The 72,089-nt window shown below is 38.6% G+C and overlaps 2 protein-coding genes across 4 annotated transcripts in view; both read right to left on the reverse strand.

Annotated features, from left to right (window-relative positions):
* Nucleotides 1-3,433: 3,433 nt before the first annotated feature.
* Nucleotides 3,434-42,636, reverse strand: fa2h (fatty acid 2-hydroxylase). The gene is made up of 7 exons (XM_053631274.1): nt 42,125-42,636; nt 16,842-16,937; nt 11,259-11,401; nt 8,990-9,090; nt 7,399-7,571; nt 7,014-7,266; nt 3,434-5,507 (listed from the first exon to the last, which is right to left on the reverse strand). The coding sequence occupies exons 1-7, from the start codon at nt 42,404-42,406 to the stop codon at nt 5,440-5,442; spliced, it is 1,116 nt and encodes a 371-aa protein (XP_053487249.1). The 5' UTR covers nt 42,407-42,636; the 3' UTR covers nt 3,434-5,439.
* A 15,487-nt stretch (nt 42,637-58,123) lies between these two features.
* The window catches only part of csnk2a2b (casein kinase 2, alpha prime polypeptide b), a 19,747-nt gene continuing 5,781 nt past the window's right edge, over nt 58,124-72,089 (reverse strand). The window contains exons 4-12 of one of the 3 annotated variants that reach the window (XM_053631279.1): nt 70,964-71,014; nt 67,682-67,741; nt 67,521-67,604; nt 65,603-65,713; nt 63,467-63,568; nt 62,811-62,911; nt 61,904-62,055; nt 59,885-59,965; nt 58,124-58,662 (exon numbers count right to left, since the gene is read on the reverse strand). In XM_053631279.1, the coding sequence (XP_053487254.1) occupies nt 59,889-59,965; nt 61,904-62,055; nt 62,811-62,911; nt 63,467-63,568; nt 65,603-65,713; nt 67,521-67,604; nt 67,682-67,741; nt 70,964-71,014 (738 nt within the window). In that variant the 3' untranslated portion in view covers nt 58,124-58,662; nt 59,885-59,888. The remainder of the gene's footprint in view (nt 58,663-59,884; nt 59,966-61,903; nt 62,056-62,810; nt 62,912-63,466; nt 63,569-65,602; nt 65,714-67,520; nt 67,605-67,681; nt 67,742-70,963; nt 71,015-72,089) is intronic. The other 2 variants (XM_053631280.1, XM_053631281.1) reach the window with 2 other exon arrangements.

Raw genomic sequence — 72,089 nt, forward strand, 5'->3', positions numbered from 1 at the left:
TATATATCAAGTATTAGATTTAGTTTGCTAGTTTTTTTTTTTTTTTTTTTTTACATAGCCCACAAGAAATCATAAAACAGTTTATAATAAATTTAGTGTTTCTACTAAAAGGCAAAAAAACAAACACACACACAAAAAAAAACACTTTCTCCTACATTACTACTAGAGGAAACAATAAACTTGGGCTTGGTCTAAAACATATCAATTTCATGTCACTGCATTTTAAACCTTAATTAATACATCCTTACCCATTTCCATTACTTACCTTTTCTTTATTTTTCTCTGCTGCCAAATGACGCTAATATGAAAACTACCCGCTGAAGTAAACCAGGTAACCGGTTAGCTAGCATAAACGGTTTGTTAGCTAGCAAGGTGTAATAACCTTTCCATTAAAACAGACTGTAGTTGTTTCCCTTCATTTTGGTTCCTATTTAAATTCATAATTCATTATATATTTAATCATATGTCTCCCATTTTATTTGGCTCCTTCACCTTTTCTCTCTTTACTTGGAGAAACCCCACACCACTATTAATAGCGGTTCAATCATATTTATATGTTGTAGGCTGAACCATTTGAAGGGAAAGAAGAAAGAGAAAGTCTCATTTAATCCTCGAATATATATTAGGGAAGAGAGCTAAATATTTCACTTGTTTTATTCTGTCACTACAAGTGCATTTATATTAAAACATTTTGTAGAATGTTAAAACCAAATCAAACGTTACTCCCTTGAGCACCCCTGTGTTGTAGAATAGTCAGTTCCACTGCAGCCACTCTATTGGTTACATTAAACTAGTATCTTGTTAACTCGTTACATGTTTATTACACATTCAGCTTCTGTGTGTGATATTTGTAAGAAATATACGATATGCAGACGATGCGGTTTCTTTGGTTTTAAATTGAACTGATTTTAATTTATGTAATTTGTTTTAACTGAACTGAACTGAATAATAGGTGATTGCTGGAGGAAAAATACTTAAGTGGAAGCACACTGAATAATTACTCGGATCTAGTCAAAGAAACCAAGATAATAATTTAGTAATTAAGTGATATCAAATTAATTTTGTTATTATTATTATTATGATGATGATGTTATTATTAACGTCGTCGCCTTGGCTGTGTGTGTATGTGTGTGTGTGAGTAGTCTGTCTCTTTAGGGTAGGACTTTAAATGACCAGATCTGAAAATTCCATTAATCAATTAATGAATCAGTCAGTTAACCAAACAAGCAAATAACATAGTGTAAGAAATAAAAATTTTATTATTTTTGGGGTGAAGGTTAAAAAGTGTGCTCAGGTCTTTAAAATGAAAGATAAATATTTAATTTGGTTAAATTATACAGTCCCTTAGGCTGATTGGCGTGTCTAAAAGTGTCCGTAGTGTATGAATGGGTGTGTGAGTGTGTATGTGATTGTGCCCTGCGATGGATTGGCACCCTGTCCAGGGTGTACCCAGCCTTGTGCCCGATGCTCCCTGGGATAGGCTCCAGGTTCCCCGTGACCCTGAAAAGGAGTAAGCGGTAGAAGATGGGTGGATGGATATACAGTCCCCTCCGAAAGTATTGGAGCAAAGCCAGATCTTTTGATTTTGCTATACACTGAATACATTTGGGGTTGAGAACAAAACATGAATATGAGATGAAACAGTAGATCAGGATTTCAACTTTCATTTCCTGATATTTACATCCAGATGTGTTAAACAACTTAGAACATGCCACATTTTGTGGCAGACCACCCAATTGTTAGACAAGCAAAAGCATATGAACAGATAGTAAATTAAAGTAAATAACACTTAAAATTTGGTTGCATATGCCTTGCTTGCAATAACTGCATCAAGCCGGTGACCCACTGACATCACCAAACTGTTTCATTCTTCTTTTGTGATGCAGGCTTGTACCACAGCTTCTTTCAGTTGTTGTTTATTTTGGGGGGTTTCTTTGCTAATTTGCTATTTGTAACAAGTATTTGGAAAGTCTAAATGAAAACGTTAGTAGTGGTTTTACAGGCTAATTGAGGACAAATAATGATTTATAGTTGTACCCAAGAACAAATCCTCCTGCTACAGTATCCAGCAGCAGCCTTTTGGAGGCGCTAGAGTACATCTTATACCTGATTGTATTGAAAATTCCACAGGGCATTGAATGTTCCATGTAGGATCCATTACGTACGAGTCTGATTTGAAGTGTGTGAAAGCAACGTTTAAATCTGGTTCATAAATGTGTTATTCAGTTTTTCCCCACACTGCAGATTCTCTTTTATGATTTTCATATTTTTGAGGCAATTTATCAAATGGTTCATGTTGATTACTGCAAAATATTATATTTATTTGGTAACACAATGACTATGGAAACCGATTCAGTTTGTTAATGGTCACAAAAATGACCACAAAGACAAGGCCTCATCCATCCATCTGTTTTCCATACCGCTTATCCTACACAGGGTCGCAGAGATCCTGAAGCCTATCCCAGGGAGTTTTGGGAAGAAGGTGAGGGACACGCTGGACGGAGTGCTAACCCATCGCAGGGCACAATTGCACACACACTCACACACCCATTCACACACTACGGACAATCGGCCTACACCGCATGACTTTGGTCTGGGGGAGGAAACCGGAGTAGACGGAGGAAACCCCCAAGGCACAGAGAGAACACGCAAACTCCGTGCACACAGGATGGAAGCGGGGTTCGTACCCCCAACCCTGGACGTGCAAGTAAAACGTACAAACCACTAAGCCCCCATGCCCCTCCTTATCGATGTGTAACAAAACCAAGAAAAACAAGACATTTTTCCTGCAATATTTTTTATGTAAAAACATTTTATATGTACTTATCTTACTCATATTAAAATTACGTTGATAGTTGTTGCTGCATGTATTCATTTTGGATTTTATGTGTTTTGTATATTCTGTGCATTAAGCTACATGTAAGTAATTTACAAGATTTTCAGTGTACATCAGCCATTACATACTATGCAAATGAGAAATATAATTTTGCCAATTTTTTTTTTGTATTACTTAATTTGATCTTGGATATTATGTTCGCCTCCCCTTTTTTCCATCTGCACTTCAGTTTTTAACATTCAACATACTTGTTTACTAACCTTATTCATTCTGATAATAAAGGAATAAAAATACAAACACCTGTTATTTTGTGGATATTGTCGTCAGTAGGTCACCAGAAAAAAAATATCTAAATTGATGACTTAAACAAAATATCATACTTGCAGCAACATGTACGATTAAACTAGAGTCAGTGCACCCGTACACACGTCTTACCTTTCCCCATCTGTGAATAATTCATTTGAGGTGATTATGACTCACACACATTTTTAAATCATCTTCAAAGCAGCTGTCTCACTGATGTTTCTAAAATTAAGAAATAACCTTAATACCAAAATCTTTGTACCGCTAATAATAAAAGACAACAAGTAAGCTAAATCATCTTCATCAGAAATATACACACATTTATTTACAAGTACATTTGCATAGAAATTTGCAACATAAAAATATATAGTAGTAAACAGAGTTTTCATTTGTATTAGAGGAATCTTTTTTTTTTTTTTAGCTTTTCATTTAAAGATTTGTTTCTCTGAATGAAACCTTTAAACTTTGTTTACAGGTACCACTGGTTGTTTGATGCCCTCAATGTGACCTATTTCATCAGAGACAGGAAGGTGACATGGCATGGCTACTTAATAATCAACATTTATGCTTCCAGAAAAAAGATATCATATTTGAGCTGTATAGCCCAATCAAAACATCCCTAACCTCAGTTCAACATTTTCCCACCTCTTGACATCCCTCTGAATAATTACATGATTTAAGTGTAGGAAGGAATAGGGAGGTAGGGAATGCCCTTTATAGCACATCGGGGACATTTTAATACACAGATTCAACATTTCCTCTGTCATGTTTGTCCATCAAGTCAACAAGGACAGACAGAGGAGACTGATAAAACATTTAATCGTGTTACCACCAGTGACATGGTAGTTGTGCAGTAGATAAAGGCCACAGGTGAGGTCACAGTCTCCTTTTGAACTGAATAGAAAGTTCCTGGAATCCAGACAGGCATGTAGTGACTTCACGCCAGTACAATACAAAACAACAAGAGGCTAACACACACAAAGAAACGCAAAGACACCGAACACATTTGTAAATCCGGACAGAATATGAGACAAAGCGAGAGCAACACCTCTGGACAGGTCGGCGATTGATACAAGCATGAACCAACGAGAGATCAGCCTGAGATGGTGGGCAGGGTTTCCTCGTTCACAGCCTGGTCAGACACTAATGTTCGTCAACCCAGAAAAGGGGTTGCCTCGCCAATGTCTACTTCATCTAAACACCCTGCCAGGCAACCCAAATACCGAAAGAGATCCCCGAACACACAGCTTCACACCCCCCGAGGGTTCATATTCAGCAGCCATGACAACGCACCTACTTTTCCTGATCAGGAAGCTCAAGGGACTTTGTTTGCTTCTTGCATCTCTACAGAAGCATCACAGCTTAATGTCTCTGAATATGTACTTAATAATGGGTTACACAAGGAGTCAATGGCTATGGCTGCTCCCTGAATAAAATATTGTTCTGTTGGTAGATCACTTGGCATATCTTATATATAAAATTTTTTTAAAAAACCCACAACGATGGTACAAAATGAAGCGACAGTGTCCACTAGCAGGCCGGCTTCCACAGAATCCCCAGAGCTAAAAAACAAGAACAGGACAAGACACTGTGAAAAGCTTGTGTTTTTGATTACAATTCACATTTTTTGAATAAAAAAAAAAACAGGGAGCAAAAATAACAAGGAGGAAATTGGAAGGGAAAACGCAGCCAGAAAGCACAGTGAGGGAAACTTCCCATATAACAGCAACAACACTGACAAGCCTTGCGTAAGCATGGTGGGATTTAGAGCATGTTCCTGAGTAGCTCCTCTCTGGCAGTGACTTGGACATTGAGGGTCCTATTGCTTTACCTTCTCTTCCATTCAGATCCACGCTACAGTGAAAAACCATTCATTCACTCGCTCAATCACTCACTCCTTACCTTCACACACCTTCTCACACTTAACTTAATCTTTCTACCTATATCTACACAGTATGGCAGGGTAAAAAATGGTCATGAACCTCTCAGTGCCTCTACAAAAACAACAAACAATTTTAATCCAAAATTATTAAAATTAGATTCCTTTACATATTATATGCTTGTACATGCATATATCCCGGCTTTTTTGCCCTCTCGTAAACTGATAGACAAATGATGATGATGATGATGATGATGATGGCGATGACTATGATCATGATCTTGATGACATGGATGAGCAGCTTGGATCATTTTTTGTGGGCAAAGCAGCAGAGCAGGAGCTCTGAGAAAAGCAACAGTTGGTGGAAGTCTGAGAGGAGGGGCGGCCTTGCATAGGACACTTGTGACAACAAAGGGTGAGTTTAAAATGTCTGCTCTGGAATGACTGTGTTAAAGGGATAGTCCCAGAAAGTGGTGGTGATGCCAAAACCTGTAAGGAGAAAACACAAACATAGAATCAGAGGATACACACTTAAAACTACACACTTAAAGATAAACAGCAAAACCCTGTTGTGCTTCAATTATTTTCAATATAATCCTCAAATTCTTCTCTGTGGTCAAATTGTAAAATACATCTCAAGCGTTCCACTAATCTAGTGTCGAATGCAAAAAGGTAGCTTAACCTTAAGTTTCAAATATTAGATTGAAATATGAAATATGAAACATTGTATTGTTCCTGTTGTGTTTCATAAACAGCATCTGCAATTTGTTGCTGTTTTAAAAAGAAATCTGACTTGTCTATAATGTCTTCTTATATTAGGTTCTTGCTTAATTGTAAAATGCCCATTTACAATATATAGCAACAGGGAATTCAATCAAGGAAAACAGCAAGAGGAAGGGCTCGTTAAAAATTATATTGGAATATAGATTTTTCAACTTTAGGTCCTAACTGGACGCAAAGAGTCTACTTAGGATTAAAGAAACTAACAGACTGCTAACAAACAAAATGTAATTAACACACATGTCCCAATATGGTCATAACAACTCAACACGTGTACTGTAGTAATTAGCACACTGAGCGCACCTAAGCTCCTGGTACAATAGTTTGTGGTTCATGCCAAGTGTGATTATTTGTTTACTTTTAGTAATGTGAGGACAACACTTCTGAGGAAAATTTTAAATACTCCTGACAACTTTCTCTGTTTTAACATTCACTCTGCCTTTACATCGTCCCTATTAAAGACAGCAACGTTCTAGAAAACCTACCCTTTCACCAAGCACTTGAATTAGCACTTAGTTAAACATGGTTTAAAAAATAGACTGTCCCTGACTGGTGGAATGAACTTCCAACCTCAGTCAGGACAAAAGAATCTGTCACCATCTTCAAAAAACGGCTAAAGTCCCATCTCTTCCATGAACACTTAACTAACCCCTAACTTTGCTTCTCTAGAACTCAATAAAAAATCTTGTATGAGAGCACTTGTCTTGTTTTTAGCTTGATATATCGCTTTGCTTGTATTTCCTCATTTGTAAGTCTCTTTGGATAAAAACGTCTGCTAAATAAATAAATGTTAAAACTGATTTTCTTTTCATACTGTACCAACCCCCCTGACAAGGTTTTCGCTTGATGGTATTTCTAGCCCCTGTCCTAGTGAACTAGCACCAGAAATTGTTTTTGATCGAGACTGCAAAGCATTTCTGTAAGTCGCTCTGGATAAGAGCATCTGCTAAACGCTATAAATGTGAATGTAAAGCCTCATTAAAAATGAAATTACAGTGAGGAGTTACCCGGTTGCCTAGGTACAGTGCTCTCACAGTGTTTGGATGAGAACTTCCCATGTTGAAAGCACAAATTCTCCATTCAAACACACCAGAAAACCTGGCTAAATCCTTACATAATGCAGAATTTCTGTAACAGCTACTGAATCATGACATTTTTACCCCAACCAAGTAGAAAATGCTAATTTATTCCAAAGATACAGAAAAGGATTAGTACCTGCTCTTTGGTGCTCAAAGTGGTGTTTGACGTGGTAAGCCTTCAGGCCGTACAGGTAGGATCCCTTGCGTGGCGAACCATAGTGCAAGTAGTAGTGGATCATGTCATAGACCACATAACCACATAGACCACCGACAAACAGAGATGTGCCTAAACCCTCTGGCAGTAGATGACGCAGAAGCAGGTAAAATGCCCCTACAACGACTGATGCTATGCCAGGAGGGAACACCAGACGAGAGCCATCAAATGGAGACTGGAGAGAGATAGAGAGATAAAGAGAGGGACAGAGAAAGCGAGATCATATCGCTATTAGATATTAGCTAGCAAATCTAAACTTCTCTTCACAAGACTGGCCCAGTAACATCTCTTTGGACCTCGGACTCACCTTATGGTGTTGACCATGGAGGAGAAAGTGAAGTGTGATGAGGTAATAGTTATGGGCTGGAGGGCGCATGTGAAACAGGAAGCGATGGATGCAGTACTCGACAAAGGACCACAGGAACATCCCCAGCAGGAAGATGAATGGGAACCAGTACTTGTGGATCAAAAAGGAGTACTCTGGAGACGCACAGAAATAAATATGACACGCTATTAGAAGCTAGCCTTTCAATCAACTATATCAACTTACATTAGTTGTACACACAACTGCTGTTTTAATTACTGAATGTGTCACTAATTACAAGCACCCTGTCATACAGACTAGAGAGATAACTGACATGTTAAATAGTGTAATTAGGTAACTGAAACAGTCACAGTAATTTAAGTTCACAAATGTTTTAAGGAATGAAAGAGCAAAGCAAAGTAGGAAAAAGACTGAAACTTTTGAAACAGAAGGACATTATCTTTTATATTATTATTAAATGGCTTATTATTTTATGTATTATATAAATAATATACAATTATTATATTATGTTATGTATTTATTGTATTATGTTATGTATTTATTGTTCCTTGTTCATTGTCAAACAGACAATAAGAATTTGAACCAGGCTATAATTTATTGGGTTTTTATTTTTGAAGAATTGCAACCTCGGTACCTTCATAACCAATGGTACCAAAGCTAATGCAGAAAAACAAGTACCATCACGTTTTAAGAATGTTGGTACCGACTTGGTACCGAAGTATCGGTTCTTGTGACATGCCTAGTCATTACATGAAACTCATGAAGCCAGTTATGCTACTTTTCTGGAATAGTGCACAGCTATTTTTCTTTTGCAAAATGAAGGAATCCCACAATTTCTCACATCCTACTGCTGGTCTGAAGGACAATTCATCAAAAGGTTTACTACCTCCACATACAGAAATCAAGTTTTCATAATTCATAGATTTTGATGACTGCTTCGGAAAATACTGTAAAATAGGTAAATAGTTTAAATAATAAATGGTGCGGCCTAATATTCTAATGAGCATTCTGATGGGCATGCTCTAGCAGAGAACTAAAACAAAACTGCAAACAAAAAAAAGTTGCAAGAGCAGGTATCCTTTACCCTTGTGTAAGTGTGAATCCATTAGAAAACATTGTGTATTGTCTGCAAATGAAAATCACAACTGCAGGAATAGGAGGGAGTGGTCAATCTTTCTGGGGAAGGTGTCAGGATTGGTCAAACTTTCTGGGGAAGGTGTCAGGATTGGTCAAACTTTCTGCTGAAGGTGTCAGGATTGGTCAAACTTTCTGGGGGCGGTGTCAGGAACAACGCTTTCAATTCCATCCGTTCATCGGCACCATCCTGACTGACATTACTCACTGGGAGGTCTCAAGCATGCTGACTGAAGCCGATTAAAGCTGCTTTAATGGAACATAACATACTTTAGGAGGACTACTGCCAACATGAATATAATATCTACTAAGAGGTATGTTATACTGAACAGTACAGCATGTAATCTGATGCAATTCTATACCCAATGTTTCCTACTGGATACAGTATGAGGGATGGAAAGCTAGAGTGTGCATACGTTTGTATGTGTATGTGTGTTACCTGATGTAATGCACAGTCTAGTGCTTCCTTGTGCCAACAAGCTGTAGCCGTACCAGCTAAAGTAAATAACCAGAGGCATCCACACAGCTGGCACCATGTACCTATACACAAACAGGAAGAATGAAGGTAAAGGAATTTAAGAGCATGTCTGGATAAATACACTCAAATTCCATAACTGATTAAAATTAATCAGTTATTATGTGAAGTAGTTAAACACATAAACAAAAAAATATCTTCTGATTTGATCGATTGTAAATTCCAATGTTAGTCGCCTATAAAAATGTACATTTAATAAACTTTTTGGTAAATGACCTTTGTGTGACTTAATGTAGTAAAGGGCTTTGAATAAATACATCATGAATAGAATTATTTAAAAAAAATATGTCAAATTAAAATACCAATTTTCCACAAATGTTCTACCCTACGTAGTGAGCATATACAGTGGCAAGAAAAAGTATGTGAACCTTTTGGAATTTCATGGTTTTCTGCATAAATTTGTCATAAAATGTGATCTGATCTTCATCTAAGTCAAGGGTATTGACAAATATAATGTGTCTAAAATAATAACACAAAAAAAATTCTGATCTTTCATGTCTTTATTGAGAACAACCAAAAAAAACCTCATAGTGCTTGTGGAAAAAGTATGTGAACCCTTGAGTTAATGACCTGAAAAAAGCTCATTGGAGTCAGGTTTTAGCACACCTGGAGTCTCATTAAGAAAATGAGTTTGGAGGTGTGGACTACAGCTACTTTGACTGATAAAAACCACTCAAACTTTTGGAGTTTGCGTTGCACAAGAAGCACACGCTTATGTGAGCCATGCATCGCCAAAAAGAGCTTTCAGAGGATCTATGATCAAGAATTGTTGATTTACATAAAGCTGGCAAAGGTTACAAAGTGATTTCAAAGACTTTAGAAACAGTTAGGCAAACATTTTACAAATGGAGACACTTTGGGACTGTTGCTATTCTACCAAGAAGTGGGCGCCCAGTCAAAATGACACCAAGAGCACAACGAAGACTCATCAATGAGGTAAAGAAACAACCCCGAATGACAGCCAAAGATTTGAAGGCATCATTGGAACTGGCTAACATCTCTGTTCATAAGTCTACAATACGTAAAACAGTGAACAAGCAGGGTATCTACGGCAGGACACCACGAAGGAAGCCACTGCTTACTAAAAAGAACATTGCTGCACACCTGAAGTTTGCAAAAGAGCACATTGACACTCCACAGCGGTATTGGCAAACTGTTTTGTGGACTGATGAAACTAAGATTGAACTATTTGGAAAAACCACACAGCACTACCTCTGGCGTAGAAAGGGCACGGCATATCATCATGAAAACATCATCCCAACCGTAAAGTATGGTGGAGGAAACCTCATGATTTGGGCCTGCTTTTCTGCATCAGGTCCTGGCCAGTTTGCAGTCATTGAGCTGAAGATGAATTCCCAAGTATATCAGACAATTCTTCAGGATAATGTGAGAATGTCTGTACATCAGCTGAAACTGTGTAGAAGTTGTGTGATGCAACAGGACAACGACCCAAAACACCGGAGCAAGTCCACAACAGAATGGAACAAAATCCGCCTTTTGGAGGGGCCAAGTCAGAGCACAGACCTCAACCCAATAGAGATGCTATGGAATGACTTGAAGAGAGCCATACACATGAGACGTCCAAAGAGTATGACCGAGCTAAAGCAGTTCTGCCAGGAAGAATGGGCTAAAATTCCTCCTGAACAATGTGCAGGTCTGATCCACAGCTACAGGAAGCGCCTGGTTGAGGCTATTGCTGCTAAGGGGGAGTCAAGCATTTATTAATTCTAAGGGTTCTCTTACTTTTTCCACTGCCATTTTGAATGTTGAATGAGTGTGTTCAATAAAGACATGAGGGATCAGAATTTATTTTGTGTTTTTATTTTAGGCACATCATATTTGTCAATACCCTTGACTTAGATGAAGATCAGATCACATTTTATGACAAATTTATGCAGAAAACCATCAAATTCCAAAAGGTTCACATACTTTTTCTTGCCACTGTATAGTGAATAACATCCATTTAGATAAAATTATTATTATTGCCTTCTTGTGATTTCCTTTTTTCATTACAAACACATTGTAAAACTAGTGCTAATGTTCACTCCCTCTGGAGCAGTATATAATTATAGGCTCAGTGAAATTAAACCGTTCAAGTAATTCAAACCTGAACGCCCTAATCTGAACCCAAACATGTGTTTGAGTGTGTAAATTTGTTCTTGAGTGTTTGTACCATGGGGTCTTGGTGTTAGCTTCAAAGAAGTCAGACTCAAAGAGACGAATGGGTCGATCGACAGGCTGATGGACCCAGGCGTCATATTTCTCTCCCAAATATCCCACCTGCCAGGCAAGGGGCTTCCTCCAGTCCACCAGATCCTGCACACACAAGCAAAACACTTAGTTACAATACACCACACACACACAAACACACACTCACATTCAAAGCAAACATTCACAGCAAACTTCAGACACCAAACCTGTCCTGGTTGAGGAAATGGAAAATCGTGTGCATTTCATTTTAGTCAAACTCCTTTCTTAAAAAGACTCTTCTGTGCAAAAAAGAGAACATTTCCTGAAAAGATAACATTTCAAAGAACTGGTGCAAAGGTATGCCTATGAAAGGTTTCTTGGTTGTTTTGCCATGATCTGGCATAGATGAACACACACACACATACACATACACATACATACACCCATTGTTCATCCCTTTTCCCAGTTCTGTTATTTTCTGGAGTCTTTTTAATGTATTGTCTAACTGTGACAAAGGAACCAGAACATTTGGTCAAATTTCAATAACATAACTATATATATATATATATATATATATATATATATATATATATATATATATATATATATAATTCTAGACTTATAACACAGCATGCCTGTTAAACATCTCCATTAATAGCCCTCCATTGTAAACCCACCTGTGGTGCTCACAGCAGGAGACAACTGTTTACCGCAGAGCCTCTATTCTATTTATCAGAACACAAACACAGTTTAGCTGCACTTACTGCATAAGAACCGTATACATATATACATATATATTCCACACTGCATTTATACAACCATCATTAGCCCATGATGTATACTTAGATCAGTGCCTACTACTTAGGCTATGTTCACACTTTCATATGTGGTACTGAAATCCATTACACAGCCAATACGTGGCAATGAAACCTCTGTCTGAACAGGCAGATCAGAATTCATACAACTTTTACATCAATCCATCTCGGCATTCATCATAAGGAAGAAACATCAGCAAGCAGCATAACCCAGCTTGTTAGGAAGCTGAGGTCAGAGCACAGGGTCAGCCATGATATGGCTTTAAAGGCCTTCCTCAACAGTGGCAGTTGGGGCTTGATCCCCCGACCTTCTGATCAGTAACGCAGAGCCTTAAGCCTAGTTCACACTACATGAATTTCAACATCGGCAGACCGCTGTGCTGTTCACACTACACAACTTGCTTCTCTTGAAGTCAGGAGTCTTGAAGTCGTTGTGGTGTTCAAAGTACGTGATTGCTCGGCGACAGGGGGTCATACACTACACACTCTGACAACGACTCTGATATGTCACCCGACGACTCTATCTGGTGTCCAAACTACGTTTTGTGACGAAAATACACACGAGAAGTGACACGGATATATGACGCGAAAACCACATGCGAAACAGGAGCTGTTTATTTGAAGATGGACGTAAGGCAGAAATATGCGGTGTGAGCTGTTTGTGCGTTGATTTGTGCTGAAGAAACCCCAAAAGGAAAAGACAAAGAAAGCAGGTGAAAGAATGGATTAGCACACATGGGCAGCAGGGATTGTGTGCGCTACAGAGAGCTTCTACAGCTTGTACAGCTTCTCCCCTTAATGCTTCTGCCATAGGTTTCACGGTGACCTCACCCCATGCCTTGCTCTCTCATTGGCTGTAGCTCGTTGCCGCAATCACTACCATTGACGACACTTTTCACACCACAGGATGTGGAGTTGCCCGACAGCTTCATTTGTTTAGCATGCCAAATATCTGTCTGGCGTCGGTGATGCCTCTGCGGTGTGTCGGCGAGCCTCTTTGATGCGTCGTTGAGTAGTTCATACAGAACGCTCGACTGCAAATTGCTCACTGATTTGCCTCCGATCAAAGGGTTTATGTCTGCGAGCTCAGCGACGTACAAATTGGGCTTAAAATCGTGTAGTGTGAACTAGGCTTTAACCATTGAGCCACCTGCCCTGAGGTGAAAGCGGAAACATAGAGGATAACAGCAAAGGAGGAATTCAATAACGGTAACGGACCTCATATTGACAAAATCTCAAAAGAAATTGCGGATCACTGCTGTAGGAGAAGCTGGCTGCAGTGCCAAAGGAAAGTTAAACATTCCAAAGTGAAATTTTAAGGAAGCAAGACCGTGAACCAAAGGAGTCGTTGTGCCTGAATAACGTGTGCATTTTACAGTGAGCTAGAATGGTCAGTAAAGATCCATTTCTATTTGTGCGGCGTTCTGAGAAATCCTGTCCAATGCTGCTGTGGCTGAATTTTGGAAAAATATTATAAAACATACAAACAAACTCAAAAAACAAACTAAATTAAAAAGTAGGTTTTCATGCAAATTTGTTTTTATTTTCTGCCTAAAACAACCGCTCTTTAAAGTGTCATGAAACACTAAATTACATTTTCTGAGATTTTAACAGAGGTGTTCGTATCGCATATCATAAAAGACAGTCTTAGCATCTGTTAATTTTAATTGTAGGAGAAAACTGACTATTTTTTAGCTTTTTCTGCTATTTTTGTCTCCCTGGTTTAAAATCTCGTCCTGTCACATGTCACAGGCAGCGACTTGGCAAAGTACTATAGTACTTCGATGATGTGTCGGTGTCTCATAATTATTCATGAGCCTGTGTGTTCTTATCCTATGAGAAGATGCTGTCTCTTAATTATTCATGACAGCACATGGTGCTTTCCTACAGATGGAGTAGATGAGAGAGGTGTTCAAATGGGTCGCAGGTGTTTGTTTCAGTGGTGTAAGAGTTCGAGTGTGTTTATTCGCGAGAGCTATGAGTACTGGAGAAAGGTGGACTTCAGACTTGCTCATGAAAGCAGTTTGCGTTTACACAATGATGTGGTGCTCAGACCCAAGGACATTTCTATCCCTACAAATCAGGTATGTGTCTAATTTTTAACTGAAAGTTACTAGCCTTTTGAGCTAATTAAAGCTCTGCAGTCTGTCGCGTGCAAAACTATGCAACGAGAGTCCGCGTTGCAGGGAAGAACCTTCCCTCTTTTATTCGTGAAAAGCTCGAGCCTATTAGCTAGCTACCATTCAGACACTCCTCCCATCTGCGCTGCCTTCGGTTTTTATTTTATGTATTCCTCCATAGTCCAAATAGACAGAGAGTAGGACCTGCACTGCTATTTACTGTGTCTCCATTTAGCCCTGGGGATTCAGGAGGAGAGACGTCCTCTGCCTCAACTCCAAAAGTTTTGTCACTACCCATCTTTATTGTGATTGTTCTGAAGGCTCGCCCCCCTCTTCCTCCTTTGCCTTTCCCTGCCACACCCACTCCACCTCCCTTCTTCACACAGCCATGCACACACAGCTGCATCATTTTTCAAAAACATTGAGAGGTAGACTTGAGCTGAAAGAAGGAGGGTTCATGACCCTTTAAGAAACTATAACTATAGTTCACCAAAACTATGAGGAACTGGTTCTTCCTGCAAAGATAATGTTGTTCAAGGAACCAGTTCTACAAACACGGTGGTAAAAACAGTCATTCTGTCTAAAGCTATGTAAGCCTAAACAATGCAGGTCGTCACATACCAGCTGTCAATATGTCCGTGATGCTCCTCCGCCGCAGGCGGAATGAATACTATTTTATCCATTTTCACTTTTGGGGTTAACCAGAATTTAAAATGCTATGTCATCTAGAAACACACTTTTTTGTAGCTGGGGTATGAAAAAGTTGATGGGGATTGACAGGTCCAGCATAGGGAAGTTCTTCACAAGGCATTAGATCAGTACTGTTTCGACATTGTTTTTGTTTTAGTTTCTACCTCCACGAAGAGAAATCAGAAAGACTTGTTCTCTGAGACTTAGGACATGGATAGAAGAAAACTGAAGTGAAATTGTGCGTCAGCAGAGTGGCAGTGGTAAGAGAAGCCATGTGATCTGATCACTGAGCTCAGTGTACAAAGATGCTGTGTATTTAGGCCTGCCTCCAGTGCACACTGCATACTTGTACCCATCTTAATTACATTTTAGTTGTGTAGCACTTTGCCACAAAGCAGCTATACAAATCTGGATCCCTAATGAGCAAGCCAAGGGAGCCAAGGGGTGACACTGATATCAAGGACAAACTCCCTGATACAACATAAGTACAAAACCATGACAGGAACCAGAGTGAAAAGGGAAGCCCATCCTCTTCTGGTAACACCAGATAGTGTGATTATAAATCAATCCGATACAGAGTTGTAAAGAGACATGTCTCGAATCCACATTGAATTATACATGTCTTTACTGTGATGCAGGTGTTATGTCAGTTATTATTGTTTCCGAGGTTTCAGATTTCATTCAGTCCACTGTGTTCATCAGTTATTTAGGAGTTTGCTGGGGATAAAGAGAGCAGACAATCAGTACACACGATTATGTAACAATGTTTTGGTAGGACAGCCGTAAGGTCAGCATCCAGTGAGGTCACTATTCCCCACCCTACCTCACCCTACCCCACTCTCTCTCTCTCTCTCTCTCTCGCTCTCTTTAAGCCACTCAATCACTAAAAAGCAACAGATGGATCTTGACTTATTTGGTATGTGGATGTTGTATTGTTTGTTTCTTTGTTTACTTATTTAATTAATTAAGGAAAAATCTTTATCCAATGATGTTCTTTTCCTTGCATATTCCAGCATACGGTCAACGCTTACCAATGGCAACTCAGCGGCTACACCCCATTTCTGCAGCTCTTCTTTAGAAAATAATGTTTGGTATTGGTCTCGGTAAGTTGTAGATAAAGACACAGTTTGAGAAATTTTCTTGTGGGGAAAAAAAGTATTTTTATGCAGCAAGACTTCCACTTCCAAAGAGAAAGGACTCTAAACCATATCAAATGACATGTTATATACATAATACATGTTAACACCACCTCTTTTCACCTTTTATTTTCATTATATTCTGGAAAAAAATTCTCTTTTTCTTATTATATACAATACCATCTATTTCTGGGAGATGGAGATCTCTGTGGCTGTTAAGCACATTTAACACACCCCAAACCCCTCATTTTGTTTCCCATCCCTACTGTGTACGTGTACCTAATTTCACATTTATCCTTTGTAAATCACATGTATATGCGATTTATCAGATTGCACAGACTAATTAGTGCTCTATATTTGGGAAAACATATGGCTAGCTGGCTAGCCAGTTTGCCTTAGTGGACAGAAAGTTAGCATCTACCTAACTAGCTGCATACGTGCTCAGGTAGAATTACATTAGCTAGTTCATTTTAAAAACAGACTGACTTAAAGAAATCTAAGAACACCAGAGCGAGCAAGAGTTCCTTGCCTCTTAGACTTGGATTATACTTCGTGATTCAGAGAGTGGGTCTATGAGTAAGTATTCCACGCAGAAATACTTTTACATTCCACAACTGTGCACATCTACGGTTCTGTGCATCCACTGGTCTTCAGGTGAATGCTGATTGGTTGGCAGGGAGGTGTGTTACCTTCCTTCTGTGTTTTTTCTCAAGGCTTTTGGAGTTTTACTGCTCGAAATCAGAAGTATAAATCAGCATTTTCTCACTCATCCAATCTCCAATCTCTCATACAGATATACACTTACTGTTTCATCGTCTACTTTGTTGCATTTGCTGATGGCTGAAGCTTCTTCTTCTGTACCATCTGGAGCTACTGGCTTGTTTCCCCTCTGTCTTAGTGTCTGAAACACACACACACACACACACACACACACACACACACAAGTCAGTATTTTAAGGGAAACATTCAGTTTTCTAGCTTTTTCTAGCCAGGTTTTGTAGCTCAGTGGTTATAGTTCTGAACTGGTGTCTGGAAGGTCCCAGGACAGTAAAAGAGCCATTTGTCATAACAGACAAAATAATTCTTCACACACCTTAAAGGATGTGTCAAAAAAATATATGCATACAGTTGCATTCAAAATGATTCAACCCCCATTGCAAATCAGGTGCAACTAATGAAGCCCTTGATTAGCTGCATCAGGTGTGCATGAGACAACACCTGTTTTACATATTTGTGCTGTCGTGAGGGATTCTATTCAGGGGGTTGAATCATTTTGAAACTGGAGGTCATTATAAGTTGCATTTTCAGTTGAATTTGGGGAAATTACTTGAAGCATTCGTTGTGTTGAACTATTTCAATTTAGTTTGATTTGTTCATTGCAAACAGCTGAAAGTCTGGACATTTTGACAATAAACCTGATTTGCAATGGGGGTTGAATAATTTTGATTGCAACTGTATTGCAACACTTTTGTAATAGAGTTATCAAGTGGCAGCTTGAGAAATGGCACCTCAAAAAAAAAAAGTGACACTGTGATCTGGTTTGATTCTTCTGTGTGTGAATGTGTGTGAGAAGGAGAGCAGGTTCAGACCAGTGGGACTGGAATACCAGGAGAAAGAACAGATGTTCACCTGTCAGAGTTAAGATGTGGAATTGCAAATATGAGAACGTTGGCATGGATCCGAACACAGCGTTGCCAGAACTCACATGCTCTCACACACACACATACGATACACACAGTCCACTAGCCAATAATAACCGGGTGAAATCCTGTTAATCAGTTGCAAACACACCTCTGACAGGCTTATCATACACACCTTTGACAGGCTTATCATACACAGGGAGCCTGGAAGGACTTGGGGCACAAGGTGGGAGACACTATGGACAGGGTGCCCATTCTACAGACAATTTAGAGATGCAAATCAGCCTGCAACACATGTCTTTGGACTGGAGGAAGAAACCGGAGTACCTGGAGGACACCCCCACAGTATGCAAACGCCAAACACACAGGGTGGAGGTGGGATTTGAACCCCCAACCCCAGAGGTACGAGGCAAACGTGCTAACCGTACCCCTGTACCAGCTCTTTAAAAAGACTCAGTAATGTTGGTTCTCTATAAGTAGATTATAAGTGTAGATGTACTGTAGGTAGGGCATCTTTCAATGGAATTGGGATGAAATCTTTCAAAGTGATTTTCTCCCTTTTCACTTTTAGGGGAAGCAGATTTTTCAAAATGCTAGAATTTTACTTCTGCTTGCAAAAGAGTTGGGGAAAAAAACACTTCAAAATTATATAAAGTAAAAAAATATCAAAAATGAAGGGTTTTCCCAGGCTGCCACACAATTATAAATCCAAACTACAACTAAAGTATAGTCATTCACACTAACAAAACAAAAATTCACACTTCTGTATCACACATATGATCGCCTGCCCTTCCATATGTGCACACAAAGAAATAAACATGCAAGCGGCGCAACACGCAAGTCCAAGTCTCTGGGGGATGGAGATGGAAACAAACACATGTAGTTATAGTGACTCTCTCTATCCACACCGTGCATTCGAATAAATGATGGGAGACAATTATGCATCCAACCAGCACGAGGTCTAACCTGCACGCACAACATATACATCTGATACAGCACTGAGACTAGTCTGTACAGCTTCATATACTGGAATATATTATAGTGATGTCCTAACCTGATGCTGATTTGTGCTGTGATTGTTCTCCTCCTTACTTTTGGTGGATAAACAAGAATGTATCTTTGACGTGAAATACGTGCACTGTATGCGCTTGAATGAGGAACAAGCACTGTTTATAAGCACAACACCATGGTGCTGGAATGTGGGCATGGACAATATATCCTCTGAATTCTCCTGACCATCAGCAAAATCCTGGAGATAAATACATTATCAATAAATGTGTTTATGAGATATCCAATCAAATCAACTCCTCTCACTCCGTTTACAAAATACGCCAGGGGCAAGGTAGAGTGCACCATTAGGACAGGCAGAGTTTGATAATGACAGATAATAATCCTAGGTCAAATTATTCGTAAACATGGAATTAGCTTCCACTGTTATGCTGATGATACACAGTTGTATGTTTCAGCGAAGCCAGAGGACAGACAGAAGCTTAGTAAAGTTGAGGATTGTGTAAAGGACATTAGACATTGGATGTTAACTAACTTCCTTCTACTTAATTCTGATAAAACAGAAATACTTTTATTAGGCCCACGTGTAGCTAGAAGTAATCTTTCTGATCACATGGTTACTCTGGATGGTCTTTCTGTTTCATCATGTGCAGCAGTTAAAGACCTTGGAGTGATTATTGACTCCAGCCTATCATTTGATGCTCATGTAGATAATATTACTAGGATAGCCTTCTTTCATCTCAGAAATATTTCTAAAATAAGAAACATATTGTCACTACATGATGCGGAAATACTAGTTCATGCATTCGTCACCTCTAGATTAGATTACTGTAATGCCTTACTGTCTGGATGTTCCAGTAGGAATATAAATAAGCTCCAGTTAGTCCAGAATGCAGCTGCTAGAGTCCTAACTAGAACTAGAAGGTACGACCATATCACACCGATATTATCAATACTGCATTGGCTCCCAGTAAAATCTCGCATTAACTACAAAATACTTTTATTAACCTATAAAGCACTAAATGGTCTCGCGCCACAATATCTAAGCGACCTTTTGGTTTTATATAATCCGCCACGCCTACTTAGATCAAAAGATGCAGGCGATTTGACGGTACCTCGAATAGTGAAGGCTACAGCAGGGGGAAGAGCCTTCGCTTACAGAGCCCCACAGTTATGGAACAGTCTTCCTATTAGTGTTCGGGACTCAGACACAGTCTCAGTGTTTAAGTCTAGGCTTAAAACGTATTTGTTTACTCAAGCCTACCCTGACTAGATTCTGTTCTACTACTTCGCAGTCATAATTATCTTTTTTCTCCCTCTCTCCTTTCGCCGAGCCCCACATGAATTTATGGAGATACTAGAGATCCAGATCCTTTCTGCCTCTGGATGGAGATCAAATCTTCTCTAATTCCAGACTGCTGGGACTACGGCTGCTCCTAAGGCCATACAGACTTCATATAAATCCATAATGAACTTTTTCACACTATCTGTTGTTACCCAGATGAGGATGGGTTCCCTTCTGAGTCGGGTTCCTCTCAAGGTTTCTTCCTCTTAAAACATCTTAGGGAGTTTTTCCTTGCCACCGTCGCCACTCAGTGGCTTGCTCAGTTGGGATAAATTCGCACCTTTAATATCTGTATACCATGTTGATATTTCTGTAAAGCTGCTTTGAGACAATGTCTATTGTAAAAAGCGCTATACAAATAAAATTGAATTGAAAATTGAATTGAATAATCTTCAGCAAGTGCTTTATCCTGGTCAGGGTCGCAGTGGATCCAAAGCCGGCGTAAGATGGGAGAATTCACATCGGATGGGATGCCATCTCATGTCCAATCCGCCTATCTGCATGATTTTAGGAGGTCAGAGGCAACCAGAGAACCCGGTGGAAACACAGAGAGAACGTGTGAAACTCAGTTCAAATAGGCAATGATATCATTTCATATTACAGATTTCACTCTCTATGAGAAATTTGGCACCTCTGCTGTTTAAGTAAATTTCATTTTAAACATGAACCCTTTTCATTTTCAGCCAGTATTTAGTAGTTGGGAGTAGCTTATTTATATTGAAGAAGGGTGACAAGTACCATACATTGACAAAACTGAGTTTAAAACAGGATCAGCTCTAATTTCTGCACACAGACAAGTGACAAATTAAAGGAAAGAAACGATGTTATGCTGTGGGGGACCGTGTTTATTTCCTTTAATTTGTCACTTCACTATGTGTAGGAATTAGAGCTGATCCTGTTACAAGCAAACACACCTATCTCCTACAGCAAAATATTATTTCGCACTTTTACAGATTCATATATGTAAGAGAGGGAAGAGTTATTGAATATTGAATTACAGTGACCTTGAGATTCATCTTTCTAGAGCGTAACGCTATCAGAATGAAGATCACGCGTGAGAGAAAGTGGAAGAGATGCATAACACAAGACAGAAAGCGCAAATCTGACTAAAAAATTTAATTGTATCCTGATAGCAACTTGATTTATACTTGCCTCTGAGCAAAGAGGGGGATTTTGGAAGGGATTTACACACACACACACACAGACACACACACGCACACACACGTTTGAACCAAAATGAGTTCAAAGATCCTATCATGCTGGCGCTCCCTGTACTTTAATACAGATGGTTAATTAGTTTATGACTATGAAAACAGCAAAAAATTTCCTTGCGCCAAACCAAAACAATAACATAGTGACACTTATGCAAATGACACTTATGCTCACATTGTTTAAGCAGCAGAAATTCCCCACCAGTCAGTAAAACCCATTGGCAGCGAAACATCTGTGAGGAACTGAGCAGAGGTCCATTTACTAGAACGTTCTATTACAACATTAATCATGACCTGGATGACCGAAAACCCAAGACTCCCAGGTTGAAGCTTCAATAATCCCATCTCCATCATGAGAGATAACCTTTGCTCTGTAGCATGTCTGTTGGACCCACAGTGTGTTATACAGCGGATCAACCTTTAGATTTTATCTTTAGTGTGATTAAGTGTAGAAGTGTCAACACGTTACTGTACAGAACACGCTACAGATAAAGGCAACGTCATTTCAATTGCTGCAAGAGAACGTTTTCTGCTGCTACTTTAGTCAGAAATTACTGCAGAGAGAGAGAGAGAGATATAAAGTATTTCTTTACTATATGAAGTAAAGAAGCAGAAAACTTAGTACACATTGTACTAAGAGAGGACAATGTATTTGTCGTTTGTCTGCATGAGTGTATTTCTGTCTGTCTCGTTGTGCGAGTGTTTGTGTATCTGTCTGTTTGTCTGTGTGAGTGTATATCGGTCTGTCTGTCTGTCAGTGTGTGTGTGTGTCTGTGCGTGAGAAAACACTGAAAGGTGCTTGCTGTAGTCCTCTATCTTAGAGACACACTGGGTTCTACACTCTCTCCCCTGTCAATCACAGCAACCCTAGCCAATCATGGCCTTATGTGAGATCACGCATGAAGAATAGTGCTTTCCTCTTGTGTGTGTGTGTGCATGAGCTTCACGTGTCTCGGAGGAAGGGCATGAAGCCAACCGAATGTCGTATAATAGTGGAGAGCTGACTGAGTGTGGCATGGCTGGGACTGGTTGGGAATTGGCCTAGACTAAATTGGGGGGATTACTGAACACATCTCAGTGACTCGGTTATGGTTGTTCATTCTACATGCACTGTCTTGAGTATTTCAGAAACTGCTGATCTCCAGGGATTTTCACGCACAACGTACAAAAAACAAAAAAAAAACAAAAAAAAAAACAAAAAAAAAAACAGGAGAATGGCCAGACTAGTTCGAGCTGACAAGAAGGCTTTGGTAACTCAAATAAACCTGCACCAAGATCTCAAAGGACATCTCTCAAAGGATCTCCAACAACATGCCACAGAGAACTGAATCTGTTCTGAGAGCAATAAAAAAAAGTCTGATACCACGTTGAAAATCTAAGATTTTTTTTTTCATTTAAAATTGGAAATATACAGAAGGTTTTAGAATTTTGAAATATTGAAAACAAAGAAAGTAAATGTTCAATGTCTTGTATAGTTAATATTCAAGATTCTGCACTATTTCTAGGTCCCTACTATGAGCAAATGTGTTATATTGACCATGTTAAGTGCTTTGTACAAAATATCAGATTATCCTTATGCGTAATCTTTTCTATTGAAGCATGTGCTCATGTGTTCACTCCAATAGAGTTGGTCTAAAATGGATCAGAAGTTTTTGCACAAACTTGTGCAGTCCATGCCAGCTCAAGTGCACAGTGTCATTAAAGCAAAAAAGAGGACATACCAAATACAAAGGAACTTGGAAATTCATATTAAATATTTCACTCGAGTTTGTGTCAATAATATAACTTGTAATGAAAATTATATCATGCAAATGTGGCAGGAATGTCAAATTTGGCCTTTGAGCCAGCAGACAGACTTTACTTTGGCATTACACAGTGTCTAGGGCAAGGCATGACATATACGCCATATATAAGCATCCACAGCCTATATGGCAGTAATATACTGTATAGCCTACAGAGCAAAGGCCTGGTAGGCAACTGAGATTAGCAGATGACTTACAGAACTAAAAGCTACTCAGTTATATATGTCATATTATATGTCATAATCTCCAGATATAACCTTGCATCCAGGCTGATTAAAGTGTAGAATGTTCACAAAACAAAGGGAGGCAAAAAGCAATAATGGTATACAAACTATTACAGCAGCTTTGAGACTGCAAAATGTCCTACACAGATGAACGTATGACTGTTGATGTATGATGTATGATGGGATTTCAGAAGTCACTGTACATTCCACATTAAAGCTATATTTTTACAAAATAACCAAGAGAAGTTTAGTCATCAGTGCCAAGTACTCTGCTGAGTAGTCATACGATCTGACTGTGGGATAAAGTTTATGAGAGGCCTTAATCTCTAGGTAGATTATTTCATCTACATATGTACGCACACGCACACACACAAACTTGCAACAGGACAGGTTAGCTCCACCTCATTCATAAACACAGCTCTCAGGAAACTCCCATCCCCGATCACAAGATGTGGTGCTCCACTCCCTCTCTGGCCAGTTCCTCTCTCCATGCTTCATCTATATGCTCTGAGTCACAAATCAGTAACCCAAGGAGTTACTGCTAAGTAGTTGTTATACACCTACACATCTAAACACCTATACATATTATATATATATATATATATATATATATATATATATATATATACTCACACACACACACATGCACGTGCACACACATAAATATTAGTGCAGACATCCCAACTCTCCCGGAAGTTTCGGTGATAAACAGTGGGAGCGTGAGTAAGATCTCTAATGTCTAATTAAAACAGTACGATCAAAGTAAGCATAAGTAAAACAATATGTCTAGAGGCAGTGAGTAACAGAAACCATAAGGTGTAGTGAAAATGAGACTTCATTAATTATCAGTGCTTTTTTGTGCATCCATGAAAAATAATGCATACATTCTTTTATATCATATAAACTGTGTTAATGTAAAGTTTTAGTCTGAAGTAGGGCTGGAACTACCGGTTATTTTCATAATTGAATAGTTGGCCGATTTTTTTATTTTTTTATTTATTTTGATTAATCGATTAATTGGATGAGAAGGGCAAACTTTCAGTACCTTTTTTTCGTTTATTTTACATGGAATCCACAAACTGAGTGTTACAAATATAAACTTCAGACTAAAACTTTACACAACTGTTTGTCCAATTATATAAGACTGAAAAGAACCCAATACACACAGACACACACCAGAATATATATTATTCATTTAGGACTGTAGTTTAAATCAGTGCTTTTTGTGCATCCATAAAAATAATGCAGTAATACCTATATATAATATAAACTAATATATAAGTTTATATTATATAATAGTATTTACGCATTACTTTTTATAAAAAGGTAACACTGACATAAACTAGTAAACTGAAGAAAGTTATTGTGGGTGACTCTGGGTATTAGGCTAAGGTTAGCGGCATCGCATTACATGCGTATGACGTCATGCGCTGTCGATTAGGAAGCGGCTTACGCTTCCGGTTAGTAAAAACCCGCTAGTGTTCCATTTGAGACGATATTACCTTTCTCATATTCATATACTAGACGGTAGAGTACATAATACATAGTGTAAGTGTACGTCATTCGGGACACAACTTTAGTATTTACTCTCCGAAGCGTGTTTTCGAAACAGAAGTAACGTAATGAGTAAATGCACCCCGTGCCGCACGCAGACCAACTAATCGATAAGGAGATTCGTTGACAACGATTTTCATAATCGGTTATTATCGATTTTATCAATTAGTTGTTGCAGCTCTAGTTTGGATTTGTAACACTCAGTTTGTGAATTTCATAAAAATAAAAATAAAAATGGTACGGAATGTTTGCACCCCCCGGCCCCCCGATTAATCTTAAAAACATAATCGGCCGATTAATCGATTATGAAAATAATCGTTAGTTGCAGCCCTAGACTGAAGATGAATGAATGTATGCAATTATGATTGGTTTTACAATCACACTATTGCTAAATGTCCTAAAATGGCTCACTTGAAACATGACTTATATATCTTGCTAGCTAAGCAAGTGCAACAGTGTGGATTAAATATATTAATCAGATCCTCAATTCAACAAGAGTTAAGAGTTCATATAAATGAAATAAAATGGGGAAATGAGATGGTGTTTTAGCAGCCAGTTTAGTACTCTTAGAAGATATCTTGGAAACATTTTGATGCCATAAACTGTGAAAAAGAATACTGAAAAGGTTTGGACACCCAGCTGTAGTCAGTTAAATTAAGCCCTTAAGACAGAATAATGTAAGATTGAAATTTTGTTTCATAATATCAGTGCTGATAACTCAATTTATAGCAGCAAAAATTGAATGGTACTGTTCCAACAGTGAACAAAGAAGAACGCAGGGTTCTGCCATGTCCTAAATCCAAACTGAAACTCTGCTAACATATTGCTTTTAACATAAACTGAAATGTGAGTCTGTTTGGAAAACATTTTTTTTTACTTTAAAACTTCAGTCAGTGGCCTTCAAGTGGAAAAGTGAATGTGTTCGATTACAGAAAACGAAGGGAAGGGGGATATGAAGAAGAAAGGTAAACTCCCTCATTGTTCTCTATTATTATCCCCTATTGGAAGCATGGGGTGTCCCATGCAGAGTGGAGCAGGTTGAGCAGGTTTTCCCCCACCCATCCAACCTGCCATACTGTCCAAGATATTTTTCCATTTGATGAAGATGGTGGTAAACTGAACTAAAATATATTCCCCCCTTTTTTTTAACAGGGAGCCAATAGACATGTCACAAATTAAAAACAAGTATTAAAATGACCAGGAGTAATTCATGAGCCTCGTAGCCATGTTTAGGTTGCATGGTGCTGCTGCCCTGCAATTAGCCAACATTGACATTTAGGGCTGACTCAGTCCCACACCCTTTTAAACCAACATGCATGGTGTAATTCCAAAGTTTAGATGAATTGCATTGGGATCTACTTCACAAGCCAGAGAGAGAAGCGAGCTCAGATTGTGAGAAGGCCATCATGGTGTGGAGGCTGGACAATGATGGATCTTTATCAACAACAGGCCAGAGAGAAAGGCGAGAGAGAGAGAGAGAGAGAGAGAGAGAGAGAGAGAGAGAGAAGGAAACAGAGAGAATTGTGGTAAAGACAGGACAAAGGCCAAACAAGAAAGAAGAAGGGAGCTATGTGCAGGCTGGTACAGCTAGAACAGGGCTGGCAGTGTGTGTATGGGGTTGTGGGGGGCTATCTGTAGGGGTTATAGTGCAAGGGTTGTATTTGCCATGGATATAGTGGGATGTTGGATTGCCTAAAGACACTAGAAACCCTCATCCTTCTCATCCCTTCCAATCCTTTTGTCCCCTCAACGCTTTTCATGCCTTGCATCCTGTCCTCAAGCCCTACCAATCTGACCTAGATCTTCACACTCTCCCAGAGTCATATCTCATAAGCTTTAGTTGTTTGTTATTTTGCTGTATGACTAAGAGTTTCTCCCTGGCCCTTGGCAATATCTGTTTTACCCATAGTCACACTGCATCATTTAAAATCTAAAAGCTACTTAAACTGGTTCTTCAGCGCACCAAACGAAGAACAAATGCAGGTTATATCTGCTCTTCAGAAACAAGTTTACAGCCTTTATGGCCTTTGGACCTGAAGTAGCCTCCTTGCAAAGAACCATTACCAACAGATAACAATCTCTGGTGTGTTTAATTGCAGACCTCATAATCTGGTCTTTCTTTCCTCCAGTAAACCAATATCAGCAGTTTTGTGGTAGGATTTCAACAGGGTGTAACTTCCAGGCTAACCTTCATTCAAACCTCCACCCATCTCTTCAATCCACCTATTCCTTCTACAGATAGAGGCAGAGTTGAACTCTACACCTTACTCTGTCTGAACACAACACTGCCTCAGATAAAGGTGTAGTCTGGATGAACTTAGCAAAAGTCACAATAGCTATCATCCACAGGAGTGAGAGGAGTTCATGCAGTAGTCATTGTAATTGCCTGGAGTGTGAATGGCATTATCCGAAAGTGTGGGAGGATATAAGATTCATATGAAAAGCTGTTGTGGAACAGAAAAGCATCTGTGGTAATATGGAAGTGACGTGGATAGGGAGGGATAAAGGGTGACTGTATGATTGCTGCTCCACGTCATCAAAATCAGAAATGGGTTCAAAGTCCACTGTGATGTCAAGTACAGAAATACACCAGGCCAGAGCGATTGATGAGATAGAGAAGGACAAGACTTCACTGCAGCCATGAAGCACAAAATAATGATCCCTGTCATTTGATCCCATTCAAAAAGGTAATACACTGATTATATGTTAATGCTAAACAGGGTAGTTACAGTGTCACAGATTCAGGATTAGTCACAGTGTATGATCGAACGGTTACCTCACTGCTGACCTTTTCAAAAAAAACCTGATTTCCTTAACACATATCAATCTGTTCAGTTGTTTTACCCAGTTAAATACCTTACTCCAGTGTTTCTCATCCTTTTTTTTAATCCGGCTGTAATTAAAATTTTCACAGCCCCCTCCCTCTGGACTGCCCTAAAACACACTACAGCAACCTCCATTTCCATGTTCCTTAATTCCATTTCCTTAATTCATTCTCAGAAACGTTCAAACCTTAACACCCCTAATACTAAACACCTCTTTTTATTTCAGAATACTATGCCAATATTGAAATATATTCATCACTGGGACACATACGGGTAAAAAAATCCAACAAAGGATTGGCGATGGCCATGTATTGTTCCGATTGTGTAACGCTTCAAAGCCTATTTGCACACACTGATTCAAATGAAACTCAGCCAGCATCCCATACTCGACACATATTATCTCACTGCTTTCAGTGTCCACAGGTTACACAGCCCATGCGAGCTCATCCTTGTTAATGTTTAACCCTTATCATAATGGTGCCATGATACACGGTTGGACAGCAGAAAACTGATAAAGACGGTGGTGGATGAGCTTTTGGAAGGACTGTCCATTCATTATAAGGCATTGACCTGTCACTAATCAACCAATGATTCAATGCTACTAGTGTTATTCAGAGATGTCACAGAAGAGTCCCAGAATGATTTCAAAATGAAATGCTTTAACAAAGCTACGTGCAAAACCTAAAATACTGCTTAAAATTCACTATAACTTGGTGATTCCTCTGAGTCAGCATTTTATTTATGCCAGTCTTTAATACACAAGTTTTTTAGGTTAAAATAAAAAGTGTAAGTGTTGGCTTTAAACAAAATATCAATCCAACAATTTAAATGAGAACAAACCAGCACTGTTGCAGATGAGCCGGTTTAGTATTACACATTTGCGTAGACATGCAATGCACACCAAATGTGCGGGTTTTGAATGCAGAGTGCACAGGATGGCATTCAAATTTGCCTTGTTCTCACCACGCTGTAAATTCCAGGCTTCGACGAGAGAACGAAACTGATCTCAGGTCAGCTCGGAACTTCTAGTCAAGATTGAGGGCGAGGCAGCGTGAATCTTTTGCTCCACAAACAGGTATGTTGGTGATTCGTAAGGTCTCGCACAGACATCTGAACTAACCTGCCTGGCCAGAAACTATTAATTTATTTCAGTGTTCGGTGCAGTTTCTGTCCAGCTCTCTTTCGTACTCATTGAGTTTCAGGTAAAATTGTGGAGACAAAGGGTATTCCAAACACAAATTAAACCGTAAGAAAGACGGATGACCATATTTGTCATATTGTTTGTTATGGAATGGTCACACAATTCTGCTTAGTCAATGGGCAAGCAAAGCACAGAATGACACTGGAGGCATGTGACCTATAAAGCATGAGTGGATGCTGAGAGAATGTAATAGATCCTCTAAGGAACTGTGTGACAGGTGGAAGGTGTGGTTCACCTGCTGCTAGAAACGCAGGTGGGGGAGAAAAAAAGAGTGCAGTTCAACTTTAAAACCAGACGGTTTGTGGAGTAACAATATGAACAGTTACACCAGACAATATAAATATATATATATTAGAATTGATGCAATTATGGAAGATCTTTTCATGCAAAGCATAAAAAGCCTAACATGTCCAACATGTGCATTCAATTTGCACAATGCATGCAAAAGGCTTCCTTTGCATGCACAGATTTGCACAAAAGTACTTAAAAAGCCCCAAAAGCACCTGTTTCCCCGGGTTACCAGTGCAGTATAATAAATTCACCATCACTTTCTCAAACCACCTTTTCAAATACACCTTCAGCAGCCCGAAAAAGACCTGCCACAAAGTCACTGAAAAGCCAAAGTTGCTTTTAAGCTCAGTATCTCCACTTTAGTTGCCGTTTCATTATGAGGATGAAAGTCAGAGAATGGAGCAAGGACAAAACAAAGTTTCATCGGATTCAAAATGCCATTAAGGATTCTCTGCATACCCGAGCTGCTGTTTTCTCCTTCAACACCAAGCAGCCATGGATTACTGGTGTACTATGGTGTTGCAAAACAGCTAGCGATGTTCAGGTGTGAAGACTGAACAATAGGCTGGTGTAATTTCTTTAGCATTCAGAGCAACACCATTTACAATGGACGATTTGCTGTCAAAGGCAAAAAAACCACACATCGTAAAAGAATTATTTGGTCATGAGAACAAAGGTCATGAGAATGCATGGTCATGAGGCATTTTTAATTAAAATCTCAGGGTGTAATCGCTACTTGGACGGCATAGGATTACACAAAATTTAAGGGACAGTTTCAAATATGGTAATGGAAATTGCAAAATGTAAACAAAACATGCTAATGGACAGAAAAATATACACTTATTACTTCAAGCTCACTTTGAAGAATGTTTATGTGAGAGCCTGTTTTCTGAATCGCTCTGATTGTTTATCCTTACAGGATCTTTATCACACAATTCAGCCAAATTACAGTTTCCAAAAAATTTCCACAAAATGTTTGTCTAGTTCCAGGACAAATACTGATGCATACTTGAGAGAATCTGAAAAATCATGAGGTAAGTGTAGCAATAAAAATGGGTAGGAGTTAGACATGTTCCAAAGCACGTGATTGGTGAAACATGGTGATGTGTGCATGCATGCCTCTTAACCGAGCACTCAAATCATATCTGCTCAAAAAAAAAGAGGGTGACAGGTCACCATACAGCAAGACAACCAACCAAAGCACTAAACCACTAATTCAACTGTGGTTTTGGTGTCAAAGTGTGTGGTCAAGAGAATCACCTGACCTGCAACGTACTGAGGACAAAGAACCGCTGAAACAAACAGGAAATGAAAGCATGCAAAATGCCCGGTATTATTATAGATTATAAACTTCAGGAAGTCAAATTTCTTTGACTTAAATTTATTTCTCTTAAATTTAAAATTGAAATGATAACTTTTTTTTTACTCCGCTGACCTTCTTCATGCAACTTGGTTTGTGTATTAAAGTTATAATCAGAGATCTCATATGCTCACAGTTTTAGTTAGTTATTCACTAGTTAATAATCTGCACCCAGCGATACAGGAAAAGTGTGTGTCGCTTTTATTTGGAAATGTCGCTGGCATTTCCACTTTTCAGGAAAGTCACAATGTCAAAAGCCTTTGTTGACATGTGGTTAACAAGTCTGCCTCGCACCCCCAGGGTTAGGGGTTCAATTCCTGCCTCCGCTCTGTGTGCGCAGAGCTTGCATTTTCTCCCTGTGCTTCGGGGGCTTCCTCTGGGTTTCCTCCCCCAGTCCAAAGATATGTGTTATAGGCTGGTTGGCATCTCTAAATTGTCCGTAGTGTGTGATTGTGCCCTGCCCGTCCAGGGTGCCCCCCACCTTGTGCCCCACGTCTCCTGGGATACATAAAAAAAAAATTTTTTTAAGTTTATTTAATTTTCAATGGACAAGTTTTCAAGGGAAAAGTGTTTGTCTTGTGATCAGAAGATGGATCTGATGCATTTGTTTGACCCCTTTATATCAGAAAAATCTGGTCTCATTCTATTTCTCATTAGGAATTCTAGAAGAAACATTTGTGACAAAATTGAGACAATGATTAGAGTTGTGTAACCATGTCCTAGAAGATTTTGATGGTGCCTCCATGTTGTCGTAGCCTACAGTCATGTGAATCTTCCCTGAAAGTGAAAACCTTTTCCTTGAGTTTCCTTGTGATTTCTTTGTGATAAGTTTCACTGCTCCCTGTTTAAAAGTGCACATATTTGCCCATTTTGCCACCTTGCTTGCATCATAATGTTGCTTTGTACACAATAGCTGTGCATGTTATTTAACCATAGACCAGTAATTATTCAGTATATTACTGTGTAATGATTGCTGTCCTTTTGGGAAAGCATCATATAAATAAATGGACACTGTTTGAATTGATTACAACTACCATGAGCACTATCAGGCATTCCCATCATGGTAAAATTACAGTGATCTCATCTTCAAGTGCTAGATATTAAATCAGACTTTTTTTTTTAAAGATGGGTTCCCTTTTGAGTTCCTCTCAAGGTGTCTTCCTCAAGTTGTCTCAGGGAGTTTTTCCTTGACACTATCACCTCTGGCTTGCTTAATAAAGATATAAATCTATATCAGATTTCTGTAAAGCTGCTTTGTGACCATGGCTGTAATGAAATGTGCTATACAAATAAAACTGAATTGACCTTTCTGAAATGTTGGACTCAATAGTTTGTTCACAGTCCCAAAGTGACGACCTCTTAATCAATAATGTAGTGGAGTTATGCTATTTAATGCTTCAGCTTCCAGGACCTTCTGATTGGTCCAGAGTTACATCCTTTTAATAATCCATCACATTAATATTTGGATGGAGATATATATATATATGGAGACCACACACATTAAAAAAAGGTTCTTGAAGTTGTTCTTCTAGTGTATAAGCGCATGATGAATCTCTCCTAACATTTGTCACTCTGTACACTTCTGCTTATAGTCTGACACCCCTGAAGGCATTAAGAACTCAACAGGAGGCAAAACTCAACTATCAGCACTGATACAGTCACGGTCAATTTCTGAATTTTTCCACTGGGACTTTTGTCTGACGTTTTCACCTAGCAGGCCATCCTCCAGGCGAGGCAGCGGTACTGTGATGTAATTAGTGAGCCAGTGCTGCTCCAAGTCCCTGATGAGCAATCTTAAGGGCACCAGCTGTGTTGGTGGTACGTGGTAATTAATCTTCGCTTGAGCCACGCTACCTATGCTGTCTACACTGATCAGCTTCACTGCCTGTACCTTTTTCTACCCTCTCTCACTAACCTCTCTTTATCCAGGAGTACAGAGGGAACCCCACAGGGACAAGACACATAGGCTCAAGAGTAACAAAGCAACAGCAGCGAGTTCCCGTCACCACAACAATGCAAAATGGTACAAACAACATCCTTACTAAAGGCCACATGATAATCTTCAGCCACGCAGCATATAAAGATTACACTGACCTTTCTTTTCGGACTTGGGATTCTAAGTGAAAGATAAAGATATTGTAGATTTTGGTTCGCATGTTGGTTTCTATGCAGGCATGCTGAAACAAAAAGGCTATTGACAGCAAAATGAGACCATATCCATGCAGCAGAAGCATTCCAGAGAGTGCACTGGAGAACCGATCCCTGCCCTTGTGCATTCTTCTGCTGGACGACACCCTAATGGAAGGAAATAACCGGTGGCTTGTTATGCTGCATGAGGCATTCGTTTTTGCTGGCATGGTTTGGTTCCACTTGTCGCCGGAAACAAATCAAACAAGTTCTTCTGACTAATCACATTTATGCTACGATGAAGCATTTTTTCATGGGAGTGGTCTCCTCCAGGATGACTCCGCCCCCATCCACAGGGCACGAGGACTCACGGAAGGGTTTGATGAGGATGAAAATTATGTAAATCGTATGCTCTGGACTTCACATTTACCAGAGCTCAACCTAACAGAAGATCAATTTTAAATTTTGGAGCGACGTGTTAGACAGCGCTCTCCATCACCATCACCAAAATTATCAACAAAAAAAAGTACACGAGTCTGGCAGCTCATTGAGGCCCAACAACTTACTAACACACTTAAAGTTGTTTTTATGCCTCCTCCACTGAGTGGGAGAGTCATTATGTTTTCAGGATGTCCGTCCATCAGTCTGTTCATCCATCCTAGATTCTCGTTAGAAGAACCAATGGCTGAATGTTTGCAGGATTTATATGGAATTATTAGATTAGATTTTGGAATTGATCCAAACAGGATCAAGGTCATGGCAAGGTCAAATGTCTGAAAAGTTTTTTTCTTTAATAACTTCCCTCCCTCACATTTTAGTACTATACATAATATTAAAGGTAGTTCTGGCATACAAATTAGTAATAAGAAGGACTAGACATGTCAGCAGATGTGGCCCTGTTGACGCCACTGGAGTCGACTTACATTTACATTTATGACATTTGGCAAACGCCCTTATCCAAAGTGACTTACATTTATCTAATTTTTATACAATTAAGCAGTTTGAGGGTTAAGGGCCTTGCTCCATGGCCCAGCAGTGGCAGCTTGGCAGTGTTGGGATCTGAACTCATGACCTGCCAATCAGTAGTCCAACATCTTAACCACTGAGCTTCCACTGCCTGGCTTGTTTTTCTTTAATTTAGCCTATTTTGTTGTCTATCGCTTCCAAGATAGCAACATAGCAAGATAGCAGTTATTTTATGCTAAAACTATAAGATGTGCCTCATTCCTAATCCCTAACATGCTGTTCTTTTGCATAGAGAGACAATATTATTATTTAAAAACAATAAATATACTCCTAAAACAATCAATAGTGCATGACGTACATTTCAGTGCCTTTTACATGCTTAAAGCAAACTCAAAGCTGCTTACATCATCCAACTAAAAGTACACAAACAAAAATGTTTACAATGCTGGGTTTGGCAGCCGAAACCGTAACCGTGATACCCCTGCTGGTTCAATGCCCGCTGGTTCACAAACACATTTGTGGCATTGTGAACTTCCCGACACATTTCAGCCATATAAGTGGAGCCAGTGTGTATGACTGAATAGTGTGTGGATCAGTGAATCACTTTGCAGGTTTTCGGTTTTCTACCCGACATGAGGCAAGTGTTTGACCTTTAAACTTTAGGCATCATGAGTGGTGCCTAAAGGCACTAAGGACTAAGGTTATATGGTAAATTATACTGACAGATATTAAAAGGCGAAACAATAAAATGTTCTAACGAAATGAAACAATAAAATGTGCAAGAGGCAATAAGATGCTATTGCTGCTGTACAAACGCATTCTCCAAGACCTGATAAGGCGATAAACAAGAGGAACCTGATCTGAAACCCAACGTCAGAGCAAATTAGCACAGTCACACTGACTCAAATGGTTCTATATTATATTATTATCACATGGTAAAGTTTTCTCTGAGGAGACACTTATTTACTGTCTATAGAAGGTGTCTCCAGTGTCAGTGCTTACATCTGTACCTAAATTTTCTGAAATAGGAAAGTCTTGGCATGTTGCTGTTTCTCAGAAACATGACAAGCTGAATTTTCTTATTATCTTCAAGAAAGAGAATAAAAGAGAGGCTGGAAGGGCAATGAGTGTTTATAGCTGTTAGCCATTAGCCAAGTGATAACAGGTTTCGCAGATGTTCTACAACATTAAACCAACATTAGTCATAACATTTTATATATATTTTATATATATATATATATATATATATATATATATATATATATATATATATATATAATTTATATATATATATTTATGTACATATATATATTATATATATACACACACACACACATATACATACATACATACGTATACATACATATGTTTAATGTTGGTATAAAGTTGTGGAACATACACACACACACTCACCATCCACATAGAAACACCTGCACATTTTTGCAATTATCTAATCAGCCAATCATGTGGCAGCAGCACAATGCATAAAATCATGCAGATACAGCAGAATGAAGAAAACACCAGAATAAAGAAAAAGTGTGACCTCTTTGACTTTAACCGTGGTATGGTTGTGGGTGTTGGTATTTCAGAAACTGCCGATCTCCTGCAAAATGGTTCGAGCTGTCAGGAAGGAAATAGTAACTCATATAATCACACTTTACAACCGTGGTGAGCAGAGAAGTATCTCAGCATGCACAACACATCAAACCTTGAGGAGGATGGGCTACAACAGCAGAAGACCACACTGGGTAACAGTCCTGTCAGCCAAGAACAGGAATCTTGGGCATAGGTTCACCCAAACTAGACAGTTGAGCATTAGAGGGAAAAAAATCACCTGGTCTGTCACGTGTTTGGATGATTAGATAAATACATGAATGAGTAGGTGTGCAATTGTTCCTAATAAAGTGCTCAGTGAGTGTATATACAGCATATATGGTGCATTGTCCTTTTATTTCAATAAATACAAAAATATTAGTGTTGGCAAAATGCCGTGGTAGAAGAAGAATAAAACACCTCTGGATGTGCTGGTATTGGAATACAATCAGTATAATTTGGGGAAGTAACAGTAACTCCACTAGTCATCTAGCTGACTCCACCCCCTTGTTGATTATTTTCCTGTCACAGACAGCACTCCCTGTCGTGTATTATTCCTTAAATATTGTACAAGGATAGCAAAAAGACAAAAAAGGTTTATCTATTAGGGTTCAGTTTGTTAAGAAGTGTTTTTAAGTCAAATATCACCTCTAAACTAAAGGAAGCTGTCTGAATCAAAGCAAAATGTGTCAGAGAGAAAGTCTATAAAAGAATTTAAACATTTAAAAAAAAAGTGTCCAGAACTGAGCCTTGAGTCTATCTGTGTCTGCAAAAGTGCTCAAAAATACCCATATCCGTATCTGTATTCTTATTTCAACCTGAACTGTGCGCAGTCTATACCAGAAAGAAACACTGGAAAAAACTGAGGCAGAAATGGCAGCACTGTCAGTGTGGTGTGTGAAATTGGATAAGCTCTGACAGTTCCTCAACCTCAGTGACATCAGTCCAGTTCATAATTACTTTCAAATAAAGAGGTGCATGAGACTGTTTTTTTTTTTCATCCGGCACATGCATTTACTATTTTTGCTTAGATAGCTAGATAAATAGCCTTTATTGATCCTGAGGGAAATTGCAGCGTTACAGTAGTGGTAAAAAAAAAAAATATTTACAGGTAAACATACATAAACATTTTAAATAGCACAATGCAAAAAAATAGTATAATCTAAAGAGATGGAGCATATCTCTACACATAAAATATGTAAACAAACTCTGTAAAGAATGCATTTAGATGTGTGCAAATGTGCAAGAATGTGGAATGTGGAACTATTACTACTACTACTCCTAATAATAATAATAATAATAATAACCACAGGAACAATAACACTAATAACACTAATAACAATAACAACAACAACAACAACAACAATAATAATAATAATAATAATAATAATACAAATAATAATGGCAATAGCAGCAACACAGGTTTGTATCTGCCCCTTGACCTTTTCTGAGATTTTACTCAAAAAATAAACAAACTACTAGCCTAACATATACTGTCCCTTTACTAAGGATGAATGAATGAATGAATGCTGTAAGTGCATCTTCAATGTTAATGCTCTTTCCTTGTTCCACGAGCGTCAATCTGCTTGCTCACACTTGCTCTCCTATTCGTATCTGTATTTGTATCTGCTTGCAACGCATTATCTGTTCATTCTGAATAATGTATTCATGTTTAGATACATCCCTAATACACACAAACATTAGTTCCTTCACTTTTCATTCTTACTCATTCAGGTTTCTCAGGCTCATCACAGTGCAAGAACAGACTAGAACAAAAATAACTCAATATCCAGCATGTTCAGCTTTTTTAATCAGATATACCTGTGGTTGTTTTGTGTGTTAAAAAATAACAACCAACTATTCTTACAAAGAATGTACGTACACTGGCACAGTTAAAGCCAACAGCGTTACGATTTTAATATCTACTCTTGTGTAGTGTAGGAAGTATTCTATCTACAACACGTCTATAACATGTACAGGATCCAGTCCATCTGTGAAGGTCAAAGTTGCATGTTGATAGTTCTTTGAAACTGACCAGGTCGTGAATGAATTTCCGTCGAAGTGAAATATTTTCCGTGTGGTGTTGCATTGTTACCTAAACATGCACTGTTCAAGAGAAACTTTCCATTCACAAATCTCCATTACACAGTTATTTGAGATGGTGGTGCATAATCAGATAACCTCATAGGCTATCTGTTGTTAAATGATTATAAAGTGTCTCTGGTTGCGTTCAAACAGCAGTAATCCGATTTGTTTTGGTGGATCCATGAAGATTATGGCAGATGGAGAAAAACAAAATCCAATCTTATTCAGGTCACGTTTGAAAAAAAAAAAACGATGCGGAACAGATTTATTGCTGTGCCTTTCATATGTTTGCCTTTCATTCAGTTGCATGCCACGACTTTACCTCGGAAACATGCGACAGGAATAACAACATGAGGCAAAACAAGCATGAAAGCAGGTCAAAGCAGGAGACTGAACAACAAAAAGGTGGACTTTTGTTTTCTTTCGTTAAAAGCACACCCAGGAGAACAGTAACACGAATATCAGTCACAATATTTATGTTGAATACAGAGAGAACTGTGACTAGACACAGACCTTATATACAGTAAACCATTATATTCAGCAAAATTCCTACAGTCCTAACCGTATACAAGGAAATATGATATGCGAGCAGACACAACTGCAGTCCGAACAAACATTTTAGAATTAAACACCTGTAATGCAGACATGTTATGACACAATCTTACATATTGGATTTCTATGAGCTATCGCCATTGGCGACTCTGAATGCTTAGCTAAAACATACTTTGTTAATTAATAGAATAAAATGAAAAAAAAACTGAAAGGAAATTCTCTTATATCATGTACTTTCATATTTTGAACTGTATTAAGACACCTTGGATATGGGGAATACTGGGTTGTAGTTTCTGTTTGTGTGTCTCTGTGCTATTAAATACCTATGATGAATGTATACATTTAATTACCTCTTTAAATAACCTGATCAACTGCCATCCTTTCTTATAGCTGGCACATGTATTTTCTGTCTCTTGAAAAGACTTATTTTCATAGTGTGCTGTGTGTTTTGTTTTGTCTATCTGTCTGGCCCCTGCACCAGTAGAAACTGTCCACGCACTGCTGTTATCAATGTGTATAAATACTCTTGGTTTGCATGAATACACTCGGATGTCTATTTGAGCATGCATGTGATAGTGTGTGATATGATATTTTAGGCTCCCCAGATCGATCTGAAACGCTCTGAGGAGAACCACACTTTCTAAGCACAAAACTAAAAGTTAATAGAAGTAATTGTAGAACAGGCTGGAAGGCATGACAGAAGATCTGAAAGGCATAATCTGAGATTCCTGAGATACATGGAAATCTAACAGTTTGGTGTCAGAAGTGCGATTAATCCGGCCCATGTAAGTGTTTTTCTTTCCTCCTTGGTGCGGTGTAATTCCGAACCCATAATTACATAATCTGAGATTTGGAGATTCGTGAGATACATGGAAATCTAACAAGTACAAAGGTATGGAAATGGAACCAAAAAAAAGGGCAATCACAGCCCAAAATCGCACTTGTGATAGCATCAACCTAACCCTTTGTTCACACTGGTAAGTGACAGGCAAGCCTTCCTTTTATGTGCTCATGCACTCAATAACGCTGAAACGACAACCATTTGCATTGAGATTGTTTCAATTCTATGTAAAATTACAGTTGACGTGATAAAGCAACAAATGAAAACCACAGGCTTGAATGATTCCTCGGACCAATCCTATGGCGCATGTGGTCTGATGTTTCTTTACTTTAATTCCTACACGCAATTCGTTCCATCCATTTTCCATACCACTTATCCTACTCAGGGTCGCGGGGAGCCTGGAGCCTATCCCAGGGAACTGGGGGCACAAGGCGGGGGACACCCTGGACGGGGTGCCAACCCATCGCTGGGCACAATCACACACACATTAACACACTACGGACAATTTTGAAATATCAATCAACCTACAATGCAAGTCTTTGGACTGGGGGAGGAAAGTGAAGTACCCAGATGAAACCCACAAAGCACGGGGGCACAGTGCACACAGGGCAGAGGAACCGCCAACCCCAGAGGTACAAGGCAAATGTGCTAATCACTAAGCCACTAAGCCACCATGACCCCCTGCAAGAGAAAGAAAACTTTATAACCATGATTTCATCTTAAAACTTGGAAGGAAGTAGCAGAGATTGTTGGTGTAGTTGGTGAGTGTATGTAGCTGATACGCTTAGCTTGTTTTGCATACTGGCAACGAAGCCAGTAAAAAGCTTTGCACTTAATATGATAATCAAGCAAACAACTTTCACAGCATTTAGTGTATTATTTAATTTGGTTCATTAATTGGTTATTTAAATTGGTTCATTTTTGAATAGCTACTAGTGTTTCTCACCAGAACAACAACAAAAAACACAGCGCTGGGAAATGCACACCCACAAGAAACAGTAAGTTTCAAGTAGCACACGCACATCTACACACACACACATTACACACAGATTTATGCGGTTATAAGGTTCACAATAGCAGTTTGTACGAGCGAGTGATAAACAAGAGTGGTGCTTTTTCACTGCAAACAATGAACAACACGAGATGGGTAAAGAACGCGACACACTCAAGTTTGCTTTATGGACATGATGACAATGCACATCCTTACATCCAGCCTCCAACACACACACACACACACATACACATAGAGGAAATATACACTTATTTGCATTTTGCTTTAAATATTGTCATCGTACGAAGTGGCATTTTAAGGGCCAGACTGTGACATTCACTAACTCACAAATATTAAGAAATGTGTGTCCACTGATCACACCGGACCCCAACAGTGCAGAAACAAGATCATGAACGAACAGCTAACCGTGGACAACACCATGGACTGCTCATATGTTCCATGAGCACAATGGAAAGCTTTCAAAAGAACCATTTTTTGGGCTACACCTGATTGTCTCAGACAAGCCAGACCGGTCTGACACTTTCTCCCTCACAGTCTGGGTCTCACTCTCTCTCTCTCTCTCTCTCTCTCTCTCTCTCTCTCTCTCTCTCTCTGACACACACATACATACACTAGACTGTTTATAAGTGTGTAGTTAACAAGTTCTCTCCTTTGTACTACAGACGCAAAGATGTGTCAGTGATGCAATGTTGCTTTAGAAATATATATATATATATAAGAGCTTTGTCATATAAGAGGTTTTGTCATTGAATGCAGAGGTATTACATCAAGTGCCACCAGAACAGTGGTGGAAGGAAGAATCCAGTGTATTGCCTGTAGGCTACCTGTAGAGCCTTCTAATGTCTGGCATGGTCCAGACAGTCTCAGTAACAGGTACCCATAGACTTTAGGCTTCCTAGTGAGATTGTTTGTAGGCTGCACTATCGAGGAACATCCTTAACCTCTCTAAAGACTAGTGCCTATAGTCTCCCTAATGCAGAGCGTATGTAAGCTTCTTAAAATAAACCCCAGTTGGTCTCTATTCGTAAAACAGAGCGTTTGTTGTCTAATGCTCTCTCTTGTGAGGAGCCCTAAGATGATACCCTAAAGATCAGTGCCTATAATCGCCCTTGTAAGGAGTACATGGTCCCGTAGGCTCCCTATGAAGCTGCACCCTAATAAGAAATACATACTCTTACTAATACAGAGCGACTGTACGGCTTGGACCTTGGTCTCTGAAGAATAATGCCCACAGGATCCCTAATGCAGAGTACCAGGAATCTCCCTAACGCAAAGAGCATGTAGGCTCCCTAATGCTGACCACAGGCTGTTTTTCGAACAAGACGCACCATTAGGTTCCCTGGAAAAATTTTCCTAAAGAGGGCACGTGTATGCATATTGATATATAATATAATATAACATAAGATAAGATCATATTTCCTGGTTTGTAAAATGTCTGTGGTGTGGTGTGGTGTGGTGCATGAAGAGCTTCCACACCATTTTCTGACTAATTAGACATTTTCTCATATGGAGAGGGTCATGCTTTCAATCATGCAAGTTTGCCAAGATGTCCCAAACATCACGTACACAAAGAAGAAAAGAAAAATATATTATAACAAAGGAAGAAGAACTAGTTAACTCAACAGAATGTACGGCAAAGGTTTTAAAGCAATACTGAAAATCACATTCGAATGATTTCGATCTGATTGTGCATTATATTCATTTCGTGTGTAGCGTACATGTGTGTTTCTTTAGGGGCTGTTTTAAAAGGTTTGCCCCTGGCCTGGGTAACATGAATGGCAGCCCTGCTCGTACGCTACCTAATTCTTAAAGTATTCATAGGCCCAGCTAATATCAAATGCCTTGCCCTTTTCTTGATAGCAGTCACCTAAGTAGTAGCCTACTCCTAGACGAATGATAGTCGTCGACACACCTGTTGCCTTTTCTGTTCTTTACTCCTCTATAGCAACTCATACATAACCCATACATAACCCTTCTGACACACACTGATAAACAATGTCGAGCAGAGGCCACCACCCTACACAGAGTCCAGTTCCACCCACACCTTACACACATGACAGACCTCATAAACCTCTCTGCACACCTTGATCAACTGGATTAGGTGTGGTAGGAAAGGAGGGTGGAAATCAGCTCTGACAGGAGGGGTGGTGAATACTGATCTACAGGTTTCTCAAGCGTGTAAGCATTAAAAAACAAGTTAACACACTGTACAACTACAGCAAATAGTTTTAAAACAGGTGCATCATGGACAACAGCCGAATTGCAAACGACTCCCTTTATACGCGCACTATATAGTACTGCTAATGTAATGCTTTTTCACACCCTACCTAGTGCACTATATATTGAATTTGGGATTTGTCGGTCAAAATGAACGGAGAGCTGTCATCTCTATAACTGTTTAGTTTTTATTTTAATGAATTACTTATTGTTTAATTCAGTAAAAGTGCGTACCTCTGTGTGAATCTGTGTGCAGTCCTTGTCTATATCACCGATGTAGTACTGCTCCAGCCACCGCCGCGCGTTCTCCGAGTGCCGGTGCGGAGGTCCGTCCAGCTGCCGGCTGATGTCGCTCCCAGAGCGGCGTAAAATCAGCGCCTCTCCGCCCGGGTGCATCCGCAAGAAACTGGTCACATCGTACACCCGCGTCCCCACCAGCACCCAGCATGATTCCTTCGTGCAGTGTCTCGCAACTTCTTGCTCCGAGAAGTAGCGAGTGGACACTGAGGGAGACATTTTTTAAATTTATATATGTGTATAAGTATATATATATATTATAAAAATATATCCAGGTATCTGGTAGGATAAAACTGGAGGACTTTTCTTGGCTCCCCCGCTGAGCGTCCAGCTAAGCGCTACTAGCTTCTGATTTTTCCAAACCCACGTCTTAGTAACCAGCTTATTAGTATCTCATGAATAATTCATGAGCTAGGTCTTGTAGGGGTTTGGTCTGGCTAGATACACCTGTTACACCAAGTATGAAAAATCAACCAATAAATCACTTCATTTGAATTTTTCTTCGATGAATTAAAAATGTGCTTGTTTAGTTAGCTTGTTTTATATATATATATATATATATATTTTTTTTTTTTCAAAAAAAGTAGAAGAAGAAAAAAAAGGAATTTCAAAACGGTGTTTAGTGCATGCTAAACTTCCTGATTGTGGCATTTCCGCCTACTGGCATCTGTTTGCATATATTCAATTCCATCTGTTTGAGAAGGTAGAAAGATAATAACTGATAACAACGTTTACCTAAGGCTCGTCTGTTAGATGTTTTTTGTTGTTGTTGTTTTGTTTTGTTTTTTTAAATCAGGTAATGGTGTTTAGTTGAACAATTGTGAAACATCACTGTGACTCGTCGTTTAACCCGAGATGATGGGTAATGTTTGAAACAAGAGCGCCCCCGTGACCAAAACAATCTGGTCAAAGGAGAGAAAACCCCCACAAACCGCTGGCTCTGTTATATATAGCCCAGTGTGGTGGTTCCTAAACCCTATCCTGCACATTTAGGTGTGCTCCAAACACACTTAATTTAATCAAACAGCTAATTTAACAGCCCTCTCTTTAGTTGAAGTGAGTGTTCCCCTGGTTCAAATGTGCAGGACAAGGGGTACTCCAAGATCAGGAATGTCTTAGCATACATGTTCCTAACTTTGGTCCTGGACGACCCATTTATTTTACATATACATTTATAAATATATTTATACATAGGGACTTACATTTCTCGCATTTATACATCTGAGCAGTTGTGGGTTAAGGGCCTTGCTCAAGGGCCCAGCAGTGACAGCTTCATGGTGCTGGAACTCATGACCTTCTGATCAGTAGTCCAGCGAGCCCCTGTCCTATACATTTGAGCACATCTGATTCCATCCATCAATCCATTTTCCATACCTTTTATCCTACACAGGGTCATGGGGAGGCTGGAGCCTATCCCAGGGAACTCAGGGCACAAGGCGAGGTGGATGGATGGGGTGCCAACCCATTGCAGGGCACAATCGCACAATTTCGAAATGGCAATCAGCTTACAGCACATGTCTTTGAACTGTGGGACGAAACCAGAGTACGTGGAAGAAACATCCGAAGCACAGGGAGAGCATGCAAGCTCCATGCACGCGAGAGCGGAGACAGGATTCAAACCACCAACACCAGAGGTGCAAGACAAACGTGCAAATGTGCTAGCCACTAAGCCACCGTGCCACCCACATCTGACCCGTAAACAGAAGGGTCACTGCAAGTCAATATAAAGTTATTCCTATCGGGATGGGAGTGGACTCCATTCCATCCACAGGGCACATGGACTCACTGAATAGTTTGATGAAGATGAAAATGATTTAAATCATATGATATGGCCTCCACACTCACCAGATCTCAACCCAATTGAACACTTATAAGAGATTTTTTTTTAGTGATGTGTTAGAAAGCACTCTCCACCACCATCATCAAAAGCGCAATTGAGAGATTGTCTTTTGGAAGAACGCTGTTCATTGCTCCAATACATTTCCAGAGAATTGTAGAATCTGTGCAAAATTGCATTAAAGCTGCTATAGTGACTTGTGGTTGCCCAGCACCTTGTTCTTTGCCCTTTAATTTGTTACCCATAAATAAAACAAAAGTTGCTTTACTTTATTTTTATTTAAAAAAAAATAATAAACTACAGCCCATGCTGTCACTACACTTGTCATGTACTTGGCCGTAAGACTTGAATGACTTTTGTCCCTCATATACTGTAGCATTTATGGAGAGGGCAACTGGGTCGGCTGGTTTTAAGGCAGTAAATAATTCACCAAGATTGAAGCATGATTTTTTTTTTTATTTATTTATGCGAAACATTGAGGAGCATGGGGTCATTACTTAGCGATGCCTTTGTCTCTAGCAGATAATGTTTTTTTTAAATGAAGACATCTTTCTTATAAGGTATGTAACTCAGGATTGCACTAAATAATAACTTTTACAAATATCATACCTTTATTACTCAACCTCATAATTGAGCACTCTTGCAATAACCACCTCTCAGTTGTTTAATGAGTCAGTAATCTATTTACAATATGACAACACTTATTGTCACAAGTGGGGAAATTTTTCTTTGACTTTTCAACCAACTTGAAAAATCGACTTGTTATTCTTAGATTAAAAAATACACACGCCCTTTTTTTCAGATAATGCAACACTATGCACTGCACTTTTCTTCTTAAGAACTGCATGAAGACCTGCACGAGGAGAATACATGGCATATACACAAGGAATATACAGATTACAAACCATCTCAAATATCACATGAATTCCACATTGTTTGCTCTCAGCATACCCACTAATCTTCAACCTGTGGTATCGTTCAGGATGACTTAATTGCTAAATCGGCTTGCCATCATCTTGTGCAGACTTTCAAAGAACAGGTTATGTAATGTTTAGTTTATGTATCTGACTTCCTCCAATATCTCCCATCAAGTTGGACAGCTTTCAAGTGCAAATGGACATGGCTACACATCATTTTACTCCAGTTTCACCTCCAGGCTGCAGTATTGGTCAGTGAAATCAGTCTGCTATTGCCGGAGATGAACTGGAGCACAGTAGTGTGATCAAACATGTATCCACAGTTCAATAGATCAAAAATCACATAAAACCACTTGTTTGAAACCCTCATACTTGCTAATCTTCTTTGTTAGAAGATACCACAGATTAAAAGATCAGCAGATCTGCTGAGAACAAAACACCATGATAAACAGTTCTAAAGTTAGATGCAAAATGTCACAGAACGTGTTCTTTGAAAAACTCCAGGTCTATTTTAAGTTACAGAAAAGCATGCTCCCTGCAAACACATTCCTTCATGAATCAATTCATGCATTAAAAATGAAGAACCTTCTACAGGTGAAAGATTTCACATATATATTTTAATAGAATATCTTACTTAAAATCCACATAAACCCCACTGGAAGCATTGCTATGTCTTTGTGTTAATGTGGCTATTGGGTAATTGTAGACGTTAGAGAAAAGGTTCATGAAAATGATCATGAGAGAACCAAGTGTCAGTTTTAGGTTTTAGCTGGCTGTATGCCATAAATGGATTTAGAGTTGTAGGGCAGGTTCTATAAACTTAAAAGGATATGTTATTCAAAAATCCTAGCTTCGATAAGTATGAATAAATGTTGGCATGGTACATTACATTCTTGATTTATTTATTGTCTGGTTTGACGAGTTTTGTCCTTCTCTAGCTGTGCAAAGGTTATTGTATGAGGCTAAATAAAAACATTCAAAATGCAACATGAACGAGAGATTATTACTATTCATATGTATTTCAAATATTGACCCTGTAAAAAAAAAAATGTATTAGTATATTAGAGATAGGTTCTATTTAATGCACTTTTTTGACTTAAGCACCATATGTTGAGTTTGCACATGACTGTAAAGAGGAAAGTCTTCTTATTCTGTATACAGAAATTAGATGAGATATGCTCATTTAAATATCGATGGTCATCACAATTTGTATTTTGAAAAAGAAGCCCTGAAGTTTGTTATAAATATTCAGACAATGTAAATTTAAATACATTGGAACAATTATTAAGTAATTTATAAAGCTCCATTAAAGACAGCCAAGATACACAAATCCTGTCATCTCATCAGCTAAATGTAGCTTTCTCACAAATTGTAGCAAATGAGAAATTCAGAAATATGCAAACTGTTTGAATTTCACAACAATGTTGATATAGTACACTCGCAGAAAAAATACTACACAGTGCCTTTACATGTCACTGTGGTGCAACATTCAGGGGGACCTGACTGCACCTTTAGTGTCTATCTTTTACCTAGAAAGGTACAAGAAGTGTACCTTTAAATTATTACTTGCATTAAGGAGCAATTATGTACTGTACTTTAAATCATTTTAAAAGTACACTATATTCACATTACCAGGTAAAAGATACATACTACAGGCATACTACAGCTACAAAAAAAAGTTCTAGAGAGTGCATGGAATTTGAGGTATTATTGGAGGTATTATTATTAGAAATCAGAAACACCAAAAAAAAAACAAAAAAAACTGTCCACTTTTTTACACACATTTTAGGTAAAAGTGTACCTAAAATCTGGTACCTACACAAACAGACCTTTCAAAACTCTGAGTTAAGACAAAATATTTTTTCACATATCCACTTGCATACGAGTGTAGTACATGGGCCTGTTTATCTCATTTGCTATTTTTAGATTTCATACTTAATACATAGTAAACTGTGTTTACTGGTTTGTATTTCTTTTAGCACATTATAGTTGGCTGGACAGCTGGTAAAACCTGTATGTTGAAGTCAGCCAGAACGTGCTTGATTTGGTTTTTAACTAGTCTATTGCTTTGGGTCTAAACTGTGGAACCTGTACTGCCCTTGTTTGGGTTTGATCACATGTGTGTTGATACAGCTAACCGTTCATTGTTGCTGTGGAATGAGGTTGTTTTTTTTTCACACAGTTGTTCATAAGCTTCTAGATCCTCACTGATTTATATACAGGTTTGTTTTTTTTTTTAGCACTGAGAGACCTCGTCAAAATCCACTACACCCATCAGACTCAGCAAATCACTATCATTCAGGTTTATTTATTTGGCATACGCTTTTATCCAAGTGAGGCTAAATATAATCCAACAATCCTTACTCCAAATTTAGGGTTTCCTCCCGTCTCACAAAAACATGCCAGTAGGTGTATTGGCAAGATGAACTGCCCCATGCATGGATGTCTGTGTGCCTTGCGATGGGCCGGCTTCCAATCCAGGTTGTATTCCCACCTTACGACCGGCTCCAGATCCACAGCGACCTTGACCAGGATAAGCGATTACTGAAAGTAATTTACCCATCATCATATAGTGCTTTACATATGTTTACACTTCTCATTTGGCAAACGCTTTTATCCAAATAGGCTTACATGAAAGGGGAAATCCAATCCAAACACAGAGATGAATCATTTGGAGTTTGTTTAAGGACACATCAGTAGCTCTCTAGCAGTCCTGATATATTAGTGACAGTGTAGCGCCGAACAGTACACAGTTCTAGTGTGGAAGTGTCAGATATAACAGGTAGTGCAAAAGAATAACAATATAATAAAAATGCTGTTAATGTAAACATATCATACTATGACCTAGTATTCAGCAGATTAGCTTATACTATAAATGGACATAGCAAGTATTGCGGTAGCAGCCAGGTAAGGAGTATAGTGGTGACAAGAAATTATATATGATATTTTAAGTACATTAAGTACAAATAGGTATTTTGTGATTAGGCTAGTATGTTTACCTTTACTACCCTAATCACAAAATACTTATCCTGAGGCCTAGAAGCACTTTTTTTTATTGCTATGTTGAAGCTTCCAAATCAAGGTCGACAAGCCCCTGCTTCCAGCCAGACTCCACCTTTTTACATCCCACAAGGTCCTGTTTCCATTCAGATCCTACGCTAATTCCAATCTCCACAAGCCCCTGTTCCCACTCAAATTGTTCTCTTGCCATCCTCAGTGTAGTCTTGTAAGCCAGACTTCTAGCTATCACAAGAGAGTTTGGTAGTTTTCATTAATTAATGTGGCCAAGAGCTGCCAGACTTGACAGGAAGAGGCCATTAGACTGACATTGCAAATGGCCAATTACAGAGAGTCGTTTCTGCTGGACTTGAAGTGTGGGGAGATGGTAAAAAATTGGGGAACTGTCACAAAAAACAGACACATATGCAATAGCCTTCAGCTATGCCACACAGAAAGACTGACTTGTGAGAATATAGGAAACAAAAACAATGAAACTGGATAACTCTACAAGCCCATAAATACAAGGCTTTTCCTGTAGCAAACTGGCAAACATATGAGCATATCTTTATTTGCCAGTAACTGCTTTCAGTAAAAAAATTTAATAGCTTTTAAAGCCAGGTTATCATGAATTTCACAAACTTGTTAAATCCAATGTTTATATATCCTTCTCCGAAAAGATGACTGTTATCATGGTTTGTTTCCACACCGAACTGAGAATAAAATCAAAGTACAAATATGCAAAGGTGTGGATGACCAATAGAAAAATCCTGATAGATGTATCCAGGTAAATGTATCAGTTTTCATCAAGACAGTCTGTGTGTAGAACATCTGATACTGGGAGTATACTGAGGCTTACTGGAGCCTTATCCTGGCATCATGATACCTATAAATACCTGTTACCACTTCTTCGTCGGCTGCTATTAATTCCTTATTATTAACTCATAATAAAACTTAACATCTATCAGCAACTCAACAATGAAACTATCAGAGATGAGCAATGGTTAATATCATGAGGTCCTCAAACACCCAAAATAATCAAATTAACACATTTGTTAACAGCAAATAATCTGATGTGGACAAAATGAAACTTTATATTGATGTATTTTTATCTTTGAAGGAAAACAGTGGAGAAGTCTTAGCCATGCTCACGCATATATACCATACAATCTACAAATCCTAGAGTATCTGATATAAAAAATAGTGATTCCAATGGTGAGTGGACTTGCTGAGTCTTGGTTCTGTTCTTATTAGAATCTGTTTTTAATGGGTATTAATACTATTCTTGCCACTGTTCACATTAGGTTGCTCATTGCGCATTATAGCATTGATGTCTGAAAAATAAGTTGCATGTATGCAATCTGTAACATAAAAAGCACTACTCTATACATCTGTGTTATTCTAAATAAAGGAAGCAATAATCTTATATAGTGACATTGTATGTTCATGTCACATTGTTAGCAAACTGATTAGGCCAACTTTGTCCAGGTCTATCCTGCTGGTTATGGCCACCTCATCGCTGATCAAGCTTGAGTAAGGCAGGATTGTGCACGTAATTTATTCCAGACAAAGGCTGTCATCCATTTCAGCTTCCTAGAAGGTTGCTTTGTTCCTCACCCATGGGCATCTAAATTTACCTGCAGGGGACAAAAGGAGCTTTAATAATTGATAGAATGCTAGTGCTTTAATAATTGATTTTTCAGTGCGTGGGGTGTGTCCATGGACGAGGGAATGAAGTCACCTGGTGATGTCAGCACAGGGAGTGGAGCATGGCTCTGATAGGTCTATGTCGCATGGATGCTGAGAGGTGTAGGTGTGCTATAGATGCAATTGTGCCATTCCAGATAAAAAAAGGAGGTAGAAGCTGCACGTAACTGACACAAGATCCTCATTTCAGAACAGAGACTCGCTCAATGGCCACGGTAGTCCCGGTAAGTACTGAGACTTGTACAATGTTATGCTATTACTTACTATTTACTATTTCTTTTATTACCATGCTGTTATTATTATAGCTTTTGTTATACTTAGACTATTATAAAATTGGGTCTAAATTACTATGTGATATAGTATGATACTAAAGTACATGATGTCCCAAAAGTCTCCATACATATGGGACTATGTTTGTCAACACGTTGGTTGTGTCTTCATCAGTGGATATTCGTGGATGTCCATTTCTCGGTTGGTCCGCAACACTTCCAGTCTTTTTGAAGTTTTAAATAAGTTTGGTAACAGCGTCGTATGTGATGTGCTTGCCATGTTTCCTGTTAAATTCCATCGTGACCTTGAGACAGCTTCCCAATTCAGCCATGAGAATGATTTCAATACGTCCTTCTTTTGTCAAAGGCGTTCTTAAAGCCATTCTGAAAAAAAACCCCTTATAAACTGTTATTACTGTTATTATTATTATTATTATTATTATTACTACGACTAATTCAAAATGAATTAGAAAATTAAGATCAAAAGTGTTTTGAGATTCTTTGTGAAGAAGTCTGTAAAGTTTGTAAAGAAGTCTGTGTGTTAAATATAAGGACAGGACACATTAACAACAACCATTAACATGCATTAGATTTGTCCTAAAGTTGCTAAATTAATATATTATAAAAGTTTAACAGAATATTCAGCGGAGGCCTGACGTTTGCTGTAGTCTAGCTGAACCGAGTTGTTTTTAGCCTGTGTGGTGTGATTTCCTCCCTCACTGCTCTGCACTGATCAGGTGTCATTTAAAAGAGTCTTTTGTATTGAAGTGTGCTTGCTGTTTTCTGGCAGGCCCAAGTGTGTGTGTGTGTGTGTGTGTGTGTGAATGAGTGAGAGTTTCAGTTTCACAGAATGTAGATAATGAATTGCCTTACTGTCTGAAGGCAACAGGGCTCTGCAATGAATCTTCTGCATGTCTTTGCCACTTTGCCACAGTGTGCTTCCTGCTACGCCAGCAGCCGAGTCCAGCCATTGGGTTTCTTCGGTAGGGGGCCTAGTGGAGCATACATGTCCCTGTTGGTCTATCATGGACCCCGAGGGGCGCCACCACCCACTCTTGCCCACCACGCACCAAATATGACCCTGCGGCAAATCTGTCACATGTTACGGCTCATGCGGCAAGTACGACACAGGGAAGCAGCCGCTGCAGCTGCGGCCACAAGGTGAGGTTTAACCTTCAAGGGGTCAGAACCTGGCTTGAGAACCTAGAGAGGTAGCAAACTGATGTTGGTCTATCATCTATTTTGACCCTCTCTATACGGTACAATGATGGGTAAATGTAGGCAGAGGGACACTTTCATAACAACCCTTTCAGCATCAGGCCAGCACTGACTTAAGAGAATGGCTGACTTTAGGTCAGTGTTGGCCCAAGGTGTGCCCACCATTGGCTGATATTTCCTGAAGCTGTCTGAACATTACCAAAATGGATTTAAAATTGGCTGAAAATATCAGTTTGCTACCTGGGTAGTGTCTTCCCTACTTCAGTTTAGGAGGATGTTTTGACCATTATGTTAAATGTATGGGATTTCTGACTGGGAAAACCACTGGGATACCACATCTTGAGATCTTCCATTCTAAAGTGCTATGACAGGACAGTCTAGTTGAATCAGGTCTCATTTGGACTGTTATTATCTCTAACGAGAATTTCGCTGCGTTATAGACCATGAAAAGTGTTGCCATTTTTTTAGTATTCTGCTTTTGCAAGAAATTGAGATTTATTTTTCAGTTTTTTATTGGACCCATGGAATTGGTGGTTCATTTACCTCACCATTTTAAGTGAACAGACTCACAGCAACAAGTCAAAAACCAAATCATAGTCTTGTCGGCCTTGCTTTTTGCATTCTGAAAATTGCTTTGGGTGGAAAAACACTCCTTCAGAAGAGCTCACTCACACTCTAACGCATGGACAAAAAAAGCAAGCAATCCAACAAGCAGAAGATCTAGCAAATAATACATACATAAAAAGCTAACACATTACAATAACATTATACACACTGTATCTACAGCTGGGTATGGCAAATTATAAAAATGTGAAATTATAGAGCAGGTTTGATTAAGTTTACCCCTATGTTTTAATTAATACATTAACTAACAAACGTACTAACGTACTTAAGGTGGTCGTTATTCACACATGAATTCACAAGACTCACGTCGTAGTTAAGGTTAGCTCTTCATTAGTTCGTGATTAGTACATGCCTTAACTCATTATTACTTCATATTTGAGTAAGTATTAATTTATGTACTGTTATTCTAAAGTGTTACCCATAAAAATACCCATAAAATCCTTTACATTTTTTAATAATAAAAAACAACCTACACTTTAATTAAACTCAATAAAGAAAACAAATAGGTTGTTTATAGCCTCTTTAAGTTTGTTTCCACAGTCTGAGTGATAAGTGATAACTAAATTCTGGCTTGAATCCTTTTATTTATTTATTTTTCAGAAAGCTTTTTTTTTTTTTTTTTCCAGAAAGCTCATGTGGGCACAGTATGAAGTTTGATGAGACATAAAGACCATGTTCATTAACGTGTGATGCATTTACACTGGTCAGGGTTGCGCTGGTTTAAATTAGGCTACTAGTTTGTTTTTATTTTTGGAAATAGTACCAACTTAAAATAGGTACATATTGAGTATTAGATATGAGGTACAAACAAAATTAATAACAGTGTGAGCAGGATTAAAGAAGACAGTCTGGGAAACATCTGTAGGTTAGACCAATTAAGGCCACACCCACAGATACAGAGTGAGGTCTTATAGTTCAGCTCTTTGTGCTGTATTTATCTGATGGACTTTTTCTCTGCTTTACAGGAAGCAGGCTGCTGGTTTGGCCGCACCAAGTTCTCCCTCACAGAAGCACTGCCTTCCAGGCTTCCTGCGACGTCGACGACCCAATAACATTAAGAAAGTGAGTTAAGTGTGGTCGTTTCTGCAGATCCTTCCAGCAGCCCTGCAGTAACCTCATAGAGGTGCATGCTTTATTCGAGTCTGGAGCCCCCTCCTAGATTACTGGGAGTGGTACAGTGATGACACGTCCTTCGCTTTTGTTTGGGTGGTCATCTGTTCAGCATTCAAACCACTCGACCGAATCGATTCAGCTCAGGAGAAGAAGAGAAACTGAAGATATCCAACCTGTGTACTGAAAAGTTACATTTGTCCCCAACAAGATTAGACCTCATTTGAACTGGATTTCTTTCTTTTTTGTGCTTTGTGGCTTGCACCCATCCTTTTAAACTGTGAAATATTTGCTTAGTTTAGATTCCTTCAGGACAAAATGCACTGTGTATTAAGAAAAAGCTCTTCAGCAGATATGAAAACTAAATGTGGCTATGTATGTCTCATAACCAGATTCGTATCTATTTCTCAATACTTTGTCTTCCTACTGCAAAATCTTCAGAATGATCTGGACGACTGAAGCCTCACAGAGATATGGCTGTTTTGTGTGTGTGTGTGTTTCAAATCTGGGCTCCTTTGTTTCCTCTTTTAAAGATGTAATGAAAGCCTGATAGCTGGTGTGTGTTACAGCACTGAAACCCACACTGCTGTAGGCTACATGTCAGCATTATTAATCCTTGTAATCAGGACTTGGGATTTTAAATAACTAATTCAAATATCAGACTAAAAATAGCTATTTCTTCTCGTATGTCCCTTAATGTGTTTTGATGTGATATAATAAAGTGTTTTACTCCAATTTGTGATCTACTTCAAATTCACATTCTTATAAAGTCATATTTTGGCCCCTTTTTTTGCATTGTTCTATTAGGTTGTTTGTATCAGGGGTTTTTTTTTTAATGCTACATGTGTATAGTAATGGGCGCATAGCGGCATAGTGGTTAGCACGTTCACCTCACACCTCCAGGGTTGGGGGTTCGATTCCCACCATCACCCTGTGTGTGCGGAGTTTGTATGCTCTCCCTGTGCTGCAGGGGATTCCTCAGGGTGCTCCGGTTCCCGCCCCCAGTCCAACGACATGCATGCTGAGTGACATGTCCAAAGTTTCCGTAGTTTATGAATGTATATGTGATTGTGCCCTGCGATGGATTGGCACCCTGTCCAGAGTGTACCTCGCTTTGTGCCCCATGCTCCCTGGGACAGGCTCCAGGTTCCACGTGACCCTGTAGGATAAGTGGTATAGAAGATGGATGGATGTGTATAGGATTTAAAAAAATATATCTTTTTAACCAGAGCATCTTTCTGTGATGGTACTGATCTGATGACCTGTAGCAAAGGAGAAAAACAGAAGAAATTTAACAGCATTTTTGAACATTTTTAGCTCCCAGACTTCCTTGAACTGGGTGCCAGCCTCTATTCTTATTAAGAGCGATAATGAATTAATAATGATTGTGAACCAGAGCAACACTTTAAAATAATCTTACAGAAGTGTTTCCTTCAAGCACATATCCTTTGTGCATTCAGGTTCCTGGATTTGTGAATGTAGTGTACATCTAAAAACACACTGAATGTAAATAATGCAGACAATCTTTTTTTTTTTTCCTTTTAACATGGTGAACCAAAATATAAAAGAATTCTGTACACCACCTGAAATTAAACCCCAGTCAGTCATATTAGGACAGGAAACCACAACTGCTACTTCTTCACAATTAAATCAGACATAATTGCCTTGACTAATGACTTAATACTAAGAACAGTTAGAGCAAAAGCTGGTGATCTACACAGTCATCACAAACCGAAACTTATAACGCTTTTCACAGTATATTTATGGTAAGGTTTGCAGATATATCTAAAGACTGTTCTACTTAAAGCGGTCATTAGGAGTCCAGCTTGAACGGCTTTCACGTTTTAGTGGGGTAAACACAGTTTCAGGGCCAGACAGAATTGCGATCAGTGGTGACCAAACACCGTCTGCCTGTGCTCCAACATCACTACCACTGAAACTTTGATGAGAAAGATGTTGCCCAAGAACAGGAAACGTGAGCTCAAGTGTCTGTGCCGTACAGGAAGCAAATGTTGCAGTGGTGACACACAAACTTCAGCAAAGCATGAGAACAGACTCCTGACCTGATGTAGAAACTAGTATATATGTTTTTTTGACCGATGTTTCTTCTTACCCTGGCATATCCTGTTAGATTGATTATTTAAACAATAAATAGCTCTGAATATCTACTCTTGGTTTAAGTCTTCAGTTTCACTTGTAAAGCCTACATTTGTTGTTAAAAAGGATAAACCAACATGAAGATCAGCGAGCTGCCTATGGGAGAAAATCAAGCAATTTTAAAGCTGAGAAAAGAGGGGAGATCTATCAGATGCACTGCATAAACACTGGACAGTAGCAATAAAACAATTTGCAATGTCCTGAAGAAGAAAGAAACTACTGGTGTACTGAGCAAAGACACCGAATGGGTTAGCCAAGGAAATCAACAACAGGTGATGACAAACATTGTGAGAGCTGTGAAGAAAAACCCAAAAAGAACATTCAGTAGTAGCTGCGTTTACATGGACAACAATAATCCACTCTTAATCTGATTAAGACCATACTCTAATTAAGAAACTACCATGTAAACAGCAATTTTTACTTACCTTAATCTAATTAAGGTCATAATCGAAGTAAGCAATAATCTAATTAAGACAGGTGGAGTACTCCTGTTTTAGTCGCATTATGGACGTGTAGTAGTGACATGTAAACACCTTAATCACATTATGAACGTCGTGTGGGAGTTTTCACCGCATTTTGCGACAGGACACGATCACTCACGGCAGTTTTACGTTTTACGGCAAACAAGAGAGTTCGGCTGTGTCCCAAATCGCATACTTTCCTACTATAGGCCCGTAGTTGGGGAAAATACATGTGTCTCGGCTACTATATAGACGGTAAATACGCGATTTGGGACACACCCACCGCTTCAAGCAGTTGTCTATTAGCACGTATAGCATGACATAATTAACTGCACTTAAAGCGTTCGTAAAAAAAAAATAAAATAAAAACACCCAAAACTGTATACGGTACCATAACGAAGACGAACTGTATGTTGATACGTGAAATTCTGGAGGGACGTTGGACGGCGTGGCGCAGTGACGTAATGACGCGGGCTGTTAATCTAATTATGTTATAAAACATGTAAAATGGGAACATGACAGGAGTATTCTAAAAGCGACTCATGTAAACACCTTAATCACATTATTATCTTACTCAGATTAAGGTCAATAATTAGATTACTGCTGTCCATGTAAACGTAGTCAGTGACATCACCAACCTCCACAGAACAGGGGTGAAGGTATCACAGTCCACCGGTCGATGAAGACTTCGAGAGCATAACAAGATGCAAACCACTCTTCAGCAGTAAGAATCAGAAAGCCAGATTGGAATTCACAAAGAAATACAGAGATGAGCCACAAAAGTTTTGGTACCAAGATTAACCTGTACCAAAGTGATGGAAGGGCCAAAGTGTGGAGAAAGAAAGGATCTGCTCATGATCCAAAACATACAAGCTCATCTGTGGAACATGGTGGAGGTAGTGTCATGGCTTGGGCTTGCTTGGCTGCTTCTAGAACAGCATCATTAATATTTATTGATGTAACTCAATGGTAGCAGCAGAAGAAATTTATCGAAGCTGTCATATAAGCTTGGAAAAGCATCACAAAAGAAGAAACCATAAATTTGATGTCCGGGGATCTCAGGCTTGATGCACTTATTGCAAGAAACTGATATGCAACCAAATATTAAGTGTTATTTACTTTAATTAACTCAAGATTGAGCAGTTCTTATAGTTTTGCTTGCCTAAAAATTGGGTGGTCTGATACAAAATATTGTGTGTTTTATGTTCTTTAACACGTCTAGATGTAAATACCAGGAAATAAAAGCTGAAATCCTAAACTCTCATCTCATATTCATCTTTTGATCTCAAACCCAGATGTCTTTGGTGTACAGCATAAACAAGGGAACTGGCCTTGCCTGTAGTTTCAGAGGTGACCGCAAATACTTAAAACATTTGGATGCGAGCCAGGACCAGGCAATGTTATGATGTAGCATTTGACGTCAGAAACAGGACACACTAACCCCTGCAACACATTTAAGGGTGGAGTTTGGAGTATAGAGTTTCTCATCAGTTCCACTCCACGCGGAGACCTTCAATTGATTGCATACTACAGTGATATTTGAGACGGCTGAATTTCACCAAGGAGCAAAAGGTGCATTATGACAGTGCTCATAGAGACAGAAAAACAGCACCAAACCAATTAGCCTAGGTCTAAAAACACTGCAGGTCACATTGCAAAAACTTTGCACCAGTTAAGAAATGACCTGCCAATTATTTATTCGAAGATAACACCTCTAACAAGGACAAAAATGTGGGTTTCATTTTGAATGCTCAACATGAAAATGCTAAATAAATAAATAAAATCACATCGTACTAAATTAAGTAAACACAAATCACAACTTTATAAACTTGCTTTAAGAGACACTTTGGACATTTGGGACAAAATCATTAATAAGCTGTGCTGTTTTTTTTTTTTTGTTTGTTTTTTTGAGAATACATGGTCTAAATGTCCTTTGTCCAAAATGTCCAGCTTTCTTTTTGATATAGTAGATTATATGTAGTACACAAAGTTTCCAGAGAAGAGAAACAGGGCATTTTGTTTGAAACATCCTGTTTCTCTGAAACTTTGTGCACTACACAATTCTTACTCCATCCATCGATCTATCTTAAACTTTGGGAAATGGGACCTAGAGGGTGTGCCGAAGGCACTATAATCCAAACATGACCAAAATAAATAAATAAATAAATAAATAAATTAGAGCTTGATGCAACATAGTATTCTGCCATCACAGTAACTTTACAGGGTCATCAACCCTGTTCCTGGAGATCTACCATCCTTAAGACTGTAGCTCCAACCATAATCATTTCCACCTGATCATCTAATCATTGTCTTAAGAAGTTCTTGATCAACTGAAACAGGCGTGTTAGATTTTGTTTGGAGATGAAACCTGCAGGAAGGTGGATCTCAAGGACGGGACGAGGGTTGGTAACCACTGCTCTACATGTTTTGCTTATGTTTTTCAAACCACATCAGCAAGTTTTAAATGACCGGTGCAAAACAAACAAACCAAATGTAGCTGATCAGCTAAACAGTGTTTCATGTGGAAAAATGGTCTAGATTTGTTTTTTTTTGGCCAAAAACTTTAAAACATTTTCTAATCATTTGTCCATCCAATCCTCATAAAGAATAAACAATTAAAACTCACTCAACACACCAGGTTAAATAAAAGTCATTTATTGTCATTAATACTTTTCTACCTAGAGCAGAGAGAAATGAGGTCCAATATGCCACTTCTTCTGTGTGGTGGTGCATAAGACACCACACTGGGGTCTGAATAGTGAACACACAGACAGACCAGTGAGGAGAACAGTGAGGGCAGGGTATTATCTGTGCTTCACTCTTCACAGCAAGGTAAACAAAGGCAGGGTCACGGTACGAGGGGGCAGAGACTGGCCTTATTCCTCTAACAACTCCTCACCTATCAATAAAACAGGAGGCATCTTCATGATCTCCAAACTAAAATGGCTTCAGCGCCTATGGAGGTACAAGGGACAGACCAACCTTCACGGATACTGAGAAGGACAACAGTGTGTGTGTGTGTGTGTGTGTGTGTGTGTGTGTGTGTGTGTGTGTGTGAGAGAGAGAAAGGTGTAAACTGGTCAATACTGCTTTTGCCCATCTTCAACTGTACACATTGAGAGATTTCTGCCACGAAGGGTAAACTGAGGTAACAAGTTATTTTCAGCTTTCTGAAAGTCTGAAAGGCAAAATAAATGAAACATACATTAATAAAAATGAACAATTCCAAGATGAACAAGACAAACAGATCAAACACTGTGCTTTTACATCTAACTCCACATGAAAGATTTAGGAGCTCTATGGAAAATCACATTTACATAATTTTTCATACAGTCAAAACCATCATCCAGGACATGCTCAATGGCTATAATACTAACAAATTAAAGTGTAAATAAACCATTATTGCATATCAAAGCATCCCAATGTCTGTTAGAATTCCAGGGTTATACCATGGGAAGTGGAACCTAAAATAATAGGGATCATACCATGGTCTGTCTGAATACTCGATTCTGATTGGCTGGAAGGTGTGCATTTAAACCGCTGAATGCACAGGTAGTTCCAGTCAGTTTAATCACCGTTCTACATTAATGCGCTACCTATAAACTACTGTAACCATAGTAACATACAGTTACAGTCACATACAGTAAACACACAGCTTCATTATTAGTAGACATGCAGCACAGACCCAGGTAATTCACACTCAATCTCTCCCTCTCTCATAACCATTTATTATATAATTCATCCAAATAAATATAATCTTATAGCACTACTTTAACTCTGTGTATGATTTAGAGCGGGCAGAATTCAAGCTCTAACGACCCGTATATGAAATAACTAACAAAAATTATTGATATTTTCATCCTTTCAGTCAAATTTTGCACTACAAACATCAATGACAGCTTTAACTCGTCAATGCTGGCAAGTAGCCATGGTATAAGCGGGATAATCCACGGCTAGGAGTGCATTAGACGATTTTAACGCACTCCGTGAAGGAAACCACCTTCCACTTCGCGTTGGGTGGACAAGTTCTTTACCTCCAAGTCGTGTAATGCACACCTAGCCGTGGATTATCCTTTACATAATATACATACTGGAGTTCCACATTTAACTTAAATTTGTAAATACACACTGCTGCAGCTATTTTATGAAATTTGTTGATCTAAAAAATTAAATTATTAACAACGATGCACGATATTAATGCTGTATTTAAAAAAATAAAAAATAAAAAAATAGATTTGTTGTGAGACCTGGCTACAGTGTAAAACTAAAGAAGCAAACAACAACAAATGTGTCATGGATGATCAAATACACACTGAGGTAAGAGGAACACTGCTTACATTCCATTTATTTTGTACATAACCGCCCAATTAAAACACTGATATTAAAAGGTAATGAGATACCTGTTCACCGAGCTGCATTACATCCTTCTGATCCTACAGTGTTATTCGCATTGGTAAGAGACTGTTCCTTTAGCACTGGGTCTGAAAAGGAAAGAGAACAGTATGAAATCAGAGATGACTTCCACATACTTGTTTGCCGACTTTGGATTGGGGTCTGCCATTAGCAGTAAAATAGAGGGCTATAAATTAGCATGTACACCTGTACAGAGTAAATGGGTAGACAATGAATGCTCAGTGTAAAATGACTGAGGCCTAAAGTTGAAATTCTACTGCAAAATATTGTACAAATAGATAAATAGACAGCAATATTTCATATACAGTCCCCTCCGAAGCAATTGGAAGGGCAAAGCCAATTCATTAACTTTTGCTGTAGACTGAAGATATTTGGGTTTGAGAACAAAAGATGTATATGAGAAGAGAGTTTAGAATTTCAGCTTTTATTTCCTGGTATGTGTATGTAGATGTGTTTAACAACATAGAACATAAGCAAATTTTGTATCAGACCACTCAATTTGTAGACTAGCAAAAATATTGGAACCTGGTGTTTCTTTTTACACCTATGTCCTGTTAGACTGACTGTTTAAACAACAAATAGCTCCGAACATCTACCCTTGGTTTTGGCCTTCAGTTTCACCTGTGAAAACTGCATTTGTTGTTAAACAAGATAAGCCTATATGAAGATCAGAGAGCTGTCTATGGGAGAAAAGCAAGCCATTTTGAAGCTGAGAAAAGAGGGAAAATCATACGTCTTCATTCTACAGCAAAAAAACAAATTAATTGGCCTCGTCATTCCAGAAGTTTTGGAGGACACTGTATAGATACACTGATGAGAGAACACTGTGGCATAGAAAAAAAACAACAACAAAGAAGTGCAATCAAAAGCACATCTTTATTCTTAAGTAATCTGCTATAACTACAGGTGCATCTAAACAAAATGTGAATATCGTGGAAGTTAATTTTTTTTCTGTAATTTAATTCAAAAAGTGGAAATTTCATATATTCTAGATTCATTACACATAAAATGAAATATTTCAATAGAAATATTTTTTTGTTTTAATCTTGAGGATTACTGCTTATAGCTCATGGAAAGAAAAAAAAAATCCAGTTTCTGAAAATATACGAAAACAAGGAATTAATAATACAGAAATGTCAACCTTGTGAATAGTACGTTAATGTATGCACTGAATACTTGGTCTGGGCTTTAATCCTTTTACACAAATTACTACATCAATGTGGCACGACATGGAGGCAATCAGCCTGTGGCCCTGCTGAGGTGTTATGGAAGCCCAGGTTGCTTTGATAGCGGCCTTCAGCTCGTCTGTATCGTTGGGTCTGGTGTGTCATTTTCCTCTTGACAATTCAGGTCAGGTGAGCTGGCTGGCGAATCAAGCACAGTAATACTATGGTCTAGTAGTTTTGTTTACTAGTAGACTTGGCACTGTGGGCAGGTGCCAAGTCCCGCTGGAAAAGGAAATCAGCATCTTCATAAAGCTCGTCAGCAGATGGAAGCATGAAGAATAAAGTTAATGTTTTGGAATGGCCAAGTCAAAGTCCTGATCTTAATCCAATAGAAATGTTGTGGAAGGACCTGAAGCAATCAGTTCATGTGAGGAAATCCACCAACATCCCAGAGGTGAAGCTGTTCTGTACTGAGGAACGGGCTAAAATTCCTCCAAGCCGATATGCAGGACTGATCAACGGTTACCGGAAATGTTTAGCTCCAGTTATTGCTACACAAGGGGGTCACACCAAATACTGAAAGCAAAGGTTTACATACTTTTGCCACTCACAGATATGTAATATTGGATCATTTTCCTCAATAAATAAACGACCTAGTATAATATTTTTGTCTCATTTGTTTAATTGGGTTCTCTTTATCTACTTTTAGGACTTGTGTGAAAATCTTATGATGTTTTAAGTCATATTTATGCAGAAATATAGACAATTCCACTGCATATAAATTACATGTATCGGAGGTGCTAACCCACAAAACTAACGGAGCTAGAACACAAAGCTCACAGAAGTAGGGGTGCTCCATGGCTTCGGTGGCGGTGAGTCTCTGCTGGTGGTCGTAGCGCAGTAGTTTATCCAGCAGGTCAAGAGCCTCAGGACTCACCAGGTGCTGATTCTCTGTCTGTACAAACTGCTCCCAGCACTTCCTCGTCTGCCTGCAGCACAGACACAGAGAGAACTGAACACCATCTTACACCACACAACACCTGTACAGAACAGTCTCCATCCTAGGACATGTTCCAATACACACCCTTATTGACTTTCCCTTAATATTGTTAACTAGTCATGGACACCAGTAGTAAACTAATTACGAGTAATGTCGCATTCAATCTAGCCATCTAATCGATTAATAAAACTGTAGTGTTGAACTGTTAAATCTGATTGGTCAGAATGTTCTATAATTTTTTTAAGCAGTTTTTATATTAAATGTACTTGTTCTAATATGTCTCTAATAATTTCTATAGTAACAGCTAAACTGTTAAACAATTGTATGTCAGATGCTCCACATAAACAGAACTAAGAAGTGTTTGTTAGGCATTTTTGGAAGGAGTCTCCAGTGCCAGCACTTTAAAAAAAAACAAGAAAAAAAGAACAACCAAAAACGTATATTTTCATTCACTGGAAAGTCTACAGGATTTCTCAGTAACATTGTAAAACTGGTGTCAAGATAAACAAACAATCAAAAAATAGCGGCAAATATCTAAATCACAAGTGCCCTACCATACTAATGGTTATACTTTTCATTCAGGCGCAATTAAAAAGTAATTATTTCAAAGTGAAATGAATTGTGTCTACACAGCTGCCTGTAATCGGACACACTGCATAAATCAGTATCTTCGTCTCATTCAGTCAGGCAATAATACACAGCCATAAGCACAGCAGTGTAGCATAAGCACCTCCTGTTGGTACTTACTGGCCAAGCAGGTCTTTAAAGCGCGGGTCTAGCTCAATGTGGTATTTGCGCAGGTAGCCGAAGAGCTCGTCGGTTCCGAGGACTTTAGCGATGCGCACCAACTGCAGGCAGAGCAATAACTTTTTAAAATCACGCTGCATTTTTATCGAGTGTTAATGCGGACAGTGCTTAAACAGGTGGAATACAGTTGTTATTGTTAATTGCAATGAAAAGGATTTGTACAGTTATAGTGTTATAAAAGGTACGGTAAATAAACATGCAAGAGCACATGGTAAATATAGTGATGGAACATATCGATAAGGATTCAAATGTTTTGTTCACTTCCAAGAACTGTGTTTATTTCATTAAAATTTGTCATCGTGAACCTAACACCACACTGGACAGCATTCTAAATTAAGATCAGAGGTTATGAAATGACCATCCAAGCAAATGGTGTTTAAAACAGATTATTCAGGATTTCTCAAGTATCTAAAATGTATTTCTCCATTTAAATAGTGTATTCTTTAATAAAAGGATCAACTGAGTATAATTTTGTCCTGAATTATGATAAATGGTAAAACACAAACTTCTCTTTGATTCTAAGAAATCTCAAGACTTTCATTTATTCAAATGTTCATTCCTGACAGCTCGCCGGTCCCTCCCCTACCCCCCATTACCTGGTCGTAGTTGTCCTGGCCGTGGAAGAATGGTTCCTTCCTGAAAATCATACTGGCCAGCATGCAGCCCAGACTCCACATGTCCAGACTGTAGTCATACATCTGCACAAACACAAAAAGGCCATAAGTGAAGATGTGCATCAGGGCTGTAAAGACTAGACCCGTCTGAATCGCTGTTTATACCGCGGATTCAAAATGGTGCATAAAGAAACCGTTATTCTGCAGCAGCAACGGATTTACTAGTAGAGCTCGAACCGATGGATTGGTTTTTACTGATTAACCGGCACTGAAAACGACTGCTGAAACTATGTCATCTACAAAAATCCACACCAATGTTTTTCCCAGTCATGTCAGGGGGAGCGGTTGAGAAGGGTCCGCTGTCATCATACAGTACAAGAGAGGACTCTAGAGGTGAAATAAAAACCATCACTGAAATTTTATTTTTATGTTATTTGAATTTTTTTTATTATTAATTTAGGATGTCTCTATCTAAATTTTTTATTTGGAGTGTTACTTTTAAGTGCTGGTTCAGTCTGGATGTATATCTTATTTACTTAAATATTTATTAATAGTTTATATAGTAATATTTATTTAATTGAAAAACGTACAGTACCTTTCCATGGTATGGTCAGTACTGTTTATTTTTGTAATAAAGTTCAGCATTATTTTACTTTGAGTTTTATGTTTTCATTCAGTATCAATTTGAAAAACTACCAGTGGATTAATTGCTTATCAGCAGGTACTGCCCAATTTGGTAAAATCCACTATTGGTCAAACTATTTATTAATACCGCACGCACATGTCTTTTAAAGATGGGCAGAGGTTCACCAATCTGCAAAAAACTGCGTCTACAATTTGTGGAACAATTTCAGAATAATGTTCCTAAATGTAAAATTGCGAAGACTATGAATCTCTCATCATCTACATGAGTATCATCAAAAGATTCTGAGAATCTGGAGAAATCTCTGTGCACAAGGGACAAGGGTGAAAGTCAATATTGCATATCCGTGATCTTCGGGCCCTCAGGCGGCACTGCATTAAAAAGAGGCAGGATTCTGTAATGGAAATCACTGCATGGGCTAAAACACCTCCAGAACTCCATAAATACTGGTTAAAGCTATCATGTAAAGCTGTCATGTAAAGAAGAAACCATATGTGAATATGATCCAGAAATGCTGCAGTCTTCTCTGGGCCAAAGCTCATTTAAAATGGACTGAGGCAAAGTGGAAAACTGTTCTGTGGTCAGATGAATCGAAATTTGAAATTCTTTTTGGAAACCATTGATGCCACGTCCTCTAAAGTAAAGAGGACTAGAGAGGAGAGGGACCATCCGGCTTTTCATCAGAGCTCAGTTCAAAAGCCTGCATCTCTGATGGTATGGGGGTGCATTAGTACACATGGAAAGGGAACCTTGCACATCTGGAAAGGCAGCATCAATGCTGAAAGGTATATACAGGTTTTAGAGCAACATCTGCTTCTACCCAGATTCCATCCCATCTTTACTTCTGAGAGACTCCGCCTCTCTAAGATACTTTTTTAATACCCAATCATGTTCCTGACCTGCTGCCAATTAACCTAATTAGTTGCTAAATGTTTTTTAGTAACATTTACTTTTCCAGCCTTTTGTTGCCCCTGCCCCAACTTTTTTGAGACGTGGTACATTTAAAATAGTACATTTACGCAGTTTAAACATTTGAAATGTTTTTTTTATGTTCTGTTGTTCTATTAACATATGGGTTTATGAGATTTGCAAATCATTGCATTCTGTTTTTATTTACATTTTACATGTCGTCCCAACTTTTTTGGAATTGGGGTTGCATTAGATATTTTAGATAGATGCAGTAACGAGTACAACTGCAATACTGCTACAAAAAAAAAAAGAAGAGATTTTAATGTACGTCATTTGCTCAAACGAGCTCAAAATAATTTTTGGCTGCAATACAAAGCGCTGGAATACCAACAGTGAGGATTAATTGGATTAGTTTTAATAGCAAATGCACAATCAAAAAAAGGTTCATTTTTATATTAATGTGTTGAAACACAAGACAGCTTTATATAATACAATATAACAGTTGGTAATCACAATTAATAAGTAAATCAACCATTAAGACATAAAGCATGAGTCTAATGTCTTACCTGGTAATCCACGAGCAGCTCAGGACCCTTAAAATAACGAGATGCCACTCTGACATTGTACTCCTGCGCAGGGTGATAGAACTCAGCCAGACCCCAGTCTATCAGCCTCAGCTACACACACACACACACACACACACACACACACACACACACACACACACACACACGTCACCATCATACTGCCACCAGGTGGCTGCCTAGATTACATAAACAACCTCTGATACTTAAATTATTTTTTCATCGTTACTGCAGCTGGAATTAAAATAAGGAGAAAAAGCAGAAATACAGATGTGTACAGATGTAACAGTGGAAACTAAAGCTGGTCTAATCAACTTCTTGGAACATATCAATAAATGTGACTAAACACTCACTAGAATAGATGCTCTGGAATGAGCGACTAAACATTTCAACATGATTCAAGTGGAAAAGTTGTAGAAGGAGGCGGTCTTCCCTGCCTTACACTTAGTTTGCGTGTACACAAACAGCCCATACAAGAGTTATCTAGTAACAAACATGATGTGAAGCGTTAGCTTGAAGGAGTAGGAGAGTTTTATTTATACTATAGAAGAGACAGAAGAGAAGGTTCATGTCTGATTCAAAGTTTCACATAAAACACTGCACTATAAAACTGTTAACTATAATGAGAATGGAAAAAAAGGAGCTTTGGGAAGAGGTTTGGATTTGGAGCGTCGGATTGAGAGCTACAAACGTACACATGTACCGAATAAAGCTCAGTAGTACACACAAAGTGTGAGAAATATGCAATCTATTAATGTGTTTATTTTGTACAAGCATACACTAGGGATGACAATGGAGGATTCACAATTTGATTGGATTTCTAAACTTGTGTCATATTTACACATTACAGGGCAAAAACCTCAACATCTGACTAATTAAAATCGCTTAACACATTTCAGTTTATATAAATATAAAAAGTAAAAAGGTCGCATGCGACTGAATCTCAAATGGTGTTCTAATGGGCTTACATTGCACTAAATGGGCACTAACGATGATTGATGTTTTTTTGGCTTGCCCAAGACATCTAAAAATCACCCGAAATGTCAGTGACAGGAAGACATTACCGTGGGTAAATAACAATTTAACAGCCGAGGCCGATAATGTTTTTTTTTATTTATTACTTTTTAATTTTATTTATTTTTTTACAGAGACTTGGCCAATCATTAATGTATGACCCAACGATGATAACATTTTGTGAACTGATGCAGAATCATTTGAAAGAGAATGCAATAAGTACAGAACATACAGTAGAAGCTATAGTCTACATAGCTAATACTATTACAAAACTATTTTTTTATTATTAATAATAATATATGTAATAAACGATTCTTCCACCACACAATGTGTTGTGTTAACAGTAAGCTTTGGTCACTACAAAACATAATGGGCATTTTTGAGGTTTAGGCCATGTTATAGGGTAAACTATAAAATGTGTCAAGAAATATTTGATCTATAAAGCGTTCTTTTCCTGAACTTTCCATTGATAGAAGGTCTGAGATGACATTGGTGCTTGGACCTCTAAACATAATACCTTATATTTATATTTAATGATGGGATGTGATTTCCACCACTGGAACTCAATATATATATATATTTTTTTTAATAAATCACATGCATGGCTATGCTTTATGCACCACTGATATAGATAGAAAACAATGTCTTCAGTGCCACAAGCCATTTAGATCTTAGAAATGAAACAAAATTTCTATATTAGAAGTCTAAACATATCAAATGAACAACCAGCACTTTCAACCTGAATAGTACGTAAACTTTTGTCACTTGCAAGAGAAAACATGCTGCTTTCCACACACACTTCTAGATGACTTTTCAGACCAAGTGTGAGGAAAAGAAAAAAGAAAAAAGGAAAAAAAAAAAAAAAAAAAAAAAGTGTAAAACATACCTTCCTCAGCTGATGATCGATCATGACGTTGTGGGGCTTGACGTCACGGTGCATGATGCCCATACTGTGGCAGTAGTTCAGGGCCTACACACACATACACGCATGTAAATACACTAGTGTTGGAATTCAGGACAAAAACTGTAACAGCTAATGTTTCTTACCTTTAGTAGTTCATACATGTAATAACGGATATCGAAATCTGTTAACTTCTGGTACAGCTCCTACACAGAGACAAAAAGGACTTACTACAAGTAGAAGTCTATGGGTATTCAGCAAACGTCAAAATCTACAATTACACACATCAAGTAAACCAAATAATATGGTTTTCTTTATACTACAATTAATGACAACATCCAAGTGCATGTGAATTTGCTGAAGTGTAGCTTTACCCTGCATCAAGAATATGATACTTCTGCAAAATTCTTGTCAAATACACCTGTCCATCTTTGGATTTGTGCCTAATATTTATTTGCACTGTTTTGTGTCATTGCACTTTCCCATCACTGGATGATTACGTAAGCGTCCTCTTATCTCTTCTCTAAATTTACTGCCGTTTTAAATCCTTAAACAGGAACTTTTACTTTAATTGGCAAGAGATTATTTATTTATTTATTTATTTATTTAACACTACTAGTATACGGCTGTACCACACTCCGAGTCACGTCTGGGTGATAGTTCAGACAGATTTCCTGAAAGGAACCTTAACAGGAATGTGTTTTGAAATTAATATTATTCTGAATTTGGATTAACCAGGAAGCAAGCAGACATACAGTGCTGTGGAAAACATATTTGCCCCATCCTGATTTCTGTGTTTGTGCATCTCTCATACTAAATTGTTTCAGAAATTAAAACTAAATCTAACATAACAAAGGAAACCCGAGTAAACACATAATACAGTTTATAAATGATAATGTTATTTATTAAAGGGAAAAAAAAAAGTTATCCGATATCAACTGGGCCTGTGTGAAAATGTATTTGCCCCCATAGTTACTAACTGCCCAAATCTATGAAACTGCATTCATAATGGGGTTCAGCTGGACTAGACGTAACCAGACTGTAAACCCTGTTCAATCAAATCAACACTTAAATAGAACTTTTTCAACAACACACTGTGCCAAAGTAGAAATAAATTACAGAAATGATGAGGAAGAAGATAATTGAAATACATCAGTCTGGGAAGGGTTACAAAGCTATTTTAAAGGCTCTGCGACTCCAAAGAACCACAGCGAGAGTCTTTATCTCCAAATGGAAAAACTCAGCACAGTAGTGAACCTTCCCAGAAGTGGCCAACTTTCCAAAAATCCTCCAAGAGCACAATGATGACTTATCCAGGAAGTCACAAAAGATCCACGGACAACATCAAAAGGACCTACAGGCCTCTCTTGCATCAATAAAGGTCATGTTCATGATTCCACGATCAGAAAGACACTGGGCAAAAATGGCATCCATGGATGAATGGCAAGGCAAAAACCACTGCTAACCCAGAGGAACATAAAGGCTCATCTGACTTTTATCAAAACACACCTTGATGATCCTCAAACATTTTGGGAGATTGTTCTGTGTATTGATGAGACGAAAGTGGAACTGTTTGGAAGACAGAGGTCCCGTTACATCTGGCGTAAACCAAACACAGAATTCCACAAGAACATCATCATACCTATGGTCAAGCATGGTGGTGACAGTGTGATGGTGTGGGGATGCTTTGCTGCTTCAAGGCCTGTGCAACTTACAATAATTAAGGGAATCATGAAAATACTAAAGGAGAATGTCTGGTCTTCAGTCCATAATTTGAAACTCAAGCGCAAGTGGATTATGCAGCAAGACAATGATCCAAAGCACAGGAGTAAATCCACCTCTGAAAATTAAAAGTTATGGAGTGGCCTACTCAAAGTCCTGACTTGAACCAATTGAGATACTGTGGCAGAACCCTAAACAAGCAGTTCATGCTCAAAAACCCTCCAGTGTGGCTAAACTAAAGCAGTTCTGCAAAGAAAAGTGTTCCCAAATTCCACCACAGCGCTGTGAAAGACTGATCTCCAGTTATTGGAAGCGTTTAGTTATTGCTGCTTTTCACATGGGTGAAAGGTATTGGATAACGTTTTTGCTTCAGTAAAAAAAAAAAAGAAGAAAAATTCAATAAACATTGTATAGTGCGTTTACTCAGGTTGCCTTTGTTTTTTGTTGAATTTCGTTTGAATATCTAAAACTATTTAGTATAATATATACACAAAAACAGAAGAAATCAAATACTTTTTCACACCACTGTATAGTGTAGAAAAAAAGTAGACATGAGGGGCATAAAGTGTGAGGGGAGGGATTGAACTATGCATCTGTCAGGACTTAAAATAGTAAAACACTGAAAATGTGTACATGGAAGATTTTAGTGTTATATTAAATATTCAGTGTTTAAATCTGATTGGAAAACTATGACTTGACAAACCAGTGTTCAAACAGCTGATATGGAGTTAGAATCAGAGAAATGACAATGATATGGGTGTGGCCTAATATTCTAATGAGCATGCTTGATTGATTATGTGTCTGTCTTAAGGTACATTCACACATACAGGGATTTTATCGTCACAAGTCGCTGTACTATAAACTCACCAGTAGACTTTTCTACTATTGGTTGTCATGGTAACAATTATCAGTGAGAGGTACAACTGGCGTTCCACTTAACAAACCCATTTTCTTAGCACCAAAATGAAATGTTCAATTCACCAGTGTATACATATGCATCATATCCTAACCGAGATGAAGGAGAGGCAGTGTGTGCTCATTGCCACTGCTGCCATCTATCTGTTGCAAAAGTGCAAGCGCTGGACTGTCTGGGGCCATGAAACAATTCAGAATCGCAGACAGCATGGCAGATCACATGCACTCTACTGTCTTCACTCCCAATGGAATTCGCTGTACCAAGTCGCTCCAAATTTGCATAAAGTTAACTTTGTTGCATCTCTGGACACGCCCACATCTAGCCACCAGAAGTCACCAGCTCTCACTGAAAATGAATGGTCTCCAGTCGCTTTGTTGCTGTATGTGTGCACGTACCTTTAGACACGTATACAAATATTTCTGAAAAACCATTTACATTTATGGCATTTGGCAGACGGCCTTATCCAGAGCGAATTATATTTACCTCATTTATACAACTGAGAAGTTGAGGGTTAAGGGCCTTGCTCAAGGACCCAGCAGCGGCAGCTTGGCGGTGCTTGGATTTGAACTCACGACCGTCTGATTTAATGTAATTTTTAAAAAAATTCTGTCCACAAACAGTGAGTTCTATTTCCAAAAACATCAACATCCAGACCAAAACGAAGTTTCTCCACTTTGGAGAAGAATGAAAAGTCCAGGGGCTGGAGCTGGATCTGATGCATTCTGACCTCTAACCCTTAACCCACACAACCAACTCTGTACAACACGAAACAACACACAAGTGTGTCTACCTTGAAATCAGAGTTATTGATGCACTCGAAGACAAGAGCAGGAGTTCGAGACTGCAGCGAGAGACACAGTGAGGAAAAGGAGAAGGAAGAAATTGTCAGAAATTATCATCAACAGGAATATTTTCAAAACTAAAATTACAAACACAGGTATACATTATAAGACAATAGCTACGGTGCAAGAGCAGGAGAACAATCATAAGAACCTGACAGCAGAAGCATCATTTCTGAATAAGGGTTTGTTTAGTCTGATGCTGTTCCTCAATTCGCTTACTTATACTACGCACTAAAAGTATGTACGCCTTTTGTGAAGAAAAAGTACACACTTTTTAGTGTGTAGCAAAAAGAGTACGCAAGTACTGGGACATACTAACACATCATGTAACAGAGGAGAACGTTGTTGCCTAGTTACTCACGTGGTCACCATAAACAAACATTTCAGCTTTTCTCCACTCATTATTCCTTATATAATTGATAGAATTTAACTTACATTGATTTATTTTTCCACATTTCATTTACACTCATCCGCCATATTTGCAGGTGGAATTCGGCGAAGCAAACTGTCACAAAACTCCTCCTCCCTCATGCAAGGAGTTGTGGGCAATATTATCTAATAAAGCGTCCACGGATCCACACTTCGAACATCTACCAGAAATAGTAGACCATACGGGTAGCTTTTGGATACTCCTTTCAATATACACACTAATTCTAATCTTGGATCAAATTTAGGACGGATAGTAGGCGAATTGGGACGCAGCATGGTTTTACGCTTCGATAAAGCCATAGTCACAGTAGAAAGGAGTAGCACTCGCTGTAACTTACCCAACGTTCACACTAGCAAGGGCAAGCTGCTTTTTTGTGCGTCAAATAGTAAATAGGAACTGCAATTAGTTATGAGTGGGGTACTGAAGAAACGTTGGAGAACACAAACCACAAGACTAGTCTGAGGAATCATTCGAGCCAATAGTTTGGATTTGTCACTTTACCAAATCAGGCCTAATTTGCATAGAATTTAGAAAATCTCAAGCCAAATATCACTTGTTAGTGTGAACACTGAAGACCCAGGGGTACTGCAAGACTAGTGAATCATTTTTTGTGAATCATTTAGCTTAAGCTCAGGAATGAATTC

The sequence above is a fragment of the Ictalurus furcatus genome, chromosome 8, assembly GCF_023375685.1.
Source record: "Ictalurus furcatus strain D&B chromosome 8, Billie_1.0, whole genome shotgun sequence".
In the NCBI taxonomy this organism is placed as follows: Eukaryota; Metazoa; Chordata; class Actinopteri; order Siluriformes; family Ictaluridae; genus Ictalurus; species Ictalurus furcatus.

What these genes read in the sequence shown, in the direction of transcription:
- fa2h (XM_053631274.1), bottom strand. Translation starts at nt 42,406, where the DNA reads ATGTCTCCCTCAGTGTCCACTCGCTACTTCTCGGAGCAAGAAGTTGCG. An exon ending in ACAAAGTAGACGATGAAACA is followed by an intron (nt 11,402 to 16,841) that starts GTAAGTGTATAT and finishes TTGTGTGTGCAG; the next exon opens with GATCTGGTGGACTGGAGGAA. An exon ending in CTTTGAGCACCAAAGAGCAG is followed by an intron (nt 5,508 to 7,013) that starts GTACTAATCCTT and finishes TTCTCCTTACAG; the next exon opens with GTTTTGGCATCACCACCACT.